This window comes from Mustela erminea, chromosome 13 (genome assembly GCF_009829155.1).
Source record: "Mustela erminea isolate mMusErm1 chromosome 13, mMusErm1.Pri, whole genome shotgun sequence".
NCBI lineage: Eukaryota > Metazoa > Chordata > Mammalia > Carnivora > Mustelidae > Mustela > Mustela erminea.
The window spans coordinates 58,589,125-58,661,213 of NC_045626.1; the positions used below are offsets into that span (position 1 = coordinate 58,589,125).

Sequence of the window (72,089 nt, forward strand, 5' to 3'; positions counted from 1 at the left end):
TCTGAATTAAACAAATGAAGAATGTGATTCAATTAGAGGCAGCATAATGTAAACCAAGACGGATTTATATTTAGCCGGGCAGAGACATGTGGGAAAGAATGGAACTTCCTTCAGCACGGGCTTGGAAAGTTGGCTTTGAAGGGAGGAGCTCCACTCTTCACGCTGTCTTCGCCTCCCCCGGACTCGCCCCCAGATGTTTCCCTCTAGATAGTTCCACGTCTTGGGAAAGCATCATGGTTCAGTGGAAAGCAAAGCTCTAAGATGTTCATCTAGGAGCCTGGCTGTCTCTGCCGGAGCCTCCTGCAAGGACAGAGGCCACTTTGTCCTGGTTTTCCCTGTTCCCAAATGGGAGGACGCACCTCCAAGTCATCCAATGAGACTTTCAAGAATAGATTAAAACATGGCGAAGGTGTTAATACCCTGCATTTACGATTCCTAGATAGCATTAGACAGAGAAACAAAATCCTCTTTGTTAACAATTCTCCGTGGGTTTCCTTTTGGCAGGAAAATGAGATGGGAGGAAAGTTTGGTGAATTTCTCTTCGGTGAGGCGGGTGAATGAGTGTGGAACCAACCACAGAGTGAGGACCACCGCCCTACGCCTGTCTGCATCTGACTCAGCGCTAAGCTTTACGTGCTTTATTCGGATCCCTGCCATAGACTCTGCTCCTGGGGGTGGGTGTTGTCACTGTATAAGGTTGTGTGGCTACTATGTTCGCAGCTGGGATGGGCCAGGAGTCCAGATCTCTCTCTTACCAATGGGAGGGAGACAGGCAGACTTGGTTCTTTCTTTTCCACACCTGTTTCTTTGGGGTGGTGCATAATGTCCTGGTTTGCTTGTGAAAGGGACGCCCCCCGCCTTCAAACTATTGAGAGCACTTTGTGTTTATTCTAGGACAGAGCAAAGAAGTGAATATATTGTAGATAATGAGAGCCACGTTTTTCACTTTTGGAGAAAAGAGTTATAAATAAGCTAAGGGGGCAGGCCGGAATGCACCCTAGGGTGTTGGACTGGAATTGAAGGTCCCGGAAGGAACTCCTGTCTTTAATATGCATATATGTAGACAGATGCACGTGTGTGGAAACTTGATAAATGACAGATTTCGTTGCACACCACTGAGAAAAGGATGGACTATGGCATAAAAGCAGCTGAGACAAATAGTTATCTGTATGAAAACAAAAAGGATGTCCTACCTCATGTCATAACAAAGACCTCATTGTAATTGCATTAAAAACTTAAATACAAAATTAAAAGAATATTAAGACACCGGAAAACATTATAACACTGTATCATTATGCCATTTGGGCAGGGGAAGAAGATTTTTTTTAAACGAAGACACAAAAAAGCACAAGCAAGAAATAAGAAATAATGCTAGATTTGACTCCCATTAAAATGAGAAATTTGGTTTATCAAAAGACACTAAAAAAAAAAAAAAAAAGTGAAGATTAAGTCACCAAAACTGGAGGAAAATGATTGTACTACATTCAAGTCCCAAAAGACTCGTGTCTAGAATATGTACAGATCACTGGGTCTGACCTTTCTGAAGAGGCAGTTTGTTCCGGGAACAGCCCTTCGTCATGCGGGAGCTGCTCTAGGGGAAATGAATCAGGAGGGATTATTGACACAGAGCCGCAGGGTGACTTTACCGAGCGAGGGGCACCTCAGAGTTTACATTAGCAGGAAAGCAAATGCAAGTTCAGGGCCTTGGTCGCTTAAGAAACATGAAGACTGGTTCATGCTTCCGGACTCGTGGGAAGTGGCCAAGCGGTGACAAGAAGGTCTCCTCTGAAACAGGGAGCGGGGTGTGGGAGGGAGGGAGCCCAGCCCACGAAGATGCCCGGACACTTTCCTGGAGGGAAGCCAGATACGGAGACCACCTTCTGGGTAAAAAGAAAGTTTTGGATGGGCGGAGATAGTTAAGTCTTCCTGGAAAAATACTTTGGTCTCAGGACTCTGGATTTTTATCATTCCTTTGCCTGCAAGAACATTATGTTACTTCTGAAAAGAAGAAACTTGTTGAAATATGTATGGTTTTCCCTACTAATTTTGCTTTTCTAAAAACAAAAAAAGACAGCATCCTCCCTTTGCTTCCATTTCCCCTCTGTTTCCCCCCTTCTGGTTTCCCCCTGCCCTCTCTACCAGAAGGCGCACCCAGGAGGGCTCGGCAGCTTCCACTGGGCACTGCTCACACCGGCAGCTGCGTGAGAACACAGGTTGTCTCAAGGGGCTTCCGCGATCACCCTGTTTCGTGAAGATTAGGAGAAATGAATAACTTCCTTTAAAAAAATTGGCACCGAGGCTTGTTTTCTTTTCTAGACCTCTGGAAAAAACTCGGTGGTACTATGTGAAGGAAAAATGAGTTAATAAAACTCTTCCTAGCTTGTCCTTATTTTTGTACCCAGGAGTGAGTGGAAAAATCAGACCTTTTCAAGATCACGGACCCCGTGGCAGCTCGGGCGTGCTCTTGTCTGTGTATACAAAGCATGTCAAGACTGATTAAATTATCTAATTAAAATAATGATCTCCAAGAGCCTGCTTGTTTTGGCCAGAGGAAGGTCAGCTCAGCCAGCCCCTTCTCTGTGCTGCTGGGGAACCCCTTCCCCGTCACAGGCTCACACAAGCCCCGCACGGGCTGGGGGCCCCAAGCCTGTTCCCGGAAGAGTAAGGGTGGGACCCACGTTCGCCAGTGGGGATAGGACTCCCTCCAGCTGGGACTGAAGAACACTCAGACCCTTTCTTTGTCAATATCTATTCACTACAGAGACTTCAAATATGACAGATTTAGGCAATGAGTGATTTTAGTCTGTGCACAGCTTGACAATTTGATGGACTTGAGCTCATTGTCATTTTGTTTGGGTGGGCATGGTAGTTCTTACAAGCCAAGGGGAGATGTTATAGCAGCCGTCATATCACATGATGGAAGCAACTACCTCCAATGCTAAGTGGGTGTTTCTTCCTTCTCCCTCCCCCACGTCTCGATCCATTTTCCTTCCTCCAACATTCGGTAAGTTCCGTCTATGAGGGATCCGTGATGGCTCACTAAATATGTGTTTTTAATATTCAGTAATAATAGTTGGTTAATATTTTCATGAAATTTCTTAAAGCTCTGTGTGCAACCATCTTACTTGGAGATATGGGAAGAGAGAAAAGAGCAAAATGTCAGCTTCTGCTGGGAAATTGTTTACAAAATGTTATCATGATTATCTTTCCATTCTGGGTGCTCTTCATTCCTTCGTGTAGATCTAGATTTCCATCTGGTATCATTTTTCCCCTGCCCAAAGGATTTCCTTTAACATTTGTTGCTGTGCCGTTCTGCTGGGAATGAATTCATTCAGCCTTTATATGTCTGAAAAAAAAATTATTTTGTCTTTATTTCTAAAAGATTTTTTTTTTCTTTTTTTACTCTGGATACAGAGCTCCAGGTTGACGGTTTCCCCCGAGTATTTTCAGGATGCCGAACCGCTGACTTGTGTTGTTTCTGAAGAGAATGGGGCAGTAATATTTATAATTTTTCCTCTTTTTTATTTTGTCTGTTATTAAGATTTTTCTTTTTTTTTTTTTTACCACTGGTTTTAAGCAATTTGATGATGATGTGCCTTGTTTTCTTCATATTTCTTGTGTTTGGGGTTTGTTGGATTTCTTGGATCTGTGGATTTAGAGTTTTCATCATATTTGGAAAAAAGTGGGGCCAGCAGATCTTTGATATTTTTTCCATGCCTACCATTGAGGATTCCAATTATGTATATTAAGACTCTGGGCTTCACAACATAGTGATGTTCTAGTCTTTATTTTTTAGCCTTTTTTTAAAGTCATTGTTCCATGTTAGATTTTATTGCTAGAGTTCAACTTCCCTGCAGTCGGGCTCCTAATTTCATCCAATGTAATTTTCATATCAGATAATATATTTTTTACTTCTAGGCGTTTGATTTGAGTCTTTATTATATAGTCCATGTCTTTCTTGAACACATTCATACCTTCCTCCACCTTTTGGAATTATAATAGGAAATGACAATAATTGCTTTATTGTCCTTGCCTGCTAATTTTATCCTTTGTGTCAATTTTTTTTTCTTTTCTGTTCTTTCTTCCTTTTTTTTTTCCTAGAGAGAGAGAGAGAGAGAGAGAGAGCAAGTGAGTGAATGTTAGCAGGGGTGGGGGAGAGGGAGAGAGAGAATCTTAAGCAGGTTTCATACCCATTATGTAGCCTGATCAGGGCTTGATCCCAGGACCTTGAGATTGTGGCCTGTGCCCAAATTAAGAGTCAGATGCTTAACTGACTGAGCCACCCAGGCTCCCCAATCCGTTGGGTTGTTCCTTAGTCTGGGTATACTGTTTGATTTTTTTTCACTATGGGTTTTATTTTCTTGCTTATTTGCATGGGTGGTAATTTTTGGTTGGATGCTAGACATTTTATCTGTATATTTTACCTTATAAAGTGCTAGGTTTTGGTATTCATTTCAGTAGTTCAGGGTTTGGTTCTGGGATAAGTTATGCTACTTTCTTGGAAGTCATTTGACCATAATGAAAACTGCTTTTAAGCTTTGTTAGATGGTGTCAGAGTAGTCCCTAGTCTAAGACTTACTTTTCCTTCCTCTTCACATGCCTTACCTGATGGTCTGTATCATATGACATTGCCCACTCTGGCTGGAGTCTCTCCAGGAGTCTCTCTGCTACTCTGCCTTGTGAACTCCTGCTGTTGTCATGGCTTTCCTGATTCCTCAGCTCTCTCTTCTCAGCTCCATGAAACCACAGGGCTCTCTTTGGGCTTCCCACCCATGCCTTGAAGCCTGGAAGCTCTCTCTAGGCAGGAAGCCGGAACAATCAATCATAGGGCTCATTTGTTGGTTTCCCTCGTCTCCGGGATCATTATCTTGTCTGTTGTCCAATGTCTGGAAACCCTTGTTTTTGCTATGTTGTCAAGGGTTTCAGGTTTTTAAGATGAGAAGGTAAATCTGGTTCTTTTTATTCCATTGTGGCAGGCTAAGCATTGTTTTAGGCTCTGGAATATAAGAAACACTAAGACTGAATTAGCTTCTGCTCATACAGAACTTATAAGGAAGTACAAAGGAATTTTTATATATTCACTCATTCATTCATTCACCAAACTTGCTTGGTTCCTTACTATGTGCTATTCTAGGTTCTTAAATTGTAATGGGAGAAGGAGGCAGACAGAAGTTGAGTATAATGTGCTTTAAAGAAAGGTAAGGGGGGTTGTGATGATGATGGGGTGGGTGGATATCGATATTTTAAATGGAGCAATAAAGGATAGCATCTCGGTGGAGGTGGAAATTGACTGGAGACACAAATTAGGTGAGATTTCTGGCCAGAGGAAGACGCTTTCAGGCCGAGGGAAGAACAAGTATAAAGATCCTTAAGCAAGAGTTTGCTTAGCCTGTTTTAGAAACAGAGGAGGTCAGTGTGGCTGGAACTAAGTGAGCAAATGGGTGGGGTTTGGGGTCAAAAAGATCAGGGGCTTGATCTTGCAAGCTGTGTAATAACAACAAATATGGGAGCATTGTGAAAGGAGACCAGCCTGACTTTGCTGTCTGCCAGCTCTTTCTTAAGTGAACCACTTGATTTTTTTAAAAGATATTATTTATTTTTTGAGAGAGAGAGCGAGCAAGCACATTGGGGTGGAGGGGCAGAAGAAAAGAGAAAAACAGACTTCCTGCTGAGCAAGGAGTTCAGTCCCAGGACCCTGAGATTATGACCTGAGCTGAAGGCAGATGCTTAACTGACTGAGCCACCCAGTCGCCCCTTTAGTGAGCCACTTTTAAGGATAACTCAGTAAACTGAATTTATAACCTCCTGGTTCTGTTAATTAATTAGTATTTTGTGATTTTTTTACTATTGTTTATTACTATGTTTCTCCATCCTTTATTCTGACAGAGACTCTTGATAATCCTTACTTTTTTGAAAGGTGTAACTGGTTCGTAGGGAGGGTATGTGATATAAGGCCAAATACCAAAGCAATATGGCCTTGTTAGAATTATAAATCAGATCCCCTGAATTTCAGAGGATCTGCTATGCCTGCTATACTAGGATGCCCCCAGGTAATATGTGAGTGGTATTTGAGCTAGTTTTCTTTATGGTAGGCTTATTCTTTATTCATTAAAAAAATAAAACTAGGGGCACCTGGGTGGCTCAGTGGGTTAAGCCTCTACCTTCAGCTCAGGTCATGATCTCAGAGTCCTGCGATCGAGCCCCGGATCAGGCTCTCTGCTTAGCAGGGAGCCTGCTTCCTCCTCTCTCTCTCTGCCTGCTGCTCTGCCTACTGATCTCTCTCTTTTTCTCTGTCAAATAAATAAAAAAAAGCTTAAAAAAATAAAACTAATATATTTTCATGGTAAAAAATGTAATGGAAGTTCCATTCTGCAAAGATAACCACTGTGAGCCGTTTTTTTGTTTATCTTTCCAGAAACTTTCATTGCATTTGAAAGCGCAGACTTGAATCTGTATAAGTTTTTTGTTAAACAAATATGAGCTGACATTTGCTCTCCACTATGTATTTTTTTTTTTTTTTTGCAAAGCTTTTTATAGGGATCTTTGCATTTCAGTGCAGAAATAGAACAAATAAAATTTGTATGGACTTTCAAAAACCCTGAATATCCAAAGTGATCTGGAGAAAGAAGAACAAAGCTGGAGGCATCCTGTTTCCTGATTTTAAATGATACAATAAAGCTACAATAATCAAAATAGTATGGTACTGGCATAAAAATAGGTCAATAGCATGGAATAGTGAGCCCAGAAAGAAACACACACATATATGGTCAGTTAATCTATGACAAAGGAGGCAAGACTGTACAATGGGTGAAGGACAGTCTCCAATAAATGGTGTTGGGAAAACTGGATGTCTACACACAAAAGAATGAGACTGGACCACTATCCTAGCTTGTAGACAAAAATAGACTCAGAACAGACTAAGAACTTAAATAGAAGACTTGAAACCACAGAAGGGTCAATATCCAAAACACATAAAGAACTTATAAAACTCAGTATAAGAAAAAACCAACAATCCAAGTAAAAATGTGCAGAGACCTTGAACATTTTTTTTCCCCAAAGAAGATATACGTATGGCCAAAAAGTGCACACAAAAGATGTGCAGCTTCAGTAACCATCAGGCAAATGCAGATCAAAATCACAATGAGATATCACCTCCTACCTGTCGGAATGGCTATTATCAAAAAGACAGAAAATAAGAAGCGTTGGTGAAGATGTAGAGAACAGGGAACCCTTGTGCACTGTTGGTGGGAATGTAGATTGGGGAAACCACTGTGGAAAACAGTATAGATGTTCCTCAAAAAATTAACAGTGGAAAATAAACAGTGGAATAATCATACAAGCCAGCAATTCTGCTTCTAGGCACTTGTCCCCTCCCAAAAATGAAAACATGAATTTGCAAAGACATATGTACCCCTATGTTCACCACTGCATTATTTACAATAGGTAAGATATGGCAGCCACCTGAATGTCCATCTCTAGATAAGAGGATAAAGAAAATGTGGTGTGTATGTACAAAGGAATATTACTCAGTTGTGAAAAAGAATGAGGTTTGTCACGTGCAATGATGCAGATAAATCTAGAAGCTATTATGCTAAGTGAAATAAGTCAGACAGAGAAGGACAAATACCATATGACTTTCTTTAGGTGATATCTGGAAAACAAAACAGGTGAACAAAACAGAAACAGACTCATAGACACAAAGAACAAACTGATTGTTACCAGAGGGGAAGAGGTGTGGGGGAGGGACAAAATAGGTGAAAGGTATTAAGAGGTACAATCCTCCAGCTACAAAATAATTAAGACATGGGAGGTACTATACAGCGTAGGGAAAATAGATGATAATATGTAACAACTTTGTATGTGACAAATGGTAACTATTCTTACTAAGGTGAGCATTTCGTAACCGTTATAAATATGGAATAATTATTGTACCTCTGAAATGAATACAATATTGTGTGTCAATTATTCTTCAATAAAGAAATTAAAAAGTGAGCTAATTTCATTCCATTATGTCTTTTTTCTTTTCTTTTTTTCCCTAATGCTGTTTTAGGGGATCTTTGTGTATCACGGCTGAAGAGACTTCTCTAAAATGGCTCCCATGTGCGCATTTTCTTGGTTTCATCCCCTGAACCCACTCTTGGTGGAGAATTAGCTATCTTTTTCAGCTTTTTTGGACAGCAATATTCTTGTTGGTGTATCTTTATGAGTGTGTTTCCTGAAGAGCTTCATCATTTCTTTGTGGGAGCAGACCTGCGTTGACTCTCTCCTGGCCTAGAGTTGACTACTTCTCCAGCCTCCTCCTTGTGTCCAGCCTTTCTTCTCATGTGTCCACCTCCTTCACCGTATGCTCTGCTCTGTGGAGATACCCATAGTATCTTCCGTGTTGCCTCAGTGAATAATCGAGTGAGGGAATGAAGAGTGAGCTGAGGAAAATGCAAGGCATTTCTCATGGTGGCTCTTGCTCAGGTTCCTGTCCTTGGAATACGAGGGGACCAGCTGAAGGAAGTAGGCCTGCCAGAAAACTAAGGGGGCTTCAGCAAAGCCACATCCCAAGCTGCGTTCCACCATTTTTTGGTTTTTACACTCAATAGCTGTCTTCTGAAGGTGAAATCATTCTTAGAGTCGATTTAGAGTAACTAACTAATAGAGTTAACTAATACTAACTAATAAAGTTAGTATTAGGATGCTAACTAGTTCTCTAGGGAGCCCTAGTTGGTCTTAGCATGGTGCCTGCTGCTAAAGGGGGTGGGGAGAGAGGCACGGGACAGGCCAACTGTAGAAAGAGATAAAACTGTTAGGAAACCCATCCTACTTTGCACTGTCAGCTTCTGAAATGATAGCGTATCACTGTGCGCACCAAAAGAGGGACAAAATCAACAGTGTTAATGGAAAACTTGTGTCTATTATGTACAAAGGAGTATCCCGTACTTCAGGCTTTCAGTCCTTTGTGCCGAAGAGAAGTCTGGTGAAGCACTGTTGTCAGAACAAAGATCAAAGCATGGCCACCCTGTCTTTCTACCTCAGATTCCTCTCCTGCTTGGCTGTCTGCAAAGAGAGAATGTAGCATGAGCTAGAGGGCAAGCCCTTCAGGCTGTTTCTTCTCCACCTGTGGGCTCTGCCCCAGGGTCTGGCTCCCTGCTGGGCAAGTGGTCCAACCAAGATCCTTGTGTAATTAATTCAGTGATGGCTTTATCATTTAGCCTCCAATGGTTGGAGGGGCTTGACAGAATGCCACAGAGTGGGAAGCTGGGAGAAAGGAAACACCAAGCTACTTGGTTGACCTCGTCAGTTTTTATTAGGATGCTTGGGGATCATCTTGGTGGAATTTGTGTATGTAAAACACATGTGCACACACACACATTTGTGTGTGTGTGTGTGTGTGTGTGTGTGTACACAGAAAGTGGAGCAATTTTCTTGCCTAAAAGTAGATGTGAACAAAATAGCTTTCTTTGGATTTCTTAACCTCTATAGCCAATTTAACCTCTATGATTCTTTTTTTTTTTTCATTTTGGAAAGGAGGAAAGATGACTTTCTTTCCATTTTTTAAAAAAGGTTTTATTTATTCATTTGAGAGAGAGAGAAAGAGAGAGAACACAAGCAGGGGGAGAGGCAGTAGGAGGGAGAAACAGACCACCAAGCAGGGAACCTGATGTGGGGCTCGATCCCAGCACTCTGGGATCATGACCTGAGTGGAAGATAGACATTTAACTGATTGAGCCACCCGGGCGTCCCAAAAGATGGCTTGCTTCTCTATATGCAGAGCGTGTATCTTTTGGTTGATCTGCAGATGCCACTGAACGCTGTTTAATGGGATGTTCTATTGAGAGAGGCCGAGATGGTGGGTTGGTGGCATTAGCATTTGGGGTGAAAAGAAAAGATGGGATGATTGTCACAGAGGTTTCAGTATGTTTGTGTGTGTCAAGGGCATTCAAGCACCAGTCTTTCTCTTGGCATGGGACTGGTTGGTTTGGGTAATCTGGGGCTCTGATCTCAGCTGGTCCTGCAGCTAACAGAGATCTAACTCAGTTTACCCTAAGGTTCTTGTCATTGACGGGATGAGGGAATGAAGTTGGCCAGGCATTGCATGACAAGCCAAGTTCTCTTTGTTTGACCTGGGATTCTCTAATCATATTTGTCCATAAAACTTTTTTTTTCTCTTTTCTTTGTAACATAAAACATATCAACAGCCCATGGAACCCTGTGTCCAGTGCCAGGCTCCCAAGGAAAGATCCCTATTGCCCCAAGGGCACCAGGAAGTTTCTTGCAGATGGAGGCTTTATTGCACAGCTGTTGGGAACCCATTGACTACAGAGCAGCTGTATGGAAACGTTCACTCAGTGTGGTGGTGGCCCATTTTTATGTCCCATACTTCTGAGTAGTGGGTACACAGTACATAGCGCTGTGATCACAAATTTCCATCAGGTAGCTTCCAAGATGAGTATATTCAGTTAGATACGAATATATATATGATGTTACAATGTTTCATGTTTACTTGTTGCTACCTTTATAAATGTTCTATAACTTGTAGTTATTCTAAAAATTAGATTGATAGTTAATTTCATTTTCAAGTGACTTGAGATGATTTTTTAAAAAAAATCCCTTACCAAGTTAGAATGAGAAGAAAGAACATGTACAACTGGGAGTCCCTGACTCACTCATTCACTCAGATTGGTTGGTCTAAATGGACTTCCAGATGATCGAGAAGACTGATCAGCGTCTGCCTATTGGGTCTAAAATCACACAGACATTTGTATTTTCTGTGGATCAAGACACACAAATCCATGCACTCTACAAATTCCGTGGAGGTTAAGCTCTGCCTCATAAATAGAGGTAGCCTTTTAAAACAGACAATCAGACATTCCAGCTACGCGCCGATAAAACTGCCATTCCTCCCTATTTTTCTTAGAATCTTGTGGGTATTAAAAAATAATAATGTCTTGCCTTCTTGAGCTATCAAGTCAGAAAATCTGTCTCACCCGGGTGAGGGTGAGGTGCCTGAGCTCCAGGCATCCAGGCAGTAGCCTGTAAATCTTACAACCTCACGCAGCTGGAGGTCCCGAAGGAAATACAATCCTCTTGACTGGCGTCCACCGTCAGGGATAAGGGACACCTGCAGCACAGTCACTGTGGTCCCTTTCAGCCTGAGGTCCTGAGACAGACATAGGATGCTGGGAGAGCTTGATGTGGAGAACAAGACCTTCAACCCTTGTCCCTAACTTACCATTCATTTCTCATGGACGGTGAAATTAACCAACCCGGAAGTGTCACAATCCTTTTGTTTTCATGCTCCTTATATATGTTCTGTGTGGTCCAGGCTGGGACCTGCGTCCCGCCACCCCTCCTCCTGAACCCTTCTGCTCGCACCCTTTACACCTGTGCCCCTCCTCCTGTACCCTTTTTTATACATGTACCTTTTTTATACATGTACCCCTCCTGCATTTGCCTCCCACACCCTTCCTGCTGCATTTCCTTCTCTGGTACCTCTCCTCCTGTACTTAATCACACACCCCTCACTCATGCAGGTCTTGCCAGTGAGATGGAGGTACTGCTTGGGATATGTGGGGGACAGTCAGTGAAGCAGAGGTCCACCTCCCCCCTCCCCCACCATGTGCACGATGGAGAGAAGAAGGTGGAGAGGAGACAAGAGAGAGGAAGCCAGGGTGCATCATCAGGAGAAATGATAAGGTTATGGAAGGACAACCCCCAAGGGTTGAAACAGGACTGACAAAGCATTGGTTTGCACTCACTTTTTCTGTTGATGGTTGAAGATACTACATGTTTGCAGATCAGAAACGCAAAGACTTGAGTCCTGGTCTCAGCTCTGCCAACACGTTCCAGGGGGATCTTAGGCTGATCACTTCCCTCCCCCTGCCTTCAGGGTCCTTCTCTATAAAATGATGGAACATGCCAGATAACCTTCAAGGTTTCTGCTGGTTCTGGAACTCTGTGCATCCCTTCCTTACCCAGGGCCCCCAAGGAGGAGCCTTCCTTAGCTTTTGCCAAAATGTGATCTGCAAGGGCCAGCCCAGACTTATGCTGATAGCTGCAGTTGTAACCACACAGGGGAGCGAACCTCTGTTCTAGATACAGCTAGTACGTGACCAAGATGCGAGGAGGCCACGCCCCCTCCTCCCAGCACCCACCCTGGTATTCTTTATGGGAGGGCACGGGAGTATGTTATGAGATGGCTTCATTCATAAACAGGCTCCCTTCCTATTCCCCACTAACCTTCAAATTCTGGCTCGTCTGGGCTGCACACCTTTGTTCTTTCTATGGGGGATTTCCATTTGTTGGATATGCTCAAATCTTTTTTTTTTTTTTTTTTAAAGGGGTTGCCCTTCTTGATATTTTGGTTTTAACTTTTGAGGGTGTTTCTGCTTTTAATAAGGTGGTTTCCTTTTTCCTTGCCCGACTCTTTTGCTGGGAAAGATCAGAGTAACGACCTGAGCTGGTGGGATTTCAGGTCTTCCCCCGATAATGAAAGCCACAGTCGTAGCTGGGGAAAAACAGTACTGCAAAAAACCCCATCAGTCCCCTTTCCCTGCCCTGTTCTTATAAACAGAGGGCAAATGTTACTGTGGAAACCATAATATTGCCCAAGTAATAAAACCATCTGGGGTTTGACTCCTTTTTTTCTGTCTTCAGACGGCATTTATTACTGTCTTGGGATTCAACATACCTGTTTTTGCCAGGCAAGCGATGTGCCAGTAGTGAGCAAGGTCTTTACTACCCTTCTCCCCCCTTGAACTTCTGTTGAACCTCAGTCCACATGAGTCAGGCCAACGAGGACTTGGTTAGCCTCCTCTGTTGGTTTTACCCGTCTTCGAGGTGTTTTTCTCACTGAAGTATCAGTTTCTGTGAACTTTGGGCTTCTCTCATCATGCGCTGTGTTTGAATGAATGGTGGGCACAAAATGCCTTCATATCCTTTGGGTTTGAGTGTCCTGGTGTTCGAGGAAGACGTCTGCACAGAGGGGGTGCCATTCTGATGGACGTGTGTCCTCAGGCCACGTTGTTCCTGGGGACGCAGGGGGTTACAAGCCGGACAGAGCCCCCGTGTTCTCATTTATACAAAGAGAACATCTGTGTATGTGTTATCTCCTGGGGCTGGAGCCAAGGCTAGGTGGAGAGCTTCCCAGACACATTCAGAGCTGTCCTAGTCAACGAGGATGGTGCTTCCAGAGAGCGGGGCTAGGGTTCCTCTGTTCTCCTTGCCTCATGTCTCTAATCCAATTAAGGCTCAGGTAGAAAGTGCGAGAGCCCAGAACCCAGCAGCCATCCCCTGCCACCCTTGACAAGAGTGGGAGGGCCCTGTGAAGTGTGTAAACCGAGAGCCCATCAATCATGGTGATTCAAGGAGCCTCGAGGGGTCTGGTGTGTAGCAACCATGGGGAGGTGGTCTTGGCAGGTGGGTGGTGGATGGCCGCCATCTGCTCCTTCCTTCCAGCCCGGAGCCTCCCTTGCCTCTCACATGATGCTTGGTGCATTGGGAAGGGGGAATCTTATCATAGACCTGGGGTTCCTTCATTCCAGCAGAACAAATTAAATGAGAGTCTTCAGCCAAAATCCTTCTGTATTTCTATTTTATGCATGACACGTAGCTAACCCCACAAGGCTTTTTGCCCTTAGTCCTGGGTGTCGGGGATAGGAAAGGCTTTAAACTTCAGTCCGTTTACATGTGAGGGGAATGAAGTCCAGAGATGTCAAATAACTTGCCTGTGGTCACACAGCTTGTTACTCGCAGACTGGGGACCAGAACTTAGCTCCCCGGCCTCTCGGCCAGCTCTTCCCACTTCTCGGTGCTACCATAGGAAGCGCTATGCTTGTGGAGTATAACTTGTCATATAATACACCCACACGTACGTGTTTATCAGTTTCTAAACATCACTTTGCTGGCATTGCCATCGGAGGCCCCGTGGTGCGATGGAGGCGGGGGGCCAACACCAGAGCTTCTGTTCTCTGAACTCACTCATGGGGGCTCCTGGGCAAGTCACCCCACCTCCCAGGATCCCATTTTCCTTGCTTTGGAATAAAAGTTCCTATTTCAAGTCCCCTTCCAGCTACACCAATCTGAATTTCCTGCTAAATGGAACCATGTTTCAAGAATGCTTGTTGGTTAAAAATGTTTTATAATAAATACGGATCTTGTTGAAAAGGGAGTAGCTACTCCGTGGGTTGCGTTGGTCCTTTCAGATCTTTGCATGGCAGTCCTTTCAGACTCTTAACTGTGCACAGCTTTGAATGACATGAGCAAAGGGCTCTGGCCAAGTATGGACAGAGGTCTGTAACTTTGGTCTCTGGGCAAGACAGCCCTGTTGGCCTCATCGAGGAGCCAGGTACACATCCCGTTGGATGCCTGTCTTCCTGCCGGTGCCTCTGCCCTGGGTGTCCTGGCAGAAAGATGTAGCCATGGGGCCTGAGGGATCCATGACAGCAGTCCCGGGTCTTACTCTGCTGGAAGGGGACTCAGCTTCAGTCTGGATCTCCACCCACCTGTGCAGTGGACGGGCTACTTCACCACCAGACCCAAACACAGCCCTTTGAGGTTCTTCAGGGTACACCGTCTGCACGAACGCTGACCTGAGCAAAGGCCCGGATGTGGTCAATTCTGTTATTCATATTAATCAGGGGGGAGGGCACTGCCTCATAAATAATTCAAAGATGCTACAGATCCTCAAATCTTTTTCACATGGTCTGCTTGCTGTAAGCTTTCCGCAAATGTTTATTGAATGACTGCATACATTAACATACAAATGAATATTTTGCAATAGGTTTTGGTATTCGTGTTTGCACATCTGTCTGTTGAATATTCCGAGGATTTGCAGCAGCTCTCACAAAATGATGAAGGACACCGCCAAAATAAACCCCAGAGACCAGGAAAACCGGAGGGTGCTGAGGTCCCCCTGCTCGTTGCTCGGTGGCAGGGAATGGGGCCATCCCTTCAGCCGATACAAGCCTCCAGCCAGAAACCTGTCCAGCCTGGAGCTCTGAGGCTCCCGCCACACAGCATGCTTGACCTGGGGGGGAGGGGGTTGAACACCTATTCTGGGTTTCTAACTGACTGCCTGGCCAGAAGATGTTCATGTCCTTATTCCTAGACCATGTGATCATGTCCTAGCGAAAGGACTTTGCGGATTTCATTAAGCACCTTATCAGAGGGAGATGATCCTGAATGGTCTCGGTGGGCCCAACTGAATCACACAAGCCCTCGGAAGCAGAGCACTTTCTCCGGCTGGAGTCTGAGAGATGAGGCAGAAAGAGGATTTGGAGAGAGTCACATCAAGAGAAGGGTTCCATATGTCTTGCTGGTTTCAGGAGGGAAGGGCAGTGAGACAGGAATGTAGGTGAGCCTCGGATGACAGACTACAAAGAAATGGGGACTCTGGGCCTAGAACCATGAGGACCTGAATTCTGTCAACGCACTCAATGAGCTTGAGAAGGAGTCTTCCCAGAGCTTCTCGAAAGGTCTGCAGCCCTGCTGACACCTTGATTTGGGCCCATAAGACCCTCAACAGAGATCCAGCTGAGCCACACCTCACCGAGCTTCTGACCTGGGGAAATGGAGTGATAAGTGGGTGTCGATTTAAGGCATCGGGTTGTGGGGGTTGTGGTGATTCGTTGCTACAGTAGCCTGTGAGTAATGGAGCACCGCCTTCAGCTCTTGGGACCCTGTTTTCCTCTGAGGAGTGGAAGGGGTTGGGCTAGGTCTCTGACACCTTGCCCAGCTCGTGAGTCCTGGGATCCGTGATCGGAAATTGATCAGGTTGATAAATATACCAGGGTTTTGTGAAGTAAGGAGGCAGACCCCACCTGACGGGGTTCAGAGAGGAGATTTCGAGTTGCAAACCGCACTTACAACCTTTCTGTGCTTGGCTCCTTTTCTGTAGATAGGAAGAGCAGCATGGCTGCACGTGGACTTGAGGGTCAAGCAGGAAGATGTGGGGCACGTATCGTTTTAAGAGTCCTGCCACGGTGAGTGGGGCGGACCAGAGAAAGGCAAGAGCACGTCTCAGCCGCTTTCCGGTTTCTGTCCTCCTTGTCCTTGCGATGGGGGCCAGAACTCGAGGGGCAAGACACTGACCAGGACTTACAGTTCCGAAGAACCTGACCAGCCTGCAGAGCTGCTTCCCTGGTACTCTTTCCTTTTCAGTCCAGCAGCTGGCTGGGAGCCTGGGCCAGCTTGCCTGCCAGTGAGGGCAGCCCCCAGAATGGGGCCGTGCCCTTCAGCCTGGGCCAGGAGCCCTTCTCTTTCTTTTCCAGGTACTCAGAATTCAGTTGGCCCAGTTCCATGGCTTCGGTTAGGAGGTTGGAGACATTATTTCTGACATTTGGGATAGTTCTAGAACTTTCTGGGCCCCTGGTATGTATATTTCCTGGGATTTTCCATCTTGAGTTCAGAAAGCTTACTGCTTCAGGAAGAGACATTTTTCAGGGGTATCTTTGATTTCATGCAGGTAGAGTTTATCATATTTGACCAGTCTTGTTGACATCCCCTCTAGTAGTAGGTCAGTCCTTTCTCCAGGGTGATAAGACCCAAGCACAGGGATGAAAAGCATAATAGGTCCTCATAGACCTCCTGTTTCCACAACTCCTGGCCCTCTCTGCAGAGCTCCCTAGTTTTTGTGATGTCCTGCTTCCCCGGCTCCTTCTGGAAGCAGCCAGAGCCAGAACCCTATTAATGAAGAAACCCCCATTATTTCCTACACACTGAGATAGATGGGACTAATGACCAATGAACACCACCAATTGTCCATCTGGATAGGCCCACCTTTGGAAATGGTAGCAAGAAGCCCCTTCTTCACATGTGAGTAAGACCTTGACCTTTAAAATGGCATCTATATATCCATTAGGTAGGTACATAGGTTGGAATTTTGGCTTTGGAAGAACTGAGGGACTTTTTCTTAATTGGGTCAGTCCCTTCTCACTGGGCCCAGCGGGCTTTAAAGTGCAAGAACAGTCCGGAGAAGAGTTGGGTTGAAGGGAGGCACCTGGGATTAGCAGGTACTTTGTAGACTGAGAGTCAGCCTGGTCGAATGCTGGGCCTTGACAGCTGTGTGACTTTGGGAAAGCCAGTTAACCTTTCTGTGCCTATAAGGGCTATTGTGAGGAGAAAAGGAATTTAAATATGTATATATGTGAAGCATTTAGAACTTTGCTTGGCCCACAAAAGTATTAGCTGTTCCTGTAGAGTCCTAAAATGGGCTTTGTACAGACCTGGCATCGCCCATCCCCTGAGCCAGTCCTCTTCATGCAAACAAATGGGCACGACCCTATGGGGGGCAATGAACACTGAGATTAACCTTCTCACCTGTGGTTTTCCTTCTGGTGCTTGCCACTGTGGCCCAAAGAATCTCTCTCATGCAGAGCTTTTGGAACTGGAGAGCAGAGGGATTCTGTAAAGCAGGTGAGGCTACTGCCTTCTTTCTTGGGTACTGGGATTGTTATTCCAGATGGGCAAACTTAAAAAAAAAATGTTTCTGGTAATCAGTTAAAAAAATTATGTCAATAGCTTTATTGGCTCAAGATCAGCAAGAGTAAAAAGGGGGGAAAAAAAAAACCCTCTGCCTTTCAACACCGCAATCAAAAATGCTGAACATGTCTTCCCCCCGTAAGACTTATTTATGGCTTTCTTTTCAGAATTCCTTCCTTTGGTGGTTAAGACATGCACGACGTCTTTGAAGTGGGCTAGACATGTTTTCTGCATGTGCAAGCAGATGTTTGCCTTTCTGCCGAGCTGGTTCAGAGGAACCATTTTTCCTTACGATTTCCAGGCATTGACAGAGGGATCTTGCCTGGGACTTTGCACATGATTTGGTCACAGGGGGACAGACGAGGGAATTTTATAGGTGGAAGCTTGGCTCCACCAAGAGCGGCCATCTTTACGTGTTCCTTGCAGGCAACATTTTCGCCACAGTTTGTAACCCTGGGGGATGGCAGTGCACCGGGACAGAGACTCAGGATCCTGTCTCTTCTTCTTCCTGCTTTTCCCACCCTGCTTCCCAGTCAGAAGCTGCTTTGTGGTGGTTGTACATAGGGGCAAGCAAGAGTCCACCGTGTGAAAGAGTATGTCAGTGTAACTGGGACCCTTTTCCTTTTGGCTCGGAGATCCAAATGCTAGCATATTCCTCGGGGATTATGTTCTGATTATGATTATGTGTCAGTTCCAACTGATTTAACAGTGACCGTTCCAGGCTCTGCTTCTCTTCTCAATGCAAACTCTATGATTCTGTAATTACATGTTGATTAAATGTGATAATACATGAGACGAGCATGACCAACTCATGGGAAGCGTTCAATAAACTTGATTGTATGACTATCATTACCACAGGGATTTCAGAAAATAAAGTCTCAAAGATTGCCTTCATTATCCACCAATACCGCAACGTCTCTCTCGGTATTGCTTCTTTCTTTCTTGCCAGTATTCCTGAAACTCTCCTGTCTCACCAAACAATAATCCAAGGTCCTGTGGTTCTGCATTCACTGTGGTTACTCTACTTTCTCCTTCTCTTCAAAGTCAATATCCAAGAAATATACTTTGATTCTCTACTTTTCTTCAGTTTTCCTTCATCCTTGACCCTCCACTCCCTGGCTATGGCACCAATAGCCGCTGACACCATTGCTTCTTTCCACCATGTGCAGTGGTCTCTGGCCCAGGGTGCCCATGGACAGCTGTGTGTCATTGGATTCCATGGCCCTGCACGGTCATAAGTGGTGTCTGGAGGAGTGGCCAGCTGGCCAGAGGGTTATGTCAAGAACACTGGAAATGTGGCAGTGCCTTAAGCAACTGAATTGTTCATTTAATCTTAATTATTTAAAATTTAAATTCAAAAGCAGATACTTGATTCAGTTATTGAGAAAAATTTTTTAAAGATTTATTTTTTAATTTGAGAGAGAGAGTGCGTATATGTGAGCTGGGGTTTGGGCAATGGGAGAGGGAGAGAGGGACTCCTGGGAAGATTCCCTGTTGAGTGGGGAGCCTAACCAAGGGCTCGATCCCAGAACCCCAAGATCATGACCTGAGCAGAAACCAAGAGTCAGATACCCAACCAATTGAGCTGCCCAGGTACCCCTTGAAAACCTCTTAAGTATGATTGGAACAACTTGGGCCTGTGAATGTAGTTTTCTCCACTGTACCTGCTCCTAGGTCCCTCTGTGTCAACAGGTGACCCCCAGTGCCAGGCTGTACCATGCTTTACCCAATGGGTTTCCTCTGCCCAGAGACTCCCAAACCCACTTATCTCTCTGGTAAGACAGATACGGCTCTTGTCCAGTGCCTTTAATGATATGTCCCCCTCCATTGGGTAGATCATTCTCCTTTTGGGCCCCTTTGAACTGCTGGAGACTTCTGTCCTGCTCCCTGATTTTTGCCATGACTTTCCAACTCAGCCACAAATGACTTCATAGGAAGATTAATGTCCCAATTATGGCCAGATGACAATGGATTTAATCCGAAAACTCAGTTGCCCCAGAAGTCCTTGTTAGCTTTCTGAGGGATGGTCTCTGAGGAGCTGGGGCTCATGTTTGCCCATGTTTTCTCCTCTCCTGCTCTGTGAGTTTACTTTCCTGTGCCATTGCCAATCAGGGGCCATTGGGGAAGAGGGGTGGCCTGGAAGCAGTGCAGGAAATAAGAGGTGCATGGTCTGCAGAGAATTTTAAGAGAATGATAAAATTGACTGGAAGTCAATTTGTCATCTCTTACTAGCAATTCTAAACAGTGGCAGGAATAGACTATCCCTTTCCACCAGGGTGGCCCTCTCCCACTATAGCCCCTCTCCTACCTAAAGCATTTGTTATTTTGACTTATCCCACTATCTTGTAATTCCTGGTTTATTTCAGTTCTCTACATCATCAATTAGATTTTTTAATATATATTTTGTTTGTTTTTAGTTAGCATTCTTTTTTTGTTGCTTAATTTTTTAAAAAAATTCAAATATAATTAACATATAGTGTTATAGTAGTTTCAGGTGTGCAATATGATGATTTAACAATTCTATACATTACTCAGTGCTCATCTAGACACGTGTACTCTTAATTCCCCTCACCCATATCTCCCATCCCCCCCCCCACCTCCCTTATGGTGACCACCAGTTGTTCTTTGTATTTAAGAATCTATTTTTTGTTTGTCTTTGTTTTGTTTCTTAAATTCCACATATGAGTGAAATAATGTGGTATTTGTATATCTCTAACTTATTTCACTTAGCCTTATACCCTCTAGATCCATTCATGTTGTTGCAAATGGCAATATTTCCTTCTTTTTTATGACTGAGTAATATTCCATTGTGTTTATATCTATATCTATCTCTCTCTATCTACCTGTATCTATCTATATCTATACCTATATCTATCTATCTATAAAACATATCTTCTTTATCCATGTATCTATGGATGGACAGTGGGTTGGGTTTCTTCCATATCTTGGTTGCTATAAATAATATTCCAATAAACACAGGAGTGTATATCTTATCTTTTAAATTTATGTTTTCATTTCCTTTGGGTAAATACCCCTTAGTGAAATTACTGAATCATATGGTATTTCTATTTTTAAGTTTTTTAGGAAACTGCATACTGTCTTCCACAGTGGGTGCACCAGTTTTCATTCCCACTGACAGTGCATGAGGGTTCCTTTTCCTCCACATCCTCACCAACACTTGTTGACACTTGTATTTTTAATTTTAGTCATTCAGACAGCCAGGAGGTGATATCTCCTTGTGGTCTTGATTTGCATTTCCCTGCTGGTGAGTGATGGTGAGCGTCTCTTCATGTGTCTGTTGGTCATCTGTATGTCTTCTTTGGAAAAATGTCTGTTTATGTCTTCTGCCCATTTTTAATTGGATGATGATGATGATTATTATTATTATTGTTGGTGTTGAGTTGTATAAGTTCCTTATATATTTTGGATATTATCCCTTTATCAAATATATGATTTACAAATATCTTCTCCCATTTGGTGGGTTGTCTTTTGTTTTGTTGATGGTTTCCTTCACTATGCAAAAGCTTTTGATTTTGGTATTATCCTAATAGTTTAATTTTGCTTTTGTTTCTCTTGCCAAGGGACATATATCTAGAAAAGTGTTTACTATGGCTGAATGTCAAAGAGATTACTGACTATGTTTTCTTCTAGGAATTTTATGGTTTCAGATCTCATATTTATGTCTTCAATCCATTTTGAGTTGTTTATTTATGTTGTAAGAAAGTGATCTAATTTCATTCTTTTGCTTGTAGATGTCCAGTATTCCCCCATATCATTTGTTGGAAAAAACTCTTTTTTCCATTGTATGTTCTTGCTTTCTTTATTGAATATTAACTGACCATATAAATGTGGGTTTATTTCTGGAATTTCTGTTCTGCTCTGTTGATCTGTGAGCCCATTTTTGTGCCAGTACCATACTGTTTTGATCACTATAGCTTTGTAGTATATCTTGAAATCTAGACCATATGTTTTTGGGGTTGAGGCTGAATTCTATATTTACTGTTTTTCAAGGCCAACATAGAGTGTATAACAAAGGAAGTGTAAAAAATTTACTGAATTGATAAATCAATGGCTGTCCTCAATTTACCAGAATAACCTCTGCAGGAAATTCTTTGTCCAAAAAGCAAGAGGTAAGAAGAAAAATTCATAGTAGGGATTTATTTAAAATAATCTTGTAAAGCATATTATAAGTTTATTGGATATCCAGCCAGTAATCGTTATGTAGCTTTTGTTTTTATGGTATGGGAAAAGAATTCTTGTGTATAGAGTATAAATTTGAAGCCCTCCAAAATATTAGATCAATAATGGAAAACATATTAATTATTTCATTTATTACTATTTATTGCTTAGCATGTGCTAGGCCTGTGTTATAGAGCAGGAAAGTGGACCAATCTGTTTCATTGAAATTTTCAACAATGACAGTAAACTTGATCTAGTGAATTTTGAACTTACAAGAAAGCTCATTTAATCAGACAGGGGATATTGCAAGGGTTTCCTGGGATTATGGGACATACTCCCCCAGTACAGTGAAACTCCAGCTTCATTCATCATGGTGGCTCGGACACTTCAATCAACTAATGGAAATTAAAACCACCACACCCGCAGGCAATCTATTGATTTCTGGGTCCTTTTGTTATTCATAACACAGATCAGAAAGTTTTTACCCATCTGGACAGACTTTATTCATCATTGTGTGTGTTTCATGTATATGCACAGAAGAAAGTCTTGCCAGATTTCATCAACCAGAACCTTTAAGGACCACATGAGAGGTCTTGTCTTCTTTTCAGGGAAAGCTCTGGTGTGTGCTGCCTTTGATCTGAGCCTGAGATGGCCCTGCATTATGCACAGTGGGATGGATCACCATTTAAGTTACGTAGATTAACTATGGAGGGGTCAGTAGTTACTTTGTTTATATATATATACATATATATAATATTATACATAATGTTATATATATTTTATATATTATAAAATATAATTTAAAAATTATAAAATATATAATTTTGTATGTGAATAATAGATATTTTAGGTTTTAATTATATATAAATTTTATATAATATATATTTTAATCTTTAAATTAATAATTTTAATAATATATACATATATTATTAAATGTATATTAATAAATATATATTAAATATTTATTTGTTTGTTTATTTATTTATTTATTTAAGGGGCGAGGGGTAGAGGAAGAGAGAGAATTCTAAGTAGGTTCCATGCCCAGTGCGGAGTCCAACACAGGTCTCTATCTCATAATCCTGAGGTTTTAACCTGACCTGAAATCAAGAGACAGACACTTAACTGATTAAACCGAGGCCTCCCAGGTGCCCCGGTTTAATCATTTAAAGCCACGCTTTGTAATAGAAGACGGTGATTTATTTTGAAAGCCTGTCTAGAGTTCGTAGAAGAGTGACAAGATGTGACTCTCAGTGTGTCAATAGTATTTGCATATTTTGGGGTGAGATTTGCTGCCTGAGCAAGAAATAAGGGTATCTTACTCATGATTACATGTCTCCAAAAAGTTTTGTGTGAAATAGTACACAGTAGAAAATATTAAAGAAAATATTAAAGAAAAGTCCCTTCAAAATAGGTTTTGACGTACAGATTGGACATTAACCTAAGTCTGGGGTCAGCCTCCTTGGAATCAGGCTTGACGTACAGATTGGACATTAACCTAAGTCTGGGGTCAGCCTCCTTGGAATCAGGCTTCCTTTTGGGGCTCTGTCTATGCGATGTGAGCTACAGAGAGCAAGGGTTTGAAGTCACGTCCAACCACTTATGGGGTAGATTGGGTGAAAGAATAAACCGATCGCCACAGGAGAAATTTGTATGGGATTTGGAAGGCGCGAACTAGTGGCCAAATGGTCAAATGCTCAGGGGGTCACAGCGGGTCAGGCACCACCCAGTGTGGAGGGAGCCCCAAGTCCCTGACCTGCTGGCTGACCTTGCTGGGTGGGGCAGCAGTGAGATCTGAACAGATCTGGCTTCCCCTGCATCTCTTCGTCTGTCTCTAATTTACTCTGCAGGTCACCCCCGTCATCACGGCTGGAGGACGCAGTGAGAGGCAGATGCATTCTCATCGGTTGCTGGTCTCCACCGCTTCTGTCCTTCTTTCCCTCCTGGGGGTTGGCCTGCTGACTTCCGGCCGGTTGCACACCAGGCCCAGAGGTGGCCAGCTTGCTCGGATGCCTCACCTAGCTCCTGCAATGATGGGGCAAGGGCCAGCCCCACCATAAAGCCTGTATACCCCACCACTCAACATGGTCTGCTGCTCCAGTTGCACGTGGCCTGAAACACGTGTTAGTTGAAGGAGGCAGAGAAGAGAAGGACTTGGAAGAAGGCGGCTGCTCTCTTCCATCCCAAAGATGACTGAATGCGAGTGTCGCTCTGGGACACAGCGAAGTAATGACATCAAGCCTGTGCTGCAGTCCCCGGGGGGCTTTGTGGGCATCTGCTTTGGAGAATTTGGGGAATAGGCGGGCTCTGCTCTTTCTGCAAGTGTGGCATTGCTGGAGGGCAGAAGAATGAAAGCCTCCCAGCGGCTACTGTGGGGAGATAGCTCTGGTTGAAGAGCAGGGACCAAGGGGACAGAAGCCCCTGTTCCAGCCCCAGCCCCTTCTACCGCGGTGAAAGGTTTGACCTCTGGCAGCTTGTTTACTCTCTCTTCCACCCAGGGAGGGACCAAAATATTGGGGAAATAGCAATTCCGATGTTGTTGGCTGTTTGAACAAAAAGCAACCCAATTTTTATTTAAACACCCTGCAATCCACAGGGTTACGCAAGATTTTTTAAAAAATTTATTTATTTATTTTATTATTATTTTTTTTAATTGGTGGGTCCGTTAAAATAGGAAACTGGATTTGTATTTCTCTAACAATGCTGCAGAAGGAAAGAAATTAGTGAGTTGAAAGTCAAACTGTCGTCAAAACAACTCATGAAAGCGATGCCTTTGTCAGCTGGTGACCCTATGACAGGTCTGGTGGGCATGACCCTGTCCCCTTCCCAGCCCGGCCAGGCCAGGCCAGGCCAGGCCATGCAGCTGCTAGACTGTGTACCAGCAGGAATCTGCGGAAACCAGCAGGCAGGGATGAATGTAAATAGATCCTTGGGGAGGCAGGAGAGACCTTCATCACCTTAAAGTCCCAGAAACTATTCCCACACTGTCTGTCACTCCCACGGCAGGAAGAATGGGATTTGTTATTTTTAAATCTCTTAAAGAATTTAAAGGCCAAACTCAACTGGGCTCTGGCATGGAAATTTCTACCAGGATATATTTCTCAAAGACTCTTTCTCATTGCATGCCCATTTCAAGGTAGCTGAGTTCATCAGCCTCTGCTGTGCAGTCTTGAACTCGTCTCATTTTGGAGGTGTTCTGGAAAGAGTTTGACATTTAATGGGGGGTAGCTGTGATCAGAAGGCTTTAGGTCAGAACCCTGGAGTGTGGAATTGTTTTTTGGTGACTGTTTTGGAGACAAGGTCTAGTAAAAATCATTCATCTTCTTAAAGGCCCATCTGTTTGGGGGCAGGAACACTTTTCACCTGCATTGCACACAATGATGTCCCAGGTGGCATGGCAGTCATGGGACAAGCTGGCTTACAAAATGCTGAGACTGGGGAGAGAGAGAGAGAGAGAGAGAACACGAGATCGAGAGCAAGAGAGAGATGCACACAGGTGAGGGCAATGGCTCCAAAGTCTTCTGGGGGGTGGAGGAGAGGCTCGGGCCATGGCAAGAGGTCCCTGGAGGTGGGTCAGGAGGTGACGGAAGTTGCTGGTTTGGACCCATCTCATTTGGAAAGTTGTCACCCGCCCTGTTAGAACCAGACCCCGTGGGCCCACACCAGGGTTCTGATATCGTTGTGGCCACTTCTCCGCTGGTAGGGGAGGAGTTCTGATGGGTGGGTGCGGGGGGGTGGTGGTGGTGGAGGGTCAGGCAGGTGGATGCCCTTGATTGCCGGAGGTTGGGTGCGGTGGGGGATGGGGCTCTATCCAGAGCTGTCCTGCTGAGCTGTTCCTCAGGAACATCTAAATAGAGTCTGGGGCAGAAACTCTGAAGACCTCCTATACTTTGCTGGTCGTAGTAAATATTTATCATCGGATTTGTTTACTCCTCTATGAGGCCAGTCCTGTTTCACCCCCATGCCGTTCTCGTGGCTTTTAGTTTACTTCTCATAACAGAAAGGCAAATGGTCACCAGATTCACTGGTTATTTTCAGTTACTCCAGACGCATTTCACTTTACAAGTTTAAAAAATAAGCTCTCAAGTTCAGTTTAGGGAGACTTTCATCCCAATGTGCACAATAAAGTGAAATGAAATTGCTTGACCTACTGCAGATGTATGTGAACATAGTCTGATATGGTGAGAAGGAGCTGGAAAGTCTCCCTTTTTCCCACCCGCCCCCCCAACCAATAACCATCAACCCTCTGCCCAGAATGGTCCCACGGGGTGTGGGTGTAGGGAGGGATGAAAAGGGAGGAGGATAACAAGGAAGAAGAAAGGAAAGAGGCAACAAGGAAGAGGGGAAGTAGAAATAGATGACAACACAGAGGGGTGGGGGGGAAACAGGCAGGAAGGGGGCAAATATGGGTGAGTGTGGCAGAGGCTTATGGACCCAGTTCTTGAATGTTTTCAGCGCCCTAAAGAGATTTGGCACACCATGAAATTCTTCTTTCTCTCTCCAAAAGCAAATCAAATCAACAGACGAGCACACAAGAGCATGACTCCCCCCATAGCCATACTCCCTATGGCCACTCCAAATACAGAGTGGTGGGGAAGAAGGGGTAGCAGAGGGACGTGGGGCTTTGGAGGCTGTTAGCCCCTTGCCCGGGAACTTAAGGCTCTCGCAGAGCCCACAGGGTGGTGGGAGAGGGGAGAAAAGTTCTGAGCCAGCCTCCGTGCATCAGAGCTGGACTCTCAGCCAAGCACTAGCTTTCTTCTCAGGTTGCTTCTTAAAAAGAACTGGGTCCTGGGACCAGTGGCTGCAAAGGACAATTGACCAGAATGTAGACTGGCTCTTGAGGAACCCCATGAGCAGATGTGGATTGCCTTGGTCATCTTGAGGAACCCCATGAGCAGATGTGGATTCCCTTGGTCATCGAGCCCTTGCCACGTGCCTGGCAGGGTTGCAAGGGCTCTGTGTGTTTTATCTTTTTAAACCCCCACCTCCCGCCCTCAACACTACAACCCTCTGGCAGTGTCTACTGCCTCATGTGGAGCTCAAATGCCACTGAGCCCGGTGTTTGCCTGATTTGGACCCTCCTGGTTGCTAAATGGACACCATGACTGCAGAGCTCCTGACCCAGAAGGCAGGCTTTGGGGCTGCCTGAGGCTTGTAGTGCTTGACATACAAGGGTGAACCAGCAAGATGGTGTCCCCAGCAGGAGAACCAGGGCAACACGGCTGCTTGCTGTCCAGAGAGCAGGAATGAGTGGCCTTGGCCCAGTTGTTGGCCCCCTCCGAAGTGGATTTGCCATCAAATCCCTGAGAGGGCAAAATATTATCAGAAGTTCAAGTGGCGTGTCCCCTCTACTCTGGCCAAAGCGGAAAACCCCAGCTCTTGCAACATCCTTATTCCTTCCTCGAATTGCAGGAGGAGAAGGTGGGTGCTTTGCTTAGTCTCCCTCTGATGTGATGGGCTGGGGTCCCTACCATAAATGAAATGGCTGGGAATGGTCTTGTTGTGTTTTCTTGACAGTATGGCACAGGCCAGGTGACGGCCTTTGTCCACCAGTCCGCTATCCATCCCTCACTGAGATGCTAAGGAGCCAGACCTCGGGTCTCCAATGGGCCTGGTTCTGGGTCTGAACTTCCACTGTACTTGGGCTCCCTGCTCCCAATAACGGTGTGAGGAACCTTTCCAGCGTTCAGCTACAGGGGCCTCTGATTAAGCCAAGCTGCTTGCTACCTAGCTCATGTTCACCTGCAGAGGGTTTTTCTTATTCTACAAGTCAGTGCTTATCCCTCTGGGCGGTAAGAAACCAAAGAGATCGTCTCTGTATGAGTGGCCCGGAGCCACCAGCGTTGTTGTCCTCCATCTGAATCACTGGGTGTTTGTGACATGGAACTTTGAACCTCACTGGGGTTCCACGCATTCCCTGCTTGGAGAACACAATCTCCCATCCCTGGGCATGAAGCCATCTGGGGAGTACGTGCATAGAACATTCCGTGGGACAGTGGGAAAGATAAGGACCCTGGATTCTCTCTCCCATGGCTGCTAGACAGGGGTCTTGGCAGCTGGGAGATGTGGGGCAGGTCTGAGCAGCCAGCCTCCCCTCTCAGCCCTTCTCCACCTTACTGTCCCCTGTCCACCCCTGCTCATCTGGGTCTCTCTTCTCCTCCTCCTCTTTTCTGGGCTTTCTCCAACTTTCACGGCATGTGATTTCAGTATGCTCCTCTTCCCGTGCTCAGCCCTGCTCTGGGACCTCAGGGCCTGTCCCCCTGACAGCTTCTGGTCTCAGGGGGCCCGTAGACCAGCCCCACTGCCAGGTGCCCTCTCTTTGGCTTTGGGCAGGCCATTCGCTAGCTGAGAGGGCCTTCCAAGGACCCGGCGCTTCTTTGGAACTCTCGACAAAACAGGTTCTGTAAGGATTAGTGAGGCACCAGCTTTTATGCAATAACAGCTAATCCCTTGTTTTCATAACAAGGTTGGGAGAATCTGTTTCTTATTTCTCCAGATTGTTTGTTGTTTCTAAATAGCTGCAGTGCCCCTGGCGGTGACGGTTAAGCTCCATCCATGACTCATCCGTCCCCCTGTGTCTGCCTTGCAGGTGTCACTGCTGCCTGCGGAGCTGGGGAGCTGACTGTCCTCTGACACTCAGCTGTCCTCAGTCCTGGATGCATGTGGAAATCACCAGGAGCTTAAAAAATTACCAATGCCTGGTCCCACCCCAAGTCTTCCGATTTAAGTGGTTTGGATGGTGGCCTGGGCATTGAGATTTTTAAAATATCTCCTGGTGCTTCTCTCATGCATGCAGAAAACCACTGCTTTATGGGAATTCAGGAAAGGCTGGAGGCCACAGCTGGGCAGGGGCCCAGCACGGGGTGGGCAATCAGATCCTTTGCAGTGTTCTCGAATGGTTTCACAAGAGTCCTTCCCGTCTTCCTAGGAGAGCCCATCTTGTTCCTCCTCTCATTTTTTCACTCAGCAAACGTGAGTTGGGACACTAATAAGTGTCAAGCATCAGGGAGACCCATGGAGAAGACATGGAGGTAGCTATCACAGAGCTTACCAGGTGGAAAGAGATAATTGGAACATCTTGCCTTAACTATTTTAATAGAGATCATGTATGAGCTCAGTGGAAAGAAGGGCTAACTCAGCACGCATGTGTTGGGGTTAGGGTGATAAAATGCTTTTTAGAAGCCATAATCCTTATTTGACAGAGAAAGAAGCTGAGAAGTTCAACACGAGCTGAGTGTTCTCTGTGACCTGAGGTCAGGAGCAACAAGGGTGGGTTCCCCCAAGCTCTGTCTTGATAGACCTAGATAGATGGATCTAGATAGTCTTCTCCCTCCACAGCTAAGGAGGTGTCCTAGCATTGCATTGTGAGATATTAGATATTACCTGGAGAATTAAAATATTTCTACCAACTGTCCCATGGATCTGATGCTCAGTACCTTGGAGTATGATGTGGCTCTTTGTGACCAGATGTGCGGCGTGGGGATCGGCAGGGACAGCATCACCTGGGAGTTTGTTAGAAATGTAAATCCTTGGGCTCCATCCCAGACCTACTGAACCGGAATCTTTGATGAGCTGCGGAGGCCATTCTTAGGAGTCTCAGTGTCTGAGAAGCCCTGCCCGAGGCCACTGACTCGCTTTCCAATGGGGTGATGTGATAGACTGCATTGTTATTTCCAATTTTTCACCCTCTCGATATCCGCACACTTTGCCAGGTGACTCTGCAGTCCTCGCTACTGGAGTAGAAGTGTGCTCCTCTGCCCTGATGGTGCCGGGTTGGCCAGTGACAGTCTTCAGCAATAGAACGTGGAAGGGACTGACAGTGTGCTAGCCTTGAGTCCAAGCTTTAGAAGGAATCATGTGTTTCTGCTTGCTCCTCTGGAAGCTTCCAACTTCTGCATGGGAAAAAAAATGTCCTCAGGGAGCTGCTGTGTCTTCAGGCTAGGCTGCAAAGTGATCACATGGAACAGAGCTTCCCCAGCTGACCTGTTGACCGTAGCCCAGAGCAAATTTTCCTCGCTGAACTGTAGATCTTTGACCCTGAGAATGGATGCACAGTATTGTTTGCTACTGAATTCGGGGATTTTTTTTTTTTTTTTCAGCAATAACTGACTGATACAGCTGATTGAGGCAGGATATCTACAAAGACAAGGTTTGGCATCCTGGAGATGAGGCTATTGCTACCAGGAAGTCAGGTCAGCACTCTGGTCAATATTAGGGGACAGGGGATCCTGTTTGCCTCATGCGTTCTCAGTGGCTGTCCCTGAAGTTCTCAGCTTCATTCTCCTGGTATGATCTGCTCAGATCCCTAAGAGAATTTGATGAATTATGCCATAGACAATAGGACCCACTGTGACCCGTCACCTGAGTTATTGTGATCCTTCCCAACGGATCTCTCCTTGCTCTTACACGTTCTCCCACTGTCTTCTCTGTCTTCTCTCAACAGAAGAACCAGATCTCTCCTTTTTCAAATCTAAGCGAGATGGCATCACTCCTCTGCTCCAAACTTTGAGAGGACTTCCCATTCTACTCTAAGTCAGAGTCCTTGCCATGCCTACCTACATAGTCCCGTGTGTTCTGGACCCCAGTTCCCCACGGATTTTTTCCCTCTTACCATTCCTTTGTTCATCCCCTGGCCCTTCCAGCTTCCTGAGGTTTCTTGACCAAACAAGCACGCTCCACCTGAAGATTTTTGCAGCTGTTGTTCCTTTCACATCCACTCTTATCCTTTGTTCTGTGGAATGCCTACACAGCCATCTCCTGAATTCCTTCAGTGTCTTGCTCAAATATCAGAGTAATCTTTCCCTTGAAACATAGAAAAGGCAATCTCCCCCTTTGCCCTAGATCACACTCCTGTCCTGCTCACCCTACTTTATTTTTCTGCTGAGCACTTGTATCCATCTGATATGTGATCTTTATCTATTTTCATATTTAGCAGCTGCCTCCTACCCTCTAGAATATAATATTCATGAGAACAGGGAGTTTGCTTGTTTACTGCTCTATCCCCAGTGCACAGAGTAGGTGCTTAATAAGTACTTGTTGAGTGAATGAATGGATAACTGAATGAATCAATCATAAGCTGGACTGTGGTTTGGGAACCCTTGGGTTCAAACATGGCTATCTATGTTGGCCCTTGGGCCTAGCCTCTGGGCAGGGACATTTCCCCTTCAAGGAGCTATAAGTGTGCCAGCAGCTGTAACTGACTATCTCTAATTAGACTCTGTCACAGGAATGTCTTGACTCAAAGTTCCTCTGATGTGGTAAACTCTCCCTGTCAACAAAGCTGCATTGAATGCCAAATCATAATTAGAAGGTTTTTCGGTGAGCAGCGAATAAGAACAAGGGGCTTGGGTTGACCTGGTCACCTAATAGTTTCAGATGATGAAGCATGTGACTGAATAACCTTCTCTGTTTCTACCTCATGGAAGACTTGGCCAGTGGGAGCCAGAAAAACTCCCAAGACCAAGACCCCCACCCCGACCCCACTTCTAGGACAGCGCTGGGCAGGGCAGTGGCTGATGGTCTTGGGGACTCCTTCTCTGCTTTTGGGATGGGCCTGTTGAAGTACCAGGATCGGGTAGGCTTTGCTAGCGTCACAAAGCCTCACATATCAGTGGCTTAATACAAACACGTTGATTTCTTGCTCATACCACCTTCTGAGGTGATCAGACGTCCCTCTTCGAGACCCTTCTCCCATCTGGACTCGGGGACCCGCAATGATTCCAGCCACAGCTCAGAGTTCTCTGCTCCCGGCTGTGCAGATGCCAGTGGGCATGGAAAATCCACACCTGCTCCTCCCTGCCTTGGTCTGGGGGTGGCGTTACTCCTGCTCACAGTGCTCGCGAGGAAGACTTGGGCATGCGGTTCAAACCCAACTTTAAGGGAGGCTGAGGAAAGTGTCTTTCTGCGTTTCTGGACAAAGGAGCTGGTGTGGGAATGTATTCTGGTGTGTAAGGTAACACGTCTCCGCTGTGGGCCCATGACAAGTTTATGTCATAGATTAGCTCTTACGGGGCAACCTTCTTTCTCGTGAGGCAAATAACAACCAGAGATAAAGAAAAGGGAAGACCCCGGTGAAACAACGGATAGGCACAAACTTCCTATTTGTGCAAATCTTTTTCATGTGTATGCGAGTCACTGAGACCTTTATTATTAAATACATGTCAGCAATTTGGTCTACAAGGCTAGAGCAGAGGCTGGGTAGTGTTCATTTTTATTGACTGTTTGCATTGCCTCAGGCTATCAGATCATTAGATATTGAAAGGACGTGAGAGACCCCTAAATCTGAATTATTTACTGTTAAATATGGGGTAATTGAGTCATGGGGGGCGAAGGGGCGGAGTGCCATCCTCAAAATACAGCTGGCCAGCAGAGGGGGCCGGCTGACCAGGTCTCCTGACTCCTCCCAACCCCATTCCGGGCTTCCTCTGGAACCTCTGTTCTTCAGGTGCAAGGATTCCAGCCAGTGTCAATGACGCCCCAGGGCATCGGTGAGCCTGAGGATTTGTGCTTTCCGCCGATCTTTAGCCAGTGAGTGGAGGCAAAGCTAGAAGGAGTGAACGTGTTTGCATGCGCCATTTCCATTAGGGTCAGAGAGCTGTCATCTTATTCTGCCACAGCTCCCTTCCAGGTGGCACCAGAGGAAGCCACGGGAGACTTTCAATGGCCTTGGGGAAAAACACGTGAGCAAGGTTTCTTTGTGTCCTTTTCTGGGCATTTGATTAACTTCCTTTGCTTTATATAGTTTTCCAGGAATAGGCAGATGTGCTTCTCACCGCACAGATATTAATACCCCAAGCAGAGCATTTGAAGGAAAACAGCCAGGGATAGAAACAACAAGTGGGTTGGGAGCAGGGTGGAGAGAGAGAAAGAGAGAATTTCACTGCTGTGGAGGGAAGTGCAAACAGAGATAAGCCGGGGGCACTTTACTGTGTAATCGAATGAACCGTTTTATAAGAATAGTGTCCTCACTGGAATTTTCTATGGCCTGCAAGGTAATGGGAAACATAGCTTATTATTATTATTGTATTACATAAGGTATATGACATTATTATTACCCATTTTATTATCTGATACTAAACTTGTCAGGATTAGCTGAAGAGTGTTGGGAATAATCCGTCATCATCCTCTAATCACTGGACAAGTTGGGCCTCCCTCCCTGCCTCTCGGCCACCATAGTGGCACCGAGAGAAGAAGAAACAATAACCAGCCCCAACAAGAAGGCATTCCAGAGTCAGAGCAGTCCTTTGATGAACAAGGCACCGTTTTAGGAAGACAATTTAGGGGCAACTCTAAGATGGAAAATCCCGGTTCTATGTGCATTCAGGGTTGAAATAAATGTAGATTTATTTCATCTACGGAGCTTAATTACCAAGAGAAAAACACAGCCTTTCTTCTGCAACTGGAAAATTTTGCTCACAGGGAACAAAGGAGAATTGCTTTTTTTCGAAGCCAGCAAGGAAAACTACTAGGGTTTGGGTTTGGGGAAGCCAGTCTTTGATTTCATCCTAAATGGAACCTGTCCGAGCATAGCCACAGACCCGCCAACGTATTTTTGTGTGTGTTAATGTAAGTGCACAGTATTGGGTTAAGGGTGTTGTGTAAATACCAGGGGAGACAAGAATGTCGGCTGCTACAGAGGGCTAGGCCAGAAGGAACTTAGGTACATGTGTTCATATTGGGAAAGAGAAAGGCAGGCCAAGGGGACTGTTCCACCCTGCAGGGACCGTCCCACCCTCCAGAGACTTCCTAACCTACAACAGATGGTCTGCTGGGGGAGCACCAGGAGTAAGAGGAGTTGCATTTTCTGAGGTTACTGTGCATCTTGGGTGCATGGTGTGGGAAGATGTTGACTAACTGAGAAGTGCCATCGCTTCCTGGAAATACACTGCCTGGGTGTTGTAGAGGACAACATAGAAGAGAAGCCCAATGTGAAAAATGGTGCCAGAATGCAGTAGACCTGAGTAGAAGTCTGACCATGTGGATGCAATGTCCTGTGTTTGTTTTTTTTTTTAAGCAAAAGTTTGGATGGCGATTGTAGATCTTGCAGGAACCCTCTGGGCTAGACAGGTGGCTGTCAGCAGTGACTGGGAGCCAGGCAGGGATCTTGGCTCTCCTTGGATATAGGTTGGCTGGAAAGCATCATGCACCCTATGGACCACTGGTCTACAGTAAGTAAAGCTCATCTGGGGAACTTTCAAAAGTACTGATACCTGGATTCCATCCCAACAAGACCTTGGCAGAATTTCAGGAGGTAGGGATGGGAACCTGGGCTGCATGGGTCTCAAGGGAGCCACCAAGGGCATGTAAGGCAGTTAGGGTTGAGAAACACTATTAGAGGAATTGGGGGATTGAAGAGTGTTTCCCTACCCCTTCCCAAGTTCATGTTTACCCTGAACCAGAGTACATGACCTTATTTGGAACCAGGATCCTTGCAGAGGTAATTGGCTGAGTTCATGCTAGAGCAGGGTGGGCCCTGACTCCAATGACTAGGGTCCTTATAAGAGGGGAGGCTATGCAGAGGTGCACATAGAGGAGAGGGTCATGTGAAGATGGAGAGAGAATTGGCATGATGCCACCATGAACCAGAGAATGCCTGGGGTCTCCAGAGGCTGGAGAGGTAAGGTAGGCTCCTGTCCTAGAGACTTCAAAGGGAGCCTGGCCCGGCTGACACTTTGATTTCTGGCTTCTAGCCTCGAGGACTATGAGAAAATAAATTTCTGTCATTTTAAGTCACCTAGTTTGCTGGTAATTCCAACAGGCCTCGGAAATGAATATAGGGGGAATTTATAATACCTGACTTATAGGGCCTTTTTTATGAAGGGGAAAACGGATTTATATGCAGAGAATCTCATTAGGGGTTCATGTTCTCATAAGCGGGGAAGCAGAGTTGAGGCTGCCTTTTTCCCTCTGGGTAGCTGCAGAGACTTAACCTCCCCAAAGCAGGGGCATTGTGTGTTGGGGGTGGTGTAGTTGTACAGCACCTAGTAGAAGGTGCCCTGGGTGTATAAGGAACATGTGTGCACAAGAGTCCATTGGCATGGGGAGTGGGCCTACCGTTTAGTTTCTCAGAGCAGAGGCAGGCACAACTGCACTCATCTGAAGTGGGCTGGCCCTGAAGTACAGTCACAAGTATATAGTGTAAATCTCCTTGACCTTCTCCAGAGGTTGTGCTACCACTTTGCAGGTGATTGTCATTAAGGAAGGGGGGACTAGTGAGCCTTTGGGGGGACTGTTGGATACTGGCTGTGAGATGACACTACTTCCTGGGGTCTCAAAATGCTGCAACGGCCCATCAGCCAGAGTAGGAGATTGTTGCGGTGAAGTGGTTAATAGGATTTTGCATCAGGTCCATTTCACAGTGGGCCAAGCGTGTCTCTGAACCTATCCTATGCTTATATCCCCAGTACTGGGGTGCATAACTGGAACATAGACATACTCAGCATCTGGCAGAGCCCCCACCTGTTTCCCTGACCCCTGGAATGACCTAAAGACTACTTTGGTGGGAAAGGCCAAGTTGAAGGTTCTAGAATGGCCTCAGAAGAATTATGGCATTTCTGGAGTGACTGCAGAGGTTAGTACTATTATTAAGGACTTGTAAGCCAGAGTTAGAGAATCCTACCATATTTCCATTGAACTTGCCGATTTGGCCTATGCAGAGGACAGATGGATTTTTAGGAACCAACAGTGGATCATTGTACACTCCATCAGTTGGTGACTCCGATGGCTGTTGCTTATCCAGATGTGTACATTTTTCACATCCTCTAACATCTGGCACGCAGTTATCAAGCTTGCTGATGCCTCTTCTTCTCTGTACATGTTAGTAAAAGTTATCAGAAGCAGTGTGCTGTTAGCTAGTAGGGCTAGCAACGCACCTTCACTGAACTAACTCATCTCTAGTCCTCTGTCATAATCTAATCCACAAGGCCCTTACTTGTCCCTCTGTTCCATGGGACATCATGCTGATCTACTACACTGATGCCCATTGATGATATCACGCTGATTGGACCCAGTGACGAAAAAGTGAGTTAGAGGAAACTGATCTAGACACTTCGAGGGTGTATCAGAGGGTGGACATAGATGCCACAAAAATTTAGGAACCCTTATCTCAGTGAAAATTTCTAGAGGTTCAATCCTCTATGACATGCTGAAAGTTTCTGCATCTAGCACTTCCGCTGCTAAGAAGACACAAAGTCTAGTAGACCTTTATGGATCTTGAAGGCAGTCTGCCCTTCATTTGGTCAGGTCATCTGAATCATTTGTTGCATAACCCCCCAAAATTGCCAGTTTTGAGTTGGTCCCATAACAAAAGAAGGCTCTGTGGTAGATGGCTTTGCAAACTGTGCTGTCACTTTGGCCTTGGGATCAAGGATATTTTATGACACCTGATGTGTCTCTAGACTATGGCTTTGACATACCCTTATAAATGAGTCAGAGGGAAGGTCTTTAGGATTTGGGAGCATTGCCATGCCATTCTGTAGATAACTGTTCATTTGAAAAATAGCTTTTGTCTCATTACAAGGCCATAGAGACTGAGTCCCTATGTCTGTATGGAGCAGAGACCGAGCACTTGACCTTGGACTCCATACCACCCATTGAGAACTGAGAGTTTTCTGACAGATCAAGCCATAAAGTTGGGCAGGCACAGGTCCTAAAGATACACGTAAGATCTACAAACAAGTAGCTCAGATTCTCATGGCTCCTAGTTCTTCTATATTGCCCTCTCTCTCTCAGCTTCTACTTTTGGCATCACTGAGAGTCCTTCTGACCAGTTTCTGAGAAGAAAAAACTTTAGTATTAATTTAGAAATGGTTTGCATGACATGGCCATCCCAAGATGACTAAAGTAACACATGGGCCTTAGTATGCTACTTTAGGGAGAGACTTAGTATGTCTTTGGTTGTGTGATGGTAGTTGCGCCACGTTCGGTGAAAACATCCTTTTACTGTCATCCTTACTTGGGAATAAACATGACTGAACAAGGTGTATATGGATGTCTCATTGAAAAGGGGTAGACTGTGGTGGTTTTGTACTGTGTCGGCTTGGCTAAGCTGGAACGACATTCCCAAGAATCAGTGTGTGGGTGTGAGTTAGACCCACTCAAGGAGAGATTACGTGATGTTTGAAAGGTGGAAAGAAAGCAGCCATTACTCTCTGAAGATAGTTGTGTAAGATATGGTGAGAGACAAATGTGGAGACACGAGTGGGTTCCAGACTATTCTTTCTGCTTCTAGTGAAAGCCTGTCAGGGTATTGCCAGCGGGGCCTACCTTGCCCTTCCTTTGCCTCACTCTGCATCCAGCTCATCTTCCTGATGACTGGCCTTGCTGGCTACCAGCGAACCAAGCCTGCTTTCCACAGGCTTCTCCACTAGCTCCTCTCTGCCACACCATCTCCGTAGATAGATGTTCCTGGTCCCTGGACAATGTTGACTTGTCCATTGGGGCCGTGTCTCTGCAGTTCTGATCAATGACTGCCTCTTTCGGAGCCTTATTTCTCTAGCTTTCCCACAACTGTGTGAGGTTTTATTTCTCTAATCAATAAGAATTTGGTATCCTGAGCTTGGGAGAAGGGAGAAAAATCACCAAATCCTTGAAGAAAAGACAGCAAATCTGGCCATTGTCACAGGAGGATGACTGGAACCAGGTCACTGAGCTGTCTGCCTTTACTACATTTGCTACCTTGCAGGTGCACAGCAGCACCCATCTCAGTACAAGTCTTAAGTGTGAGGTTTCCATCTCAGTGATCTGAACCTTCATGTGTCTTCTGAGGCTGACGGAGCCTTGTGAATCCAGACAGATTCACAGCCCCACCTTCGCAGACAGTAGGAGCCCTACATACCAGTCTTGGCAATCCGAATTTGAGGAAAGTTATGTAATAATGTCAACAGTGAAATCTTGTGCGTGGGATGGAGAAAGGAAGCTTCCAGAGCATGTCTGTGGGTGGAATGTTGAGGTCTAAATCTCAAGCGGTCATATTAACTCGAAGTTTAGCAATAAGCAACATGTGAGTTGGGAACCTCAGAGAAAACTGTTGAAACATGTGTCTGGAGTCTCCAAATGGCATGAGGTAACCATTTTAAAACCTTTTATCCCCCCTAAACCCCTAAATATATGCTCATGGAACTGGAATCAGAAAAAAACAGACTTCTAAGATAAGTCTGGAAAGATTTCTTATCTAGACTCCCCAAATGAGCAGACAAAAACCCAGGACCGTGTAAGGGCACACACTGGGATTCTGGAAGGTCTTAGTTGCAGAGATCCTCAAACCCAGAAGTTTTAGGAAATTAAGTGAGCGCCATCGAATGTGGCTATCTTTCCAGGACAAAGGGGACTTTTTAGTGTTTAAATCAGAAAGAGCTTAGCTACTAAACCAGAAATGTGGTGCTTTGGTAAGAACTCTGACAAAATCAGGAAATCTAAGTTCTCATCTGGGTGTTCCCAGAAGAGTCACTTAATTCTCTTTAGGTCAAAGTTTATTCATCTGTAAAACAAACAGGTTGGGCTAGATCAGAGGAGAGATTAATCTCCCGATTCAGCTCTAATCAACTGGAGACTTCAGGGCCAAGGGGAAGTGTTCTGGGAATGACGTCTGCCTTGGCTGGGCAGGAGCTTGTGATTTAACAAGAGCCACCAACCCCTTAGACCAGGATCTTGAATGTTTGGCCTCACCACTTACCATCTTTGTGATTCAGCTTCCATTTCCTCAGTTTTAAAAGGGAGATGCCGTAGTACCTCCGTGATACGGTGTTGGTCAAGGCTAAATCAGGTGCCTGTCAAGTACATGGCAGGAGTTCAATGAAAGCTGGCCATGATAGTGTTAGTATTAGTTTATATGTCCCTGATTCTCTGCGTCCCAAACGCCCTTCTGTGCTCTGATGACCAAACCAACTGGTTACATTTAAAAATACTGATTTCTGAATTTAAAAACTGGAGACTTTAGTTCTATAGGTCCAGTTTGGGGGGCGCCTGGGTGGCTCAGTGGGTTAAGCCTCTGCCTTCCGCTCAGGTCATGAACTCAAGGTCCTGGGAACAAGCCCCACATCGGGTTCTCTGCTCAGCAGGGAGCCTGCTTCCCCCTCTCTCTCTGCCTGCCTCTCTGCCTACTTGTGAACTCTATCTGTCAAATAAATAAATAAAATCTTTAAAAAAATAGGTCCAGTTTGGGAACAGGGATCCATATTTCTAGAAAGATTTTCAGGTAATGATGACTGGTAGCCTTGTTTTAAAATCCCTGCTCTAGCCAACACACACACACACACACACACACACACACACACACACACACTCACACTCCATCTAGGTAACGAAGTCTATTTAAACATAGAACTGCAATCTGAAAAAGAAAGAATTCCTTAGTCTCATAATAAAATGAGTTTCTTTATTTATACCTCTATGTCTTTGAAAGGATTTGAAGTGGTAGAAAGTGCTCTCTACCACACCGCGTAAACCTCAGCGAGAATTTCTTCATCTGACTTTCAAAAAGACTGCGGGAAATGCTTGCTTGGAGGAATGCGGTGGAGACGTTCGGCATCTGGACATTCCTTCCGCGTGATGGCACACATCTGGCTCTTTGGAATGAGCAGAACATTTCCCTTCCAGTTTCCCTCCAGATGTCTGAGGATGTGAGGCTACAGCCCACGAGGTGAGCCATTTATCAAGCTTTACTGACTAATTAAAAGCCAGAGCTGGGCAGAACCCTCGCGGGATTCTTTATCCTTATCGTGCATGAATGCGCAGGGTTTTTCACTCCGACGCGCTCCGCAGGACCCACCTTCCATCAAGCAGACGGTGGACTTTTTTGCGCCCTGCACTTCAGATGTACGTGCCCGAGAGGCCCAGACTGAAATGAGCGATTGGTGCACGAGTGTAAACGGACATCCTGGCAGACAGATGGGTGGACGGTTAACTGGCTTCCATTGAATCCAAATGAAGCTAACACCATTCAAATTCCGGCCCAGCTATGTTGTACCCAGCTCAAGGTTGCTGAAATTGAATTCAAAAGCCGAAAACACATGCTGGCCCGGCTCAAGAGCAGCTGCCGATTGCAAACACATGGCTTAGCAATGCATAAGATGCTCTGGGGTGACATTTGGGGTTCCTGATTAAGTGGGATAATCAAAGAAACATCATTCAAAACCCTTGCCCTTGCACACAAGCACACATCCAGAATAATTTTTTTTAAAGAAAGCATTAAGAAAAAACAAAACAAAACAAAACAACAACAACAAAAAACCACTAAGTAAAATAAAGATCTCTGATGAAAATACTTAGTGGTCCCAAAGATGGAAACTAAACTTTGAGTTTGAGTTTCACAGATGGCAGTGGAAAATGCCGCCTAAAGCAAGATGCTGTGCAGTTAGGAGATTTTGAAGCCTTAGGTACAATTTCTGAAACAAGGGAGGTTAAGATCCGTGGCCAGGAAGGATCCAGTACAGGTATCCTTATCTGACAGCAAGAGAAAAAAAAAATCATGCTGGAGACATGTCTTTTTCTTCATCAGTCAAGAGTGCATGTGGACAAGAGGCTAAGGCCAAACCAAACTCCTGCACTTGGAATATACCCACTGGGCTTCGAAGGGGAAAGGGAGGAGGTGGTCGAAGATAGCCTGTAGGTCTCCTCCAAAATCCCAGCTTGGAAATACTTTGTTACGGCAAGTGTCCATGGATTAGGGTCTTGTGGGTGAAATCGGAACAAAGAAGGTGGTCCTGCCATGTGGAGGAAATGAAAATGTGCTGCGCTGAAATCCTTATAAAGACTGCTGGCGCTCTGGCAATTTCACTTTTTAAGTGCATGTTATTAAAAGAACCCCCGGCTGTGAGAGGTAGTGCGGGTGGGCAGAGTGTAACCCGGCTCAGCTCCTGGAGGCCGTGCGCTCAGCCTTGCTGCTAACTCCCTGCAACTTTGGGGATTCACCCCATCAGCCTAGTTTCTGTTTCTCCTCATCTTCTCTAGCAGATTCGCTTTGTGAGATGAATTGCTGGCTGGGGCTCTGCGTCTTTCCCCTCTTCCTTTTTTCTTGTCTGTAACCACATTCCCACGGAAGAAATCAATCCGCAGATCCTCATTGACGCTTCCCTGAAGCCCTTTGAAATGTATTAGCAGTAGGCGAAGTGTGTGTTTGAGGACGGATGCATGGGTTACACTGCTGCCTATAGATCGCCACCGGGAGAGAAAACTTGTAGACAGATGTTTCTCTCTACTTTTCTCTTGTGTAGCTTTTCCTGAGGTTTGGTCTGGTTGGAGCAGAGCTGAGCATCAGGATGTTCTGAACTCAGGAGGCAAAGAAATAAATGCAAGCAGCAAGGATTTCTCTTGCTCCCACCTCATCCTGAGTGCCGGGCGGGCCCTGGTGCTGGTGACTGTTGTCTGAAGCAGCATTTTTGGAAGTGTGCCCCATCCCAGAAGGCGCCTGTAAGGTGGCCAGGCTCTGGGCTGTACCTGGGTCATTTCTCAGAGTCACTGTGCCGGTTGGTGGGTCCTGCAGCAGAGGGAATAGCTGGACAGCATGTAACTAAGAATTCTCCAAATAGACCCTCCAAAACTCTTCCTTTTTGGAAACATACATATAAACTTATGTGCGTGTGAAGAGTGCATTTATACTCTTGCAAGCTATTAGGAAGGTTGGAAAAGGCCCTCCACCAGGTTAGCAGCCAACATTGCCCAGATTTGGAGAAGGAATGTGGGTGCAGGTTGGGCCCCTGGGGCCATTCTCAATCTTGGTTGATTTCCCGGTGGAATCTCAACCACTTTTTTTCATTAGCATCTCCCTTAGGAGAAAAATTAGGTTAAATTAAAATTCTCCCTATTGAGGGAGATGAAATATTGAGAAGTAAGCTTTTGATGGTAGCATTGAGCTTTGCAGGGCTACAAACAATTATGGTATCTGTGTTCTTTGGCTCCAAAGAATTAATTTGTATCTCCATAGAGGTGGTGTCTCCTCTCTTGAGAATTCATGTCTGGAGGTCCAAGCAATGGGTTCCAACAAATTTACCTCGTTTAGAGGGGTTATACCTGGTGTCTTCTATTTCTTTTGCTGGGAAAGGTGGGAGTAGGGTATTGGAGGGATGGGAAAAAGAGAGGATGTGCCCATTGTTGCCATGGCTTCCAAGCAAATTAGGAACGAATTTCCTGGTTCCCGATAGAGATAACAGAGAACAAGAATTATTCCTGCATGGAGGGGATATGGAATAGGTTTTAAGAGGAAGGGTTCAAATTTTAGTTCTACCTATTGTTGGCTGCCTAACCTTAGGCAAATTACTTAACCTCCTGGACTTCACTTTCTCAATCTGTACATTGGGGATAATATGACCTCATTGGGTTTTTGTGAATATTTAATGATAAAATACATGAGATGCGTTAAGGATAGTGCCTGGGATCTAGTTAGCTTCTACTGGAGTCCCCATTTATTCATTTTTTTGTAATTATTTTTTAACCTGATTACCTAATTTCAGGCATGTCAAGTAGTAATAAGTAAGTGTTCCTAAGTAACAATTTTATATTTTAGCTTATTTGGGTGGCGGTGCTGATTTCTCCTTTAAGGAATGGTTGATAGCAGGAATTCTTGGTTCCTGCCATTAGTTATATTGGAGAGTTAGTTATATTGGGGTAACTTTTCTACAAACTCCCAGTTAGGTCATTTTGTCAGCCATGAAGTTATTAGGAACCCAAGTTTCAAATCTTGGCTCTATTGCTAAAAACCTGTGCCTCAGTTTCCTCTTCAGTGAAGTGGGAACAATCAAGCCTCACTCACAACATTGTGATTTGATGAGGTAATGCATGTTAGAACATTCTGATTTCCTTTCTAGCCCCGATAGGGACTTGGATTATCTATCAAGCATCAATTACCACCACCCTTTCTCTTCTAACAAAACATGTTAACAAGTGTGTCTATCTAGTCCCATTAGAAAACAAGCAGGGGCAGTCCACGTGTCTGCAGTGGCACTGGCCTCACCCCCAATGAGTAGTCCAAGCTGGTTGGCCCACGGCGCTCCCCTGGGACGCATGTAGGGAGGCGTGCTGTCTCCTGCCAGATGCGAACAAAAACACACAAAGTTTGCTCTTCTTTTAACTCTCTGATGATTTATCTCTTAAGTAGAATTTGGACTTCTGGCTTTGGTCCTCTTTCTGAGGGCCTGAAGATATAACCCCAGCTGGTTTATATGCTGAAGGTATAACCCTAGCTGGTTTATACCATCCCGTGTGCTCGTGACTCCCACATATGTCTCTCCAGGCTGGAGATCTGTCCTCTGCCCCTACTCCACCCCGGGAGTCACTTCTCAGTCTCTATCTGAAAAATGAAACCGTTGTCTTCCCCAGATCTCCTCTCTTCCTGTATTTTCACCCTGGCTAATGGAGCTCATCACCAAAGTCAGCTGACCCACTATAGGGTATGTCCATGGGACAGATGCTGCAGAAGACTCTCCCACCTCTGGTAACTCGTCTCTACTGAGTGGGGGTGGGGGGTGAACAACGGAGGTGTTCAGACTAAAATGCTGAACGTTGATCTTTCCTTATATGTAAGAATGGTGGTTCCTGGAGAACAAGTCTTCTTCGCTTGGGGATCTTTCTGGATTGACAGAAAAAGGATGGAGTGAAGGAAGGCCACTTTGTCATCAGTGTATGGGGTATTTGGCTTCCTTGAGTGACCTCTGCCCTCAATGTCCAGAAAGAGGAAAGTTCGGGAACCAGTCCTATTTTGGCTGTTCCCGCGAGTTTACTTGGATTAAGGACAGTTAGCAGATGGAAATGGTGGATTTCCAGGAGAGTTCCTGTCCCCATGGCCTCATCTGCAGGTCCCCTGGTGGAGCCATTTCTAATGGCTTCTGGTGGCACAGAGTTTCCCAGGGTGGCGCTATGCCTTGGTGCCTTTATACCAGTTGGTGTCTCTGCTGAAAATGTTTACTCATTTGTTCATCCATCAACTAGAAATGGAAAGGTGCCTCAGTGGTCCCAGTCCTAGTTAGATACCTGAAAGAACTGAAAGAGAGACTCAAACAGATATTTACACACCCGTGTTCCTAGCAACATTATTCACAACAGTTAAAACATGGAAGTGACCCAAGTGTCCACAGATGGAATGAATGGATTAACAGAATGGGGGATATACACCCAATGGGAAGTTCTTCAGCCTTAAAAAAGAATGAAAATTTGATACACACCAACATGGATGAACCTGAAAACATTACGCTGAAAAGAAGCCAGATATGAAAGGAAAAATATTGTATGACTCCACTTACAGGGAATATATATAGAATCCGCAAATTCAGAGAGACAGAAAATGTGGCGAGGTGGCCAGGGGCTGGCGGAGGGGAGAATGAAGAGGGAGCTCTTGCATAATGGGTACAGAGTTTCTGTTTGGGATGATGAAAAGTTTCGAAAACAGTGGTGATGATTGCCCAATACTGTGAATATAATTAATGCCACTGAATAGAACACTCAAAAATGGTTAAAAAGGCAAATTTGTTATATGCATTTCACCACGACAAGAAAATATGTAAATAGAGAAATGGCATTTACCATGATGGTTCTTAGAGTATTTGTAGACCTATGTGAATGTCAAGGGCGGGAGACTTGCTTTATTTAACTGTGTATCCTCTGAGTCCAGCCAGCAAGAACAAATGAGAAGCTTGAGACTGGGTCTTAAAAAGCTCAAGAGAGGAGAGGCAGCGACATCTAAGTACATCTAATCTTTTTATTTTATTATTCTGGAACTTAGGTACAGTATTGATGGGGTCCCCTTTTTGCTCTAAAATTGTTCCTTTCTGGGGTGGAAGGGGTGGAAAGAAGGGTTGACTAGGGCTCAGTGAAGTGTCCTCTGGTGACAATCTTGGGTGAACCTGGAGGCTACAGGGCATGGTTTATTGAGGGCACCTGTGGGGGCTGGGCTTGGAAAGCCAAGGGAAGAGGGGTTGGAGATGCCTTGATTCTCAACTCAGAGCTTTGAGCTGCAGACGGGAAGGTTCCTGAGCAGGGGATTGCCCCAGGAGAGTGTGGTTTGAGAGAGGTGGCCTCTGGGGACCAGACACACTCTTCCAAGCAGCCTCCAGCAGCCACACGTGGCCTGGTGGCTTCAGTGTGTGTCTAGGCTCTGCCCGTTGAAAGGTTGTGATTATGTTGATCAGAACTATCTTTTCCCTGTGGGGGGGAAGGATGTTTCTTCTTTTGCTTATTCTTTTTTTTTTTTTTTTCTAAAAAACAAAACAAAAACAAAAACAAGGAAGTCCTCCTCCCCATGTCCTTCAAAGCGCTGTGGCATCTTCAGATCTGGGTACTTGAAAGCTAAAGCTGGTCATAATTTCCGACGGACATAATGTGCATTTGAAATTCTTTTCCACATCAAATTAAATCTGTCTTGGACTGATTTCCTGGAAGTGTTTTTCATTAGAATAATAGTCCTCAGCTGAGAGATCAGATACCACAGAAGGGGAAGCAGGAACGGAACCATCAAGTGCCTCCTTGAGGAAGACATCCCGCCATTATGTCTGAGGGGCTACTTGGAGGAGACCATCCCTTCTCTAGGCCTGCCCCCAGGGAAGAGGTGCTAGGTCTGGTGAACCTCCACCTATTTTAGTGATAAAATCTTTTTTTTTTTTTTTTTCATTCAAAATAAAAAGAAAAAAAGAAACTAGTTTCCACCAGGAAATCATCCACCTACCCATCCACCCAACCCAAATCTATCGCCTACCGACTGGCTGGGTATCCCTCTGAGATGCCAGGAATATAATGGTTAGTAAGACAAAGTCCTTGATAAAAAGAGGATAGCTCAGAGGAGGAAACCTCAGGGATCAAGACAAAGCTCCAGTAGTATTTGATGACTTTTTTTTTTTCTGGTCTTAAATAGGTCCTTCTGTGTAAGGCACATAGGCATGCTCTGCCTTACCTACAGAGGGTTCCAGAAGGACTAATGGAGGAAATCCTTCTGAAATTCTTTTCTCCTCCTCCTCTCTGAAACATGACTTGTTTACTGCAGGCTGTTAACGGCCTTGAGAGCGTCTTTAATCCTTAGCCAGGGTCTTTAAATATAATACATCAATAACAGGTAATTATTTGCTTTGAACTTTCTGCTCCTTTCCCCCATACCCTGCGGGGTGAGCTTGGAACTTTTAAGCACTGTAACAGATTCTTCCTATCAAAGTGTCAAAACTCATAAGGCATATGTCAAAGAATTCGTTTGCTTACTTTCATCTGTCTTCCCTCCTCCCTCCTTTTACTTCTAAGTCTCACCACAGCTTTGCGGATTCTTGTGCTGAGTGCCCGTTTGCAGCCTCGTGGCTTTTCTCTAAGCCCGGACCACCTCAGACCCTGAAGAATTTGCCCCCATGCACCCAGCCTTGTTGCATTTAAAAGTCTCAGGCGGTTGAGTTTGTTACTCCTGGCCTGTCACGCTATTCCTGTTTTGAACGTGTCCAGGAAAATCCTGTCAAATTCAAAACTTCCTTTTGCCCCAAACCGATCTTTGATCTGAGGGGCCTGGACACGACGGACTCTGAGCAGCTTGCTCTGGGCTCCATGGGGCCCAGGAGCTCTTTTGCAAGCCTTCTGAGGAAACAAAAAATGGTTTATTTTTTCTGTCAGCTGGGGTTGATGATGGATGGCCTGGTGGTTCGATCTTGTGAGCTCCTGGACCAGCCCTGTCCTGAAGACAGCTTCCTCACCAGGGAGTTCCTCCCATCTTCTTGAGCACTGTCTGTGGGCTGTGGATCTGTCTGCTCTGTGGAAGCCACAGACACAGCTTCCCATGGTTTTTTTCTAGCAGGTTCCAGTAGCCAACTGACGGCTCTAACCTTATTGCTATATCATTGTGTTCAGTGGTGCCAGTTTGGTCCTCTGTTTAAATAAAATCATTATTGCCCACCCAAGACTCTCTTGTATGTATGAAAGGGTTTTCCAGGAACACCTGGGTGGCTCAGTGGGTTAAAGCCTCTGCCTTCAACTCAGGTCATGATCCCAGGGTCCTGGGATCGAACCCCCCATCGGGCTCTCTGCTCAGCAGGGAGCCTGCTTCCTCCTCTCTCTCTGCCTGCTTCTCTGCCCACTTGTGAACTCTGTCTGTCAAATAAATAAATAAAATCTTTGGAAAAAAAAAAAGGGTTTTCTAGACATCAGCTGAAGTGGTACACAAATTAATAGAAATGCCGGTCCCTCAGAAAATCGAAGGCTTAGTAGGTGTGCAGAACAGATGGTCAGGGAGTTTCTTACCTCAGGCTCTCAAGGGAACAAAATCAATGGTGGACTAGGAACTCATTTGAAATTTAAGGAGTTAGTCAGATTTAACCAAAGAGAAACATCAAGGGTGTTACTTGACACTGATAAAGTTATCCACATTTCTATACCCTAAATAATCAAATTGGATAATTAGATTCTGTGATGTTACTCAGATGATTTCCTTATTCGCTATGTATAGAAATTCACTTTGAATGTAGACATAACGAGACCTAACAGGATGTTCTGGAGTTTCACTAGGGAATAAAGACTAACAAAGTGGAAACTTTCACTCTTAAATCTGATTTCATCCTTGACCTTGCTAGTGACCTTTGGCCTATTACCTCCTCTTTCAATATCTGTTTCCCCATGATTATGATGGTTATACAGTATCAAAGGGGCTTTTCCATGTCATGAAGGACTCCTGTGATAAGCAATATGTTTATATTGAAGAACATTGAAGAATTTAGATTCTATCTAGGATGTCAAAATGTTCTTATTTATATCAATGTGTTTTTTTAAAAAATTAGTGTTTAGATATCATGAAGATCAATGAACTAGTGGGCTGACTCTATTTTTCTTTTATCCAACAGTTATTTTGGCAACATATGATAGAACTTGAGTGTGCCATGTGCATAATTAACAATGGCAGAAAAACAAGGATAACATTGTGCTAGTAACCGTCAGGGAAGGGCTGTCTGTTTGCCCCAGAATGAGCTCAGCAGGGAGGGTGGGCTGAGTTCTGTAAGAAAAGAAGTCAGATTTAGAGCTCCCGTGTTTTTGCAACTTCAGTGAGCAGAGGGACATCTGGTAGAGAAGATATCCACAGTTTCCTGTTCTCTGCTTTGTTATCCACCCCCCCCCCCATTCTGATTACAGGTTTGGCTTTCACGGGCTGCCCTGTCCAGGGGCTGGGAGATGTAGAGTTACAGGAGCGGGTAGTTGATCACTTTAATTACAGGCCCAGGGGTGTTTGAGGGGTATTTCTTTCCTTGGGATAATCTTCTGCAGCTTTGTGAACATCTCAGGGACCCGTGGATCCTTGTCAACACCACACTGGGTTCCCACCACTGGCTAGCTTTCTAGCTGAGGAACTGTCAAAAATGTGGAATTTGTCAGCATGAATTCCTAAACAAGCAGGAAGAGCAGCCATAAATATTGATGGGTTGTTAGCTTACTGTCAAAATGAATTCTTTATCACATTCGAATAATCGGACCACAGGGTATTAAATCAAGTAGATACTTGGGTAGATTTTGATCATTAAAGTTAATTTGTTGCTATAAAATTAATATAATAATAATTTAATATAAGCAGAGGATGGCAGGATTTTCTTTGGATAAAAATTGAATGAAAGGGATTACTAACTGCTTTAAAATGAAAGATTTGGACGCCTGGGTGTCTCAGTGGGTTAAGCCTCTGCCTTCGGCTCAGGTCATGATCTCAGGGTCTTGGGATCAAGTCCCATGTCGGGCTCTCTGCTCAGCAGGGAGCCTGCTTCCTTCTCTCTCTCTGCCTGCCTCTCTGCCTACTTGTGATCTCTCTCTGTCAAATAAATAAATAAAATCTTAAAAAAATAAAAAATAAAATGAAAGATTTTGATGACTCTGGCTAGAAATAAGTAAGTATGTGTGTTAACAAGAAACTTCTACTCTTCATAGTGAATATACATCGAAAGCAAAACGGACTGATACCTGTTTCACGATATAAAGAAATTTTAGCAAATCACAGGCACACTCCATATTATAAACATGGGGCTTTTTATTTATTTATTTATTTTTAAAGATTTTATTTATTTATCGACACACACAGAGTGGGGGGAGAGAGAGAGGGAGGTCACAAGTAGGCAGATATGCAGGCAGAGAAAGAGGGGAAAGCAGGCTCCCCGCCGAGCAGAGAGTCCGATGTGGGACTTGATCCCAGGATGCAGAGATCACCTGAGCCGAAGGCAGAGGCTTAATCTACTGAGCCACCCAGGTGCCCCAACATGCGGCTTTTTAGCATCCTACACATTTCTAGGACTCAGATCATGGGAACTGTGGCTCAGAATGTTGTTTCCAACTCTAGGTGCCATGTTTCTGGGCAGGAAGGGAGTTGAAATGAAGGGCAACAAGAAGGCACAAGATGGTAAGAAGGCCTTGAAAGCATCACAGATAAGGAGCAGGTTAATGTATTTCACGCAGGAGAAGAGACTGGGGATATCATCTATTTGCCTTCAAACAGTTAAAAGACTCCTTTGTAGAGAAAGGAGTAGACATTTTTCATAGGAGCTTGGCTAACATTTCATAATGTTTCAATCTCAGAAATACCTGCCAGAGAATATAGTTTTCCAACCTGGGAGTGGATTGCCTTCTAACCAAGTTCCTGTACACTGGAGACTTATATACACTGGGGAGAGGAACTGTCATGTATTACAATTGTCATGTATTGTAATGTGATTACTGATCACATTGTAAGGGATTAGTAAAGCTCCTTCCTTTGAAACTATGTACCAGTTGGTGGTTCACTGTCTTCTTGTCTCTACTTGCTGGAAGTCCCCCATCAACCCTGGTCCCATTATTCACAGTATTATTCCAAAGTGGAGATGAGTGTTAAAGGCCAAATCTTAAAAGAAAATAAAATTATGACTCTCATATAACTTCAGAATGAACTTGTGTCAAAGATTGTACTTAATTCCTAGATTAACAAGCAATTCACTGGACGTTGACGATGGTCCAAGAAGCGCACATCTAGAATCAGATAAAGATCGAAGACATTAATTTACAAATGGATACAAAGCTGGTAGAGCTGGTCAATGGCCATAGGGCAGCAGTCCATGGGATTCCATTGGATACATTTCACATTTCTATGGACAGGAATAAGTTGTATTACCTTCAGTTTTCAAGCTAATCTTTATCTCTACAGAGTTGCAAAACAGTCTAGTCAAAGGCAAACATCAGCAGAGGAGTGTCTGGCATTCCAATGAAAAGGTGTCCAGTAATCTCTTCTGCCCATTTCAAAATCTTCCACGTTTTTTTCCTAGGTGACTTAACATAGAGAAAGTTCTCCCAGAGTGGCTGGCAAATAGTAAGTGCTCAGTCAATGTTATGTACAATTATCATTGCTGTTATTTTTAGCCAAGGTCTATGTAGATGAATCACCTGGTGGTTGATGTGAGACTCTTTGACCAAGGTCTTGATCACCGTTTTTCCCCTTTCCCTTTTGAAATATACACACATCAGACTACCGTATTTCATCCCTCACAGATCAATGCCTTCTATGCTAGGAAATCTTTTTTCCAATGTGCACAGAAAAACATCCTTGTCTTTGATTCCTTCCAGTTCTTCATTACCCAGTGTAGGAAAATTTCTCTTGGATTCAAATGTGTAGTGATGTGTAAGAAAAATTCTGATGATATACCTCAGGGAAAGAAAGATGAAGTTTTTACTAAAGTTACAAACGACAAATGTTAGATTCAGTTATCTCTGCAAACAGAAGTCAAATATCCATTGCTTACAGTCAATGAGTATTCAAACAAACATTGACATAGAAATAAGGTAAGTTGGACAATTGATACATACAGTTGACCCCTGAACCATGTGGAGGTTAGAGATGCTGAGCACCTACTCAGTCAAAAATCTTCGTATAACTTTTGACTCCCCCAAAACTTAACTACTAATAGCTCACTGTTGATCAGAGAAGCGTTGCCAATAACAGAAACCATTGATTAACACATATTTTATATGTTATATGTATTATATTCTTACAATAGAAGTTAGAGAAAAAATGTTAAGAAATCAAAGGAAGAGAAAATACATTTACAGTACTGTAGTATATATACTGAAAAAAAAAGTGTTTAAGTGGATCTGTGTGGTTCAAACCCATGTTGTTCAAGGGCCAGTGGCATATACATATGTATTTAACTTGCCTTTATGTCTGTCTATGTATCTAGTATCTATCTACCTATCATCTTTCATCATATGTAGCCACATGAATATTGAACTCATCTATAGGTGATTACATAGCTATGACTTGGAGCTTTTGTTTGCCATACGGGTGGAAAACTCAGCTTTCCGTTCTTGCAGAACAATAGAATGGAAACCTACATTTTCTGATATTCATAACCATTTTGTGTGCCTTTGATGGTTCTATCCCATTCCTGACCATTATGTATGTTTTTCTCCTCACAGGTCGAAAGCACAGCCCTACTCCCCTCAGGCCCTACATGTCACAGGTTTGTGGCCGGTCTCATTGTTTACAAAGGCAGAGACAGAGTCCTTTCCTCGGCAGCCTCAGTGATACATTGGGAAGATCCTAGAAATATCTCTAGGATCTGTAGGAACAGTATATAATTCTATTTCATAATGTTTAAAATGCACGGTGATGAAACTCTTACCTCAACCACCGACTTTTGCTTTAGGACGTATCTATCATTTGAGAGTATTTTAATAATGCTCAATATGTTGAAAATTTCCACTGAACATTTTCAGTCCAAAACTTGCACATAAAATTTCTTGGGTCCAAGTCTAAACATAAACACGATTGCTACTCATGCGTGGAATAAAGATCTGTTTATGGAGGACTCTATGTTCATGTACTTGCAGTGAGGATAGGATATGTGTGTTTGGCTTGGGGTTTATTTTATATAATCCCCCTTCCAACTCCACTCAATTGCGTATGAAAAAATCACAGGATTAACTTCTGGGTGTGGAAGAGGGCCAACTCAAAGGCCAGTCCACCTATAAATCAGAGAACTAGAGGGCTTTATTAGATTTACCCAAACCTCTCCCGGAGAGATGATGTGTTCATGCACACAGAGCAGACACTGAAGGCCAAAAATCCTTCCTGGAGTGCTTTGGGACTTTGCCATCTCCTGAAGAATTCTAGACATCTATGTATTCTTTATTGAACTGTGTTTATTTACTTTTCCATGGCAGTGAAATCTCTTTCAATACCTTTAATGGCCTTAGCACCCTCTGTCCGGTGAGCATTACGTGTCATCCCGGCTGTGACCCGCTGAGCCCAGAGGACTCGGGTCACAGAACTGTTTCTGGTGCCAACACACGTTTTCTTTCACGTTGCTATGAACTCGGCAGTAAAGAAGCAAGACTGGCTGGTGAAAGTGTCCTGGGTGCTTCAAGTTTTACTCGGGTTTCACAGTCCCTGTAACGCGAGCTGCCTGTGCCGAATGGGTTAGTGGTTATGATCAGATGATGGGTTTATTCTGACCTGTCAGCTGGACAGTCATGTTGTGTGTGTGTGTGTGTGTGTGTGTGTGTGTGTGTGTGTGTTTGCACAATGCTCTCATTGCTCTGGGGAGCCCGGAAAGTTCCTGGAGGATGCCTCTGCGGGGATAGGCACATATAGCCAGAATGTCTGTCTACCCCTACTGGCCTTCCACATGCTGCCCAGGCTGTTGGTCACCCTGAGTGCCACCCCCCCACTGCCCAAGACCGACAGCTCAGTGTGCCCACGGCAGAAGTTATGCTTACATGAGCCACGGTCTTGATGTGGTCTGAAACGTGGTCATAGCTATCACAGGGACATTGAAGGGTGTCTAAGACAAATAGGGGAATTAGGGACCTCCCCTCTCCAGGCCTGGTGGCTGTGGAAGAAGCAGAGTCGGTCTGACATTTACGGTGGCAGCTCTTGTCCCTCCTGCGGGCCACAGGTTGGGCAGGAATCAGAGTCCACAGAAGGACTTGCATTCTTTTGAAGTAGTGTGTATATGCACATTTTTGGCGGAGTTATTTATAAGTACACTTATGTCTCCGTCACTGTGCTTATTAAAGACATAAATACTTTACCTCTTAGCAAAGAAGAAAATAGTTTCCACAGATCTCCTGGCAGGCAGCAGTGCAACCTAGCCAACCCTTTTCATCTGCTGGTTTCAGCCTAATAAAGGACTGATCTAGGGAACAGGACCTGTTTCCATGTCACACTCCCAACAAGTGTAAAACCAGGTTGGCCCGGGGAAGGGGGGTTTGCCTCCACCTTAGGATATTTTAAAAGTTCCCGGGGCTTCGATGAGTGATGCTGAAATAGAAAGCAGAGCTCGAATAAAGCAGATTACATTTCCCCAAGGTGTAAGAACGCTGGAGTGACGGGAAGATATCTTTCTTGAGGGTAGCTGGTTACTCGTCTTAAGTAGGTATTGTGCCGCATGACAAAACTCTTCAGGCTCCAAAGTCCTGTATTGGTTTAGTGCCATGTCCACGCCTCAGAGTGAAAACTCTCCCGGGAGTGTAGACACCTGAGGCCGATGGTGGGAAGTGACGGGGTCCGAAGTTCAGAATATCCTGTTTAAAGCCAGATTCTGCCGGGGGAGCAAGGAGGGGACAAAGATGAGAGGAGGAAAGCCTGGGGGTGGATGCACTGAAGAGGAATCTTTAGCCAGCTGGGACTTAGTAAAAAGGGAGAAACAAGAGGATGCTAATTTAAGAGCAAGCAAGGTCACAATCACTCCATTTTCCTGACGAGGTTTCAGCCCCTAGGCTGGCACATGTCCTGCATCTTTTCACCTCGTCCCCTCCACGACCCAGGAGTGTGGACTGGCAGGCTGAGAGTGCTTTAGGGACCTCTTCCCAGGGCAGGTGCACAGCCGCCCTTCCCGCCTGCCCTCACTCCACTGTCCTGCGGTGACATGGTTCTCTTCCTCTTGCCTCCACTATCCACCGGCTCCTTTATCTTCTGCGGGGCTCCCCCTGCCCCTGTGGAATTGGAATTCCCTCTTCCAGGCACTGCTGCACAGGGTATTAGGTGTAATGGGCTTTGATCACCAATTTGCAGGTAATGCCAACACTCTCGCACAGCACGGAGCCTACTTAGACAGCAGACCACCCCCCAGCTCTTAGAACTCCTGGGGCTTCTGCTTTTGCAGACAGGGCTATAGACTCTTGTGTTTGATCGGCTTGTTTCATTCTCCCTTTTGCTGCCTCCTTGTCAACTCTCCCACCCCAGCTTCCCTCCCTGTGTTATAGAGAGCCATCTAGGTCCACTAGCCCTTCTCCCTAAAAGCCCGGATTCACATCCCTGAAAACCCCAAATTCCCTGTGTTCCTCTGTGGGGTCTGGGGGCTCTGCTTTCCTATCCAGTAGGAGCAACACTTTTCACTGTGTGTCAAGGACACTTTCCACACCAAGTCCTGGAGGCAGGGTCAGCAGTCGGCTAAAGAAGGACTTGGACCCCAAGTCTCTACCTTGGATAACAGCCAGTTCGATTTCAGGGAACCAGGTTGCCCTCCCATTGTCTCTTCCTCACCAGGTCTGGCCAGCTGAAGATCCAAACAAATTCACAGCGGAGTTCACACCTTGGTAATTTGAGGTCATTAACTTGGGTGTTCGACTGTTCATTTAGGAAACGAATTCCAGAAAGTGGTGTAGGGGGACCAAGGCCATCCTTTGCCATGCCAGCAGGTGCAATTATTATTGTTTTTTTTTTTCCCTTTAACTTGCCGGATGTTGCAATTCAATCAAATTAATGCTTCATTGACCAGAGAATGTGATTTTGCAACACAAACAGGGCAGAGCTCTCTCCAAGTCTCTGGCTTTTTGCCACCACCTACTGGGTACTGTGCACTTTCCTTAGCCTGCGTCTGATCTGCTGCCCCAGGACCTTGCATTGGCCTGAGTGTTAGTGACAGTCATGATCCCAGACTGAGAAGGTGGGTCTGGGAAGTGCCCGAGAATGTGGAATTCCTGAACACCCATGGCCCTGGGAGAACAGACCATCCCAGGTATCCCCTTGGTCCCGAATTCTGAGAAAGACACAAATTCTCAGAGATGCTTCCTCTTACAGGATAGGGTAGACTTACTGAAAAGAAACTTTTTATTTAGGTTAAAGAAAGACCTCCACACAGGATAGTGCCTGGTTGAGAGGTGTCCAGCCCAAGGACCTTTTACAACTGAACTTACCTGTAAATTCCCAGATTAAGGAACAGAGCCTCCCAGAAACCCCTTTTTAGTCACTACGGCCTTCCTCCAAAGTGACCACCATCCTCCTTCTCTCCTATCATGCTTCTGTGATTCAGTTTGGTCATAGGGTACATGTATGTTCAACTTTGGTGCCTATTACCACACAGCTTTTAAGGTTTTGTGCCAACACATGTGCTCACTCAGCAGGCTATGGGAATTCTGTTTACTCCAATCTTTGTCAACACTTGGCATTGTCTGTTTTTTTACTTTTAGCCATTAAATGGGGGTATGTACTTAGAGCCTTCCTGATAACTAATAAAATTCAGTACCTTTGATAGGTCTATTGATCATCTGGATATCTTTTTTTTCCTGATAGAGGGTCTGTTTAAGATTTTGCCCATTAAAAAAAAATCATACTGTCTTCCTTTTCTCATTTACTTATAGAAGTTCTTTCTTATTCCAACTTTGAGAGTCCTTTGTCAGAAAGATGTATGAAAAATATCTTCTTCCACTCTATACCTTGACTTCTTCTTTCCTAAAACATGGGTAAGATGATTATTTTCTATTAGGCAAATTATTATGAAATTCTTCTTTGTCTCTGGGAATGTTTCTTGCCTTAAAGTGGATAACATTAGGACAGATACACCAGCTTTCCCTAACTTATTGTTTGCATGCTGTATCTTTCCCATTCTTCCAATCTTTCTTTACTCTTATACTTAAATCATGGCTCTTGTAAGCATCAGTTTATTTCCCCCATTCCAGCCTGTAATCTTTGTCTTTTTTTTTTCTTTCAAAAGTTTTATTTATTTATTTGACAGAGAGTGGGGGAGAGAGAATGAGCATAAGTGAGGGGAGCAGCAGGTAGAGGGAGAGGGAGAAACAGGCTCCTTGTGAAGCAGAAATTCAGAGGTGGGGCTCAATCCCAGGACCCTGGGATTAAGACCTGAACGGAAGGCAGATGCTTTACTGACTGAGCCCACCCAGGTGCCCCAATTTTTGTCTTTTAATTGAAATGTACATTTATATTTAGTGTAATTACTGATATAATTGGGTTGCAATCTTCCCTCTATTTATTTTCTACTTATCTTTCTGTTTATGTTCCTTTTTTCTTTTGTTGCTTTTCTTTAGGCTCATATATATACACATATATACATATATATATATATATATATATAATATTTTATTTATTTATTTGACAGACAAAGATCACGAGTAGGCAGAGAGGCAGGCAGAGAGAAAGAGGAGGAAGCAGGCTCCCTGCTGAGCAGAGAGCCCGATGCGGGGCTCTATCCCAGAACACTGGGATCATGACCTGAGCCGAAGGCAGAGGCTTTAACCCACAGAGCCACCCAGGCACCCCTAGGTTCATATATTTTTAAAAAATTCATCCTTCTCTCCTCCTGGTTTGTTAGTTACATATGGCTTTAGTGTTCTTTTAGTGGTTATCATAGATATGATAATATTTTTCCTTGACTCACTAACGTCTACTATAAATGCTTTTACCACTTTCTGAAAGAACAACCATCAGGAAACTTTGAAACATCGAGGTTTATTACTCAGAAGTCCTGGAGGATGCATGACATTCCCTGGGCCCATGGGTCACAGTGAAGTCACAGGAGGAAAAAGAAAAAAGAGAGAAAAAAAAGAAAGAGAGAGAGCGGAGACTCAGAGCTCTGCCTTTATTGGGATCAAGGTTGGGGTTCTCAGAGTTTTGCAGGTTCACTCTTGATCAGCAAATGTAAAAAATAAGAGTGGGAGTTAGGCTGTGGAAAGGGAAAAGCAAGGTCATTCAAGTGGCTGGTTATCTAGGTTACCCAGAGTTTTCGGAGAGAACTTCACAGAGAACCAGGGCATCCTGGTTCCATACCCAGTTGGCTTGCTAGCAGCTGGGTCACGCAACAGGCTCTATGTTTACTCCACACAAGTGGTTTTGCAGTGGAGGCCCAGGCTGTCAAAAGCCTGATGCCAGGTACTTATATCACAATTAACAAGTTGAGTATCAGACATTCATGCCACATCTATTTACTCATCTCTCTCCTCTTATGCTAGTGTTGTGTGTGCTTTAATTTTACATATATTTAAGCCTTTCAGGGAAGGGTTATTGTATTATATAGTTAGGATTAATTTCTGGGGATCTCTATGCCCATTGCTCCTTGTGTCTTCCTGCATCTCTGGGTTCCCACCTGGAACTCTTTCTTTCTGCCTGAAGGATTTACTTTTGCTTTGGGAGAGGCCACTGAACACCTTGATCCATTCAAAGACAGGTGATTCAGGGGCCCAGCTTGTTGGCAGTCCTTGTGAGGCTGGTCCATTTCTGGGTCCCTATTGTTCCTTGGAGGTCACCTTATAGGATTCAGATGGAGAACCTGAGTTGCTTCCCAGGGCCTTTTCTCTTTGCTGAGTGGGAACTCTAGGTTTTGCACTGTAAGTTTGCAAAACGTTCTGCTCAGCTTTTCAGCCTTGCCTTTGCTTTTGCAATTGGCATCTATCCCATGAGAAAAAGGGCTCCCAAACTCAGGCTCCTCTCTGGTATCTTCTCTCTTCCTTGAATGCGCAAATTCTCATTACTCTGGTAGTTCATAGCATCCTTGAAGCACGTTTCTTATATGCAGTTTTCCCAAGGTCACTTTGCTGGGACCCCCTGACTCTCAATGGCAAGCTCCTTCTGATGCTGTGTCTGTAGGGTTGGAGGTAGGAGGGGCAGACTTTCAAGGAGGGAAGGGGGACTAGACCTGGAGGAAGCAGGAGAAGGAACCGGAGGGGAGGAGGTCTCTGGGTATGAGTGTGTTGACCTTGGGAACATCTAACTATCAGCCAGGCCCCGGTACTAGATATATACCTCTCAGAGGACAAATGACAGTTAACAAACATCAAATCTGTATTTTCACTTGGAATCCCCAACTCCCCAGGCCACCAGGTCCCATTCTGTGAGTGCTCATGTCTCTCAGGTTGAAGGCCTGGGCCTCCTTGGAGGACAAATATTCAGATTCTTGCTGTGTGCATCACCTGTCATCCTCCAGGGCCACACACGTGTACTGTTAGCCATGTCCTCTGTCTTGCATTACTTGCCAGATCGACTTCTCTTGGAGAAGAAAAGGGAAATGATGACTCTTAACCCCTGAGTCATATCCTGTTTCATTTTATTCTTTCTCAACCCTCTGACAGTCACCTCTGATCCCCAGTGCAAGCTGCTTTTGCTTCCACAGAACATCTCCCAAGAGATTCCTTCCAGAGTCCATTGGAATCCTGACCTGTGTCCTCCATCCATCATTCCTGCGCTGGGGAGGCAGGATGGCCGGATGCTGAGATGTACATTCTGGCATCAGAGAGACCCAGTTCTGCTCCGGTTCTGCCATGTGTGGCAGAATGAACACAGGCAACTTACCTACCTCCCTCGGTCTCAGTTTCCTCATCTGTTAAATGGGGATCTGATCAGAATTCAGTATTCCTGGAAGGTCTGATGAGATAACTGCTGCAAAAGACTTACAACAGTGTCTGGCACAGGGTAAACGCTCAGTCAGTGGAGCTGTTGTCGTTGGTGTGGTATTGTGGGCTTCATGATGGGGCTTATTGCCATAGACCTAAACTCAGATACAATTACCACCATGCAAATAACTCTTTTCCCCTTAAGTTTTGCCAAGAACACGTAGAGGTGTTTTAAGACTAGCTCCTCTCATCTTCTAACCTACTCGGAACTTGCGGGAACACTTAGCCTGGGCTGCCTTCAAGACTTCTCTCCAGGTATCATCACTGGAAAGTCAGCTCAAGCGCTCTCTTTGGAAACCCTCTTGGGAATTCAAGCGGACGGTCTCATACTCCTCTTGAGTGCTGCAGTGCTCTTTTTCCATCCCATCGCAAGGAGCTGAGAATTCATATGTGGAGCTTACTACACAAACAGACCATAAGCTCATAGCAGACCAAGAGATTTCCCTGTGGGATGGTAGTAGCATGGAATAGGTTCTTTTGTAGACCTGGAGTCAAATCCTATCTGCGTTCAGCACTGTGCCTTTAACACAAGTGAGCATAACAGCCCCTCCCTACTTCTCAGAGGGATGCTGTGAGGCTAAAACAGTAGCTTGCAGTGCTGTACCCACTAAGTAGTACAGTACGTACCCCCTAAGTAGTAATTCTAGTTAATAAGTATTGATGAATTAATTGCATTAACAAATTAATAGGGACACGTGATATTTTGGACCACTCCCTTCAGAGTTTGTAGTCTAAATGCCAGCTTCCCTTTCACCAGACCCTTAGGCTCCAGTGCCTAAGTGAGCATGTGTTTAGCTGAGTGCCATTCAAGAAGACCTCCATCGACCTGGCCTTTCTCTGCAGCCCTCATAGTCATTAAGCAAGTGCAAATGAATTACCAAGGCACACTTACGAAAAACAGGCCGGCCAAGAGGAGCCTCTCATGTTTAATACATTGCAGACCCAGTGAATTGTAAAAATAAATTAAGACTTATGATGCTATTGTTTTTTGAAGCCCTTAAAAAATTCCTTCTCTTTTTACTATGGGGTGAGGACATATGTTTTTAAAACCATGTGATGCTTTAAACATCATGGCACCTTCTTGCAATTTTTCTGATGACTTGTACTCATCTTGAGAACATCCCAGGCATGTTCTTTTGTCTTTTCAACAAGATGGCCATTTAAAAGAGAAATCCGGATGGTTATAAATAGCTTTCATTGTTAAATGCATCTTAGATCATATGTATGCTCAGAAATAGAACATTATAGTGGTTAGGGTGGAAATCTCCTGCAGGGATGATGGTGGGCAAAGGCTTGGGGTTGCAGCACAGAGCTGGGAGGAAATTGTAAACTTTCCCTCTGGCAGCCTTGGGCATGGAGGGTCTCAGTCTAGTCAGGCACTTCCCTTCAAGGGACAAGTGGCCCAAGATGGTTGGCAATGCTGATACGTTCCCGGACTTGGAACACAGTGGTGAGGAGCTCTGTCTGCTTCCCTACAATAATAAAGGGCACTAAGTTTTGCTGCTTCTGAATTGGCCATTTTAACCTTGACTCATCTCACCCCTGCCCCCGCCCTTCATAATCTATGTATCCCCGCTGCCCACACCCAGATAGATTAGTGCTATATAATGTTGGAAACCCATTCCAGTTTTAGCCTCATTTAGACATAGCTGGTGAGATATGTTTGCCATCAAATCAGATGAGTAGATTTGCTCTGCTCCTACGCTTCCGGTCTCAGGGACCTCCTCTTCTCTCCCTCTTCATGCATCCTTACCACTTCCACTCTTCTCCAAATCACTGGACTAACAGATGATGGACTAGAGGAGAATAGGAGAATAAAGTTAACCTTGAACAACATGGGTGTGGATTGCACCGGTCCACTAATACATGGATTATTTTCAATAAACATTTCAATAAAGTGCTATAAATGTATTTCTCTTCCTTATAACATTTTCTTTTTTCTAGCTTATTACTTTACTGTAGGAATACAGTCTATAATACATATAAGACATAAAATATCTGTTAATCAGCTGTTTATGTTCATAAAATATGTTAATTGGCTTCTGGTCAACAGTGAGCTATTAATAGTTTAGTTTTTGGAGCATCAAAAGTTAGATGCAGGGACACCTGGGTGGCTCAGTTGGTTGGACGACTGCCTTCGGCTCAGGTCATGATCTCGGAGTCCAGGGATCGAGTCCCGCATAGGGCTCCCAGCTCCATGGGGAGTCTGCTTCTCTCTCTGACCTTCTCCTCGCTCATGTTCTCTCTCACTGTCTCTCTCTCAAATAAATAAATAAAATCTTTAAAAAAAAAAAAGTTAGATGCAGATTTTTGGCAAGCAGGTTTGTGCCCCTGACTCCTGCATGGTTCAAGGGTTAAGTATAGTTAGAATCCTCCAGGTTATGTTTGTTCTCTGGTTACTGGAAAAGGGAGTGATACAAGGGGGAGCTTCCTAAATCCTCTGGTCAAGTCTGGTCTCACTTTTGTGTCTTTATAGCTATTTCCTAGAGACAGGTCCCTGCTTCTCCTCTGTAGTACTCTCCCAGACCCACTTCATAGCCTATGAGTGTCATCTTGAGTGAACGCCACTCTTTCTCCATTCCATCCAGTTCAATCCTATCTAGTTCAATTAATCCAAAACCATGTGTTCTCAGCATCAGGAATCAGCCACTGGGGCCATTTGGTCTCTATATTCAAGAGCTCAATTAACTGTTGTGGTAATTTGTTATTATAAATTTAACCCATGTTAATTTAGAAAACCTGAAAGCTAGAGCAAAGCATACAAAAAATGGAAACCAAAATCACCTTTAATCATATTCAGAGATAACACCTTGATAATTTTGCTTTAAACAGATATGTATGTATATAGTACATATACCCAAATTTAGATTCTGATGTTTTAATTACAGGTTAATTACACATTGCCTTGCATCATTTACTGTTGCTTTATTCGTAAGAGTTCTGCCTGGGCTGGGAGGCACTTCTCTGAGTCTCAGTTTCTTCATCAGCCGTTGGAGTTAGATGGCCTGGTTGACTCTCTCCTTGTGAATGTGTTGCAAGGCTGATGTGAAAGTACATTGTTGTTTGTAAGTAATTAATATTACTTTATCTTTACTTCTAAGACTGAGTCCATAATAGGCTCCTAATAAGAAGGTCTGGATCTGTGCTGATTATGCGTTTAGGTCCCAGATGTGTTGTCTGTCCACATAACCTCACACGGGAGACTCAGCATCTCTCACAGCCTGGTTTGCTGGGAGAATCATCCTGGGCTCTGAAGATAAAGGGTTAACCAGAGCAAAGTGTCAAAGAGCTCTCAAAAATGCAGCCCCTTTGCACAGAGGCCTCGAAGACTCTCCCAAGGAAGAGAAGCCTTATCTGTGAGAGCAATCATCAGGAAAAGTAAGTTTTCTGCACTACAAAGGCGGGGCTTTCTTCTCTGGCTTTGACTGGAGCTCTTGAGATCGAAGAAAACTTGGCCACAGTTCTAAAAACTCCAGATAAAGTCTTTGATTTGTTAATTAAATTTTTACTATCCGCATTTGATATCTCGGCCAAATTGTATCCGCCGGCCGCAGGAACAAGAAAGTCCTTCACTTCAAACGGGCGCCCACTCGGTGACCTGTAATTATGGAATTTACTGCATGGTGAAGCGCTGTCTGGGGTGCACCTGCCATCCTCGCGCCCCCCACGCTCCCGAAGACAGCCGCTCCCCCTGGCCAATTCCAAAAGGCCCAGGCTCCGCGCAAGCGCACGGGGACACGGCCAGCACACCTGCCCCGCCCGGCGGGACCCAAGGGCCGCCCAGGTGGGAGCGTCCGCTCCTCCCACCCGCCTCGGTCCCGCCCACAGGCCTCGCCCACCGCGAAAGGAGGCCTCCTGGGTGTCTGGGTGAAAAATGGTTTCTTTAATGAAAAAGTTGAAAGGCCGGAGCCCCGCTGGGTGAGGTCACTTGCTGACTGCTGGTTCCAGGCAGGGTCTTACCCTTTCTTGTAAGCTTGACCAGATTCTCCTGCTACTTGGCAGGGGCCAGGCCACCCTCTGGCCCTTTCATTCCATCTGGGGCGTGGGTATTATTAAAGGATATTTAGAGGTCTCTAGACAGGGTTGCTTCCCCAGAACAACACATTCACCAATCAGCACTGGTCATTTTTTACATGAATATAATCGAAACCTGCAGACTGTCTATAGGCATCCATCTCTGCTGTTTGGCAGAAGCTTTGCCTTGTCCATAAGCAGAGCAAACCAAGTTTTGAGATACCTTAGGCAACTCCGTAGGACTTTCCAGTGGGCTGATTCCAACACAGACTTTGGTTTTGTTAGCATTTATTTCCTTCATTTTTATTTTGAAAATTTCATGTTGTTACTATTGTTTTAAATAATAATAAATGGCCCTCCAAACCCTCTAAGAAAGATGCAGAAGTATGAACAAACTAATCACAAAGTCCAAAATTCAATTAAAAAAACAATTTGGGGCCCATCCAATTTTTACACAATAAGTAGGGATAGTTTTTTGTTTTGTTTTGTTTTGTTTTTTTCAGACAAAAGGCCTCATTGTTTTGACTCTGGGTGGACCCAATTATGACTCTAGAGCTGGTCTGCATAAAGGGGAGTGTAAGCCTACAAGAGGAAGTCAGGGAGAGAAAAGAACACTTTCTTGTAACCATATGCTGCGTTAAAGGGTGCAGTCCAACATGACATAAATAGATGTTGAGTTGTTGACCTGAATTTAAAAATGCAGGCTCGATGCTCATCAGATTAGATCCTTCCTCTTGTTTCTCTATTACCATCTGTTGCCTGGACTCTCTGTGGAGCAGGAATCTCCTTCCGTTTGCTCTTGCCGGGCTCTTTCTCAACAGTGGTGTCTGGGTATCACCGGAGACATTTCCCCAAAGGGATATCAATGTGGTGTCAGCATGTTCTGATACAGACCTTGTCACCTGAAGTTAGAATCTTTTTAGAAACTACAAACTATTATAACCTTGTCTGGAAGCTTAAAAGAGAGCTCACAGCACCAGGCCAGAGGACAATAATATTTAAGAATTTACCATGGAGAAGAGAAACTGATGGCAGATGGCAATAGTAGCACTGAGAAGGGTGTGTGTGTGTGTGTGTGTGTGTGTGTGTGTGACTGTGACATCATGATACTCAATGTCTTGAGCTAAATAACTTATTTCGGAACATTAGAATGGATACTACTACTCCAGTGTTCAATAACACTTAAATGTTTCAGGCTCCCTGCTGAGTAAACTCTTCCTGTCTATTATCCCACTTAATTCTGACAATAACTTGTGAGTCAGGTGATATTATTGCCAATGAACAAACTAAGATTTAAAGAAAGGCCAACTTCTGACAAGGTCCCATTGTGCCAAGATTTATTCCAGGTGTCTGTACCTTTCTCTTCCATATTCCACTATTCCCTAAAATGGAAGGAATAGCTTTCATAAGAAATGAGGGTATCTCTTGGGTGCAAGAAAATGTCAGAGGGTTGAATTTCTCTTTGCTGGATACTTTCTGAAGTGATACAGAGTAGAGTAGCCGCCAAGGTCACAGTTGACCAAATATTTTCCAACACATAAACTTCATAATCCCAGAAATTTTGGGTCCTCTCCCCCAGATAATAAGAATACTGCTTATAATTTGGCTGTAACCTGTGAGAGATTTCTTTTGCCAAGTTCAAGAAATAATAGGTGACTTCAGATCTTGAACAATGGAAATTGGAGAAGAACCTCTTATAGGAATGAAGGGAGAAGAAGATAACAACTCCAAATTCAAAGTTCAAGAGAGAGATAAACGCGTCTTTTAAAAAATGTGCATAGGGGTGCCTGGGTGGCTCAGTGGTTTAAAGCCTCTGCCTTCAGCTCAGGTCATGATCCTAGGATCCTAGGATCAAGACCCGCATCAGGCTCTCCGCTCAGAGGGGAGCCTGCTTCCTCCTCTCTCTCTGCCTGCCTCTCTGCCTATTTGTGATCTCTGTCTGTCAAAAAATTAAATAAAATCTTTTTTAAAAAGTGCATAAAATTGAGATGCCCTAACGTGGAGAAATAAATACCATACTATAATATTTAGTCTCTTGGCAGACCCCAAATATATTCCTATAATGGTTGAATTGAAATGAAGAGCCCCTTCAAAATCACATAGGTAAAAGATGCTTCTGGGGTGCTTTGCATAAGAACTTGTTGTGTGACTCCGAATCCAGAGGTGGGTTAAATGACCATGGCTGTTGTGAGCTAAATGTAAATGTTACAGATGCGTTCACCCAAAGCTTGCCAATGTGCTCTTAAATACCACCCTGCGTGATTCAACAAGGATAAATGACACACAGGCAAGGTCAAGGATGCAGGGACTCCGTATGACTTCATCCAGTGAAAAGGACAGACCGCTTTTCCTGGGGTCCCTTTCCCTTCCATTTACCCCTGAAACAACTGTGAATCAAAAAATTCATAAAATGAAAATTGTCACATCTTTGGACAGGAGTGGTGCTTTATGGAAATTGACCCCATCTCCTATATTCCTTGGTGACCCCCGTGAGGGGAATTAGTCACACATTCATATTATTTCTAATTTATGACCTGATGTGACCTTGTCATTTCAGAGGAATAAGGAATCAGAGCTGCTGCTGAGTTAAAGTATAATCACAGCGATTATTCCCATATTCTCTCTGTGATTTCCATATTCTATTTCCCGCTCAACCCAGGGGGATTGAGGAGGTCTCAGAATCACGGGATCCTCTCCTGCCCCATCAGAGAAAAATCTGTCTGAACTGCTGACCTTCACATTTCACAAACCATCATGAAAACTTCAGGGTAATTTGACATGAGTTTGGTTTCTTATCTCTCTGCAGCTCAGAGGTAACAATAAATGAATATGATTAAAATTTGTATCCCCCAGAAGTGAAGTAAACAAAGTTAAAAGTCATTTGAAGTCTGTCTAGTCCAGGCATTGAAAAGCTGGGATGACAAATTAAGATGGATACAGATGGGTCAGGATCAGTGTCAATGGGACTGATAACTTTCATCTGCTCTCTGTGTCTCCAGAGTCTTTCATGAGGTGATCTGAATGTTCTAATAAATTGTGGCAGTGGACTGCTTCCAGATGCTGTTGTTTCCCATTAAAGACAAGCTGGAGGTTCTATCCTGCAGAGGACGTACCCAGCAAAGGACTTCTCAGCTCTCTTTTTCCTTTTAGACAACAAGTTAATGAAAACTGCACATGCGTGTTTTGACAGGTCCTTGCAAATCACATCAGTTTGGCATATATGGACTGGAGGTGACTCAAAGCTTCTCAGACACGAGGCTGGGACAACTCCCCATCTTTAGCCTTCATTCCTGATGACTTTATGAAGACAATTAGCCAGTTGGACAGGAAATTCCTGGAAAGACTGTCTTAATGGGTCAGTGCAAATGGAGGGAAAAGGCAAACTTGGTTTCCTCATAAAAAGAGAGAACAGATCACAGTGGAGGCATCCATCTAGAGAAGCCTGGCCTGCGCTGATGGGAAAAAGCATGAGGCAGCACAGCTCTGAGCATCCAGGGGAAAGAGGATGAAAGCAGAAAGGCACGGAAGATGAGCTAAGCAAGTTCTGCCTTCCTGGATCAGCAATAACCCCAGGCCAGTGTCCAGGAGAGGTCATGTGCTGCGGACACCCTCTGCAACCAGATGTCTGGGTAGGAATCCCTGCCCTGTCACTTAGGTATCAGATGAATCTTGGACAAAGTCATCAACGGTCAGATTGAGTTATTTCCCTTTCTGATAAAAGGGAGCTGGTTATTAAGAGGATTATTTGAATTAATATATATATGTCCATAGAAGAAACTTCTACTGTATACTTGTCACTTATGTGTTCATTATTATTACTAGACGGAGATTGAATTTATTCTCATGAACTTTTAATATGCCCTTAGCATGTCCTTTAGTAGATCTGAGAATCAGTAGGGTAAAAGCAGACCTCTATGGCAATCAGCCAAACACACCAGTGTTGTCCCTTCTGGACTTGAACTGGGGAGGGAATCACCCTCCCTTGCTTCCAGGGGACAGGTGCACTGCATGTTGGGAAAATATGGGGTATGGAGTGTCTCCACCACAGGGTCTATGTGTGGACCCTGAGGGGCCATTAGGCTGTAGCCCTTGGTTCTCTCTAGAGAGAGTCTGTGTCTCAGCTCTGCCACTTACTAGCTGTGTAACCTGGCTCTTTACCAAATCAGGGCTCTAGGTTCCTCATTAGGAAAATAAGAATAATAAAGAGTGCTTCCCTCTTGGGGCTGTTAGGAGGATTATGTGAGTTCATACATGTGAAACACTTAGAATAGTACTTGACAATACTGTAAGTGCCATATAAATGTTAAGTATCTCTATTAATATTATTTTTTATTAACAGCAAATAGGGACATAGGTGTCTATGAATGCCAAGTAGAAGAGCTCATTCATTTACTGATTAGCCAATAAACATTTTAAAATACTCTGTCAGACACTCTGCCAGACTGTGATGTTTCAGAAGTGAATCAGGCTCATGCCTTTGAATAACACAGGACGTTGGGTAGGGGAGAAGGTAGAACTGGCTTCTCTGAGGGGAAATTGAGATGGTGCTTACACAATAAACAGGTGTTGACCAGGTGGGGATTCTGGGAGGAAAGTAGAGAAACCATGGAAGGTATTTTCCAGTGCACTGGGGTTTGGGGAACAACAATTGTTTGTTATGGCTAATGCATGGAGTGGGCGGGAGAGGTGATGTTGAGGTTGGGGAAAGAGAGGAGCCCATTCATGGAACATCTTTATACAATGTGGAGGTTGACTTTGTATTGAGGCAATGGAAAGTCACTGAGAGCATTAAGAGGAGATGCAACATATTCAAGATTCTGATTTGATTTGAAGTTGGTGTTGAAAATGAAAAAGATGAAGCAGGAAGCAGGAGAAGCGATGAGTCTAGGAGAGAAGGCAGCTTGACTTGACCAAAGCAGCTGCCTTAGGGGAAAGGGGCAAATTCAAAAGACATTTATGAGAAAGGGGTGATGTGTTTTTGTGCATAAGATGAATAGGAAGAAGAGAGACAGAGATGGAGAGGGAGGGAGAAATCAAAAGTCAATTTCAGGTTTATAACATCGAGGCAGAGAACTTTCAGAATGCTGAGGTTGATTAAAGTAGATATTAACATTGGCTCTTCCTAGACTGGAGGGTTACTTCTTGGCTCCTGAGCTCCTGGTTCTTATTCTATCCTCTTGAAATGTGCGCGGCCATGTGACTTCTTCAGGTTAAAGAAAGAGCATTTCATTGCTGGTGCTCATGGGTGCTCCTTTCTCTTCCCCTGGCATGGGAATGGTGGGAGCCAAAAAGAGATGGAATGCTCTAAAATTGGATCACTGAGCCAACCTAGGGGGGCAGCTGTCATGGAGAGTCACCTGCACCTGCAGAGGACTTTGAGTCAGTGAGAAGTAAGATTTTGTTGTGTTGGGCCATTGAATGGGAAGAGGAGAGAAGATTTCACTGTGCACTTAGAACTGGCCCTGAGTCATTGGTTATTTTTCTCTCCACATAGAATAAATGAATTTAAGAATCAGTGGGATTTCTTGAGTTTGTCTTGTAAAGTTACAGTATATTAAAAAATGCTCAGAAACTAAAGTCCCTATCCCTAGGAATAGTAGCCACGTGGTAGAAAAATCTGGAAAATAGCAGATCCTCAATAAATGTATTTTCCCTTTTTCTTTCTTTTTCCATATTCCAACTAACACTTCTCTGTTCTGACCAAAGAGAACTGCCTCTCTTCCCTCCACCCAGACATAACAAGTTCTGGTTTATATAGTCAATCTTAATTTGTATGTATCCATATATTTACTGTTTACTATTTCTAGCCTTCTATCTGGGAATATTTCCTTCTGCAGGAAGAAAGCCTCTCAATATTTCGTTGAGTGTGGATCTCCATGCCACTTGCATACTTTGGCTTTAGTTGGTGTAAAACTGTCTTTATTTAACTTTCACTCCTGGAGAATATTTTCACCAGGTACAGTGTGTTACTAGGTTGGCAGCTAATTTTCTTCTTCTTCTTCTTCTTTTTTAAAATAGATCATTCTCTTGTTCTCTGACTTCCATTGTTTTTCTGTCAAAAAAAAAAAAAATCAGATGTAAGTCTAGCTCCTGCCCATTGAAAATCATTTTGTCTTTTTTCTCTGGCTGCCTATGAGATTTTCTTTTTGTCTTTTTCTTTTAGCATCTCTGTGTTGATAAATGATTAATAATTAAGTAATTCATTGTTTATTTACTTAACAGATATTTACTGAGCTCACCCCCCTAGACATTGGAGGCTAGTAGTGAGAAAAGACAGGCCAGCTCACCGTTAAGGATCACTCTGACTCCACGGGCAAGCCCAGGTGCTTGGGGAACATATACTGCTGGGGTTGTATTTAAGCCAAGCTCTGAAGGATAAGTAGGGGATCAGCAGGCAATGATCAGCCGGCGATGAGCAGAGGCGAGAGAGAGAGAGAGATAAAGAGAGAGAGAGAGAGATATGTTTTCAATGTAGGGTCTGCATATGCAAGGCTCCAAAACAGAGGGCACAAAGGGTTTTGTGGAATGGCAAGTGGGTCCGTGTGTCTGCAAAGGAAGATCTTGTGGGCTGTGAAGGACAGTGGCCGTGGATGAGCTTTGTCAAATGCCTGTCTCCAGCTACACTGTCTCTTTAGCTTTAGACATGACATACTTTCTACATGACATCTTGCCTAGGATTCAAACCTCCTTGAACTCACCTTGTCCAAGGATCTCGCTTGTATTTTCCTGGTCTCCAGCTCATCTGGAAGCCCAGCCACAACGATTCAATTGCATATACTGGAGAAGAGGGAGGACATCGTTCTCTGCACGGCCTGATGATCGTCCCTGTGTGACTTCACCCCTCCTTACCGAAGGGGTCTCATTTCACATGGAACACGCTTGCCCTCTCCACTCCAGCGAAGGGTCCTTCTTTTCAGTTTCTGAAGCATACGCTCCCTCCTATAAGATAGATTTTATAATTAGTGTTCCCTTTTTCTAGAAAACTCCTCCCCCCACCTCATCACTTCCTTGGGGGAAGCCTTTCAAACCTCCCCTCCCCCATTACTCATTCTCATTCCATATCACATTTCCTCTCACAGAGCCAGCCACAGCTTGCAATTAGGAGTTGACTGGTGTGGTTATGTGTGTGGCGCTGGCTCCCCCGCGAGCATAGTTTCATGAGGGCAGAGACCATATGTGCTCTGTTTACGTTTATTCTAAAGACCTGGCACAGAGGGCCTGCTCAATAAATCCTTGTTGAATGAGTGCCTCGTAGCTCTATTAAGGAGTGTGGGTGTTATCTTGAGGGCATGGAGGAACCACCAATGCTGCAAAAGAGAGGAAGATTTCGCAAGACTTTCTGCACTGGAAACTCACTTCCGACGAGAGTGGACGGAGCATGGGAGGGGCCAAACCGGAAGGGGAGGAGCCTTAGGGGATTGTGGTACAGGCGCCGGTGGCCATCATGGCTACCCGCCCATCTGTCGCAGTAGAAGTGGTGGCGTAGAGGAGGCTGGCAGGTGTGGGAAGTGTTAGCAAGTCAGACGCGATGAGATCTGGGGACTGAATGGAGGAGGAGGGATGATGGCTGGATCTCGAGCTTGCATCACTGAGCCAATGGTGGTTCCATTTATAAAACGGGGAGCAAAGGGCAAGAGCAAGAGGGGTGGGAAAGTAAGACGATTAATTTGGCTTTTGGCTTGTGGAATTGAAATGGGGGTGCTTGGAGGCAGGTGATCTTTGTCTCCGGTGAGAAATTGGCCCTGAAGGTATGCAGTTGGGATTTGCTATAAAATCCATCATAAAATGCTTCATTTATGGTATGCCTTAGCTCTGAAGAACTGAGTAACCCCGAGGACTTACTCAAGTGTCACTTTATAAATCCCGACAGTCATAGAAAATTTATTCTTTCTTGTCATTTTTTATAGGGAAATAGCAGCAAAAATAGGTCGGAGATCAGTCTTAATGTAGTACTTCCTGAAACGATTTGAGACTGAGAGCTCATTTGCCTTTGACTGAACCTGTCAGTTGAATGTAGAATTTTCACCAAAGTTGGAGAGGGGCTGACAGTGGAGGTCAGAGAAAACTGGATTGGCCAAGTTGGCAAACATCATTCCCGCCTGGCAGGGCCCCAACCCCCTGCTGAGAGCTGTCCACTTAGCCTCCTTCATTTTGCAAATAATTTCTGTTTGGTTTTCAGCTCTCAGGAAGAAAGCATGTAAAAAGATCAGCCATAGGGCAGATTCAGCAGGATAAACATTAACTAGATATTGACCTGGATTCCCTTCAGGTCTGGTTTAAGTACGCTACTGAACACTCAAACTGGACTGTAACCAACCTGGAAAGTTGATATTGACTTTGGGGAGCAAGTAAATGAAAAAACAAAGGTGTCCTAAATGGTAACTGTTTTCCCACGTGTGGGTTAGTCAACTGGTCTGAGTCCCGTGGGTTAAAGTCCCGTGGGCCAATGGACATCGTGACACTGTGACGCCCGCCCTGATTGGTTTGCATTGAACAAGGTGAAGGGCGCAGAGGCGTTTGCTTGGAAACAGCCAGACTCACTTCCTGACTCGGTTTATCCAGCTGGTGCGACTGCTCACATCTAGAGCCCTTGCTCTGTGGGAGAGCGTTTGGCTGATGCTTGAGTTGAGGGAGAGATGTTCACATCTTGCAGGGTGACAGAAACCCCAACAACAGACAGAATTCTCAGTGAGGGCGACAGCATCATCTAGCCACTGTCAACATGGGCACCAGCTGTGCTCCTGGGAAAGCAGCAAGTCACTTTGATTTCAGAGTTAGATTTATCAGAGAAAGCCATGCCAAGGAATCATTTGCATGCTCCGGGAGCCTCCTGAGACTTGGTTCTCCTCCTTGGGATTTTGGTCTACTCAGTCCCTTAGAAGACCACCACATGCACCTTCTCTGACTCTCCCACTTCGTGACATTGCAAGAAGTGTAAGCATTTTAAGTCCGTGTATTGAACATGTGAAAATTTCCCCTTTTTTCTCATGAACCTTCTGAAAGTCACAAATTGATTTTATGACAAGATTCCTTGATCTACTGTCCTTTTCTTAGTTCTCAATTCTTCACTTTTATCCCTGTGATTTGACAAATAAACTCAAGTTAGCGGCAGCCATCGTATTTGGGGAGCTTAGAGAATTCTCACATTCAGACTGTTCATGAGCATTGCGTGCTTGTTGTGGGGAATAAGCCTCAAAGCCCATCGTGACTGATGTTCTGGTAGTTTCCTGATAGTGAAATGGAAGGAAATAAGCAAGTCTACCCATTGCTCTAAGGCTCTCCCGGACCGGCAATGACCTTGTGAAGGTTATTATGATTCAATTCCACTGCCCAATATTGGAATGTTGTGCTCAGAATCAAACTTGCTTTGCCCTTGATTGCATGATTGAGAAATTTGAAAACAAGTTGCAAATTAGAATTTGTCTACCTATCATCTATCTACCTCTTCATCTGTGAAAGAGCTCTGGGTTGTTAGATTTAAATAGAAACTAATTTGTGTTCTTTTCCTTGTTTCAGGGGACTAGTCATTTAAACGCCTGGCTTCAGTTTCTATGAAATGTCAAGTGAAAATCAAGCCATGTGATTTTTCGAACTGACTTCCATCCCCTCCTTCCCCTAGTTTTGTGATTCTCGAACATTCTTGCCACATAAGCCTTATTCCCTGGGCCTCTGGCCCTCTTGCCTGCACTGGCTCAGCCTTTAGGGCTGCGCTTTGCCTGGTGGCTCTCTTTCCTTGGAGTCTGCCCATTGAGGCAGCCTGGGGCCTTCTCTCCTTTATATGCGCGCACTCTCTTCTGAGCCCAGGCTGTTGGCTGAAGCCCAGTTGCTGTGTTCCCATCACCCTTCCTTCTGTAGTC

General features: G+C 44.6%; 2 long non-coding RNA genes across 2 annotated transcripts; one reads left to right on the forward strand and one right to left on the reverse strand.

The window, feature by feature from the left end:
- Positions 1-2,864: 2,864 nt before the first annotated feature.
- LOC116572062 lies at positions 2,865-46,595 on the forward strand. Its single transcript, XR_004278114.1, has 3 exons — positions 2,865-3,004; positions 23,496-25,141; positions 39,047-46,595. It is a non-coding gene; the product is annotated as an uncharacterized LOC116572062 (long non-coding RNA).
- Positions 46,596-68,256: 21,661 nt separating this feature from the next.
- On the reverse strand, positions 68,257-69,565 carry LOC116572063. Its single transcript, XR_004278115.1, has 3 exons — positions 69,437-69,565; positions 68,931-69,171; positions 68,257-68,284 (listed from the first exon to the last, which is right to left on the reverse strand). It is a non-coding gene; the product is annotated as an uncharacterized LOC116572063 (long non-coding RNA).
- Positions 69,566-72,089: the final 2,524 nt, after the last annotated feature.